The sequence below is a fragment of the Sprattus sprattus genome (genome assembly GCF_963457725.1).
Source record: "Sprattus sprattus genome assembly, chromosome: 7".
Lineage (NCBI taxonomy): Eukaryota > Metazoa > Chordata > Actinopteri > Clupeiformes > Clupeidae > Sprattus > Sprattus sprattus.
The window spans coordinates 34,265,930-34,338,018 of record NC_137926.1 but is presented as its reverse complement, the minus strand read 5'-3'; the positions used below and the strand labels follow the sequence as shown (position 1 = coordinate 34,338,018).

At 40.1% G+C, this 72,089-nt stretch overlaps 2 protein-coding genes across 2 annotated transcripts; one reads left to right on the top strand and one right to left on the bottom strand.

Annotated features, from left to right (window-relative positions):
- Positions 1–3,773: 3,773 nt before the first annotated feature.
- amfra (autocrine motility factor receptor a) lies at positions 3,774–19,296 on the top strand. Its single transcript, XM_080841988.1, has 13 exons — positions 3,774–4,433; positions 4,524–4,616; positions 4,732–4,896; positions 5,311–5,463; positions 5,594–5,634; positions 6,850–6,982; positions 7,936–8,069; positions 8,173–8,283; positions 8,921–9,111; positions 9,200–9,303; positions 9,485–9,619; positions 15,309–15,499; positions 18,954–19,296. The coding sequence occupies exons 1-13, from the start codon at positions 4,182–4,184 to the stop codon at positions 19,144–19,146; spliced, it is 1,896 nt and encodes a 631-aa protein (XP_080698114.1). The 5' UTR covers positions 3,774–4,181; the 3' UTR covers positions 19,147–19,296.
- An 11,505-nt stretch (positions 19,297–30,801) lies between these two features.
- On the bottom strand, positions 30,802–48,372 carry irx5b (iroquois homeobox 5b; the record flags this gene model as incomplete). The annotated part of the gene is made up of 4 exons (XM_080841810.1): positions 30,802–30,899; positions 46,644–46,970; positions 47,243–47,648; positions 48,142–48,372. 4 exons carry the CDS (start codon positions 48,370–48,372, stop codon positions 30,802–30,804), a joined length of 1,062 nt encoding a protein of 353 aa, XP_080697936.1.
- Between the last annotated feature and the right edge of the window lie 23,717 nt (positions 48,373–72,089).

Sequence of the window (72,089 nt, the reverse complement as noted above, 5' to 3'; positions counted from 1 at the left end):
TTTACCTCAGCATTCTCCGACACTTTGCTTACGCCGTCCCTTCGGTCTCTGTCTTTGTCTTTTCGTCTGCATGTCGCGTCCCTGTGTGTGTCACTTTTGCAAACACTACACCACGTCTTCTGTCGACACGCTCTCGCTCGGTGCCCCTTGGTCCCGCACTTGAAGCACACCATCTCGCTGTCGCCTTTGCCCGGTCCATGTGCGCTGCTACTGGGAGGTTGCCGTCCGGCTCTCCCCTGGGTCTTCATCACGCTGTCGTCGTTCGACCCGGTTGCTCTGATGTTCTCGGTTTCCTCGAAACTCCGCAATTTGGTCTTGAAGTCAGCAAACGTGATGTTGTCGCAGGCGTGCGCCACATGAATTGCGAATGGCTTGAAGCTCTCTGGCAATCCCTTCAGCACCATAGCCACCAGCAAACTGTCCCCCAGCGTTTCTCCCGCGCTTCTCAGGGCAGTTATGGCGGTCTCTGCTCTTATGATATAGTCCATTACACTTTCGCCGATGGACTTTTGAAGTGAGGTCAGCGTGGTGTACAAACTAATTATACGAGGCTTTCCCTTCCCTGCATAATAGTCTCTCAGAATATTTAACGCTTTTCTGCCATCATCTTGCGCATCTCTCATTACCAGAGACAGACTTTTGTCATCTAGCAGTAGGATCAACTCTGCATACGCGTCCGCGTTTTTATCAGGATCTGCTGCTATTTCAGCTGCTGCTACTGGCTCATTCAACACAGTGTCTTTCAGCCCTAATAAATGAAAGTGTCCCAACAATTTAGTTTCCCAAACTTCATACTTTGCCTCGTCGCCGTCGAATACCAGTCGATGTAGCCTGCTGCTACTTGCCCTTCGTTGCTCTGCCATGCTAGCTTGCCCCTCTCCTCAGGTTAGCAGCCTTCCTCAGCACGCGATCCGTTGCAACTTTCTTGGCTTTCGTCGACTATCTTCTCCTCCAAATGTCTCCTGGGCCCATAACCTGTTGAGTTTTATCAGCAGAGTGGTGCTGCTGACGATGCATAGGAAGGAGACTGACGACTTCTCTCATTTAAGGACATTTATTTTAGAACAATGAAATGTGGCCATCTGCCAGTTGGGTTGAGCGCGGACTGACTGGAATATAAAAAGTCACGCATAAAAATGTCCATGTACGGGAAGTCCATTAGGTCACAAACAATACATGAACATTCATCACATTAATTAGTGTGTGTGTGCTCTTGCGCCCTCTTGTGTCGCTAAGAGTAAACAATATTTACAATCATGTAACCTGAGAACATAAGAAATAGGCTTACATTTTAACACAGTTGTTTAAATATTACTTGTATACATTTGTAGTGACATGAAGTTTGTTTAAATGGTTTGAATATGAATATTAATATGAATATGAATATGCTAAATCGCTAACGTCTATAGTTTCCCATGTAAATTAGCATTAAGCTACATGTTGTAGATTCTTGTGGTTTGAAGACAACGTTGCGTATTATTATTACTAAAATACATTCTGTATGTCTGTTTTAGTTTTACAGTATTTTCTTCAGTAAAGAGTTGAAAAGAAATTGAAGCTTCAGCGTTTCACTTGGGGAAAGACTGTTAACTATCTGCCGAGCTGATGTAGCAAGCTAGACGGACCTAGCCATACACACAGAAGCGGGGGCAGAACAGCCCTAGACAGACAGACACACAGAGATTCCTGGATTTATAGATAGATATATATTTACTGTATGTGCTTTGCTGTTGTGTGTCTTGCCCATTGTATGTATTTGTTGTTTGGGATATGCCACGAAAAATTCCTATCGACTATGTTGACATGGCAATAAACTTCTTGAACTTGAGCTTGAACTTGAACTTGAACACACACACACCTCCTGATCTGTCATCTTTCTTCTGTCATCTGTAGGTACCTGCTGTTACTGCTGTCAAAGGCACTATGAGAATACATCAAGCCATCAGCGTGAAACCTGGTGAAATGATGTGAATGGGAGGAGGGCACCCTGGATTGTCCATGTTTCGACCTCCAAAAAGTGTCCTTGCTGGCATCTGATCAGCCAGTACCAGTACCAGTGAAGGCACCAAATAAAAGTTGGAGGCCAGAGGTCATCGAGGAAAAGCACATGGGCAATGGTGTGTAGTCGAATACGACAAAGATGCATCATTCTCGATGTAGAAGAGCACAATATGAAAATCAAATGCATGCACATAAAAGGAATCAATAAATTCTGTTGGCCAAGCCCTCGAGTTGACATTAACTGGTATGGGGATTGGCAGATTCTGTGCTTCATGCCGGAACCACAACTTGTTAACCGGCGTGCTTTCGCTGTGGAGCCAACTGTTTGGAAGTACATGGAGGACCAATTACAATAGACGTCGACATGTGTCATGATTTTCTTATGTTCTGTTAAGAAGCATGTGTGTTCTAATGTTTTATGATCACAGTTACAAAACCAACAAGTTCTAATGTTGGTGTATGAAATACAGGAGTACAGTTTGTAACTAGTGACTCATCCTTTTTAGTGTTTTTCTGTACTTAATGAATTCCGTTTGTTTCCATTTGTCCACCCCGTCATGGAATTGTCCACCCTATCGTGCCAATGTCCACCCAGTCAAATTTCAGTTTAATGAAAAAAACTACATATGTATTGAATATAGAGTAACTCTGTGTGTGATTTCTTGATGTCCAAATGATGACCAAACAAAACCATTAAAAAGTTTTGCTTGTTACATTTGTTTTTGTAATTTTATTTTAAAAACAAAGAAGACCTATGGCCATCGCTGTAGATAAACTGTAATTTTATTCTAATTTTATTATTTCCCATAAACTTTTTCCATTTTCTGAAATGTATTAACTAAAAAGGTACACAAGACCTTTATAAAAAGGTATGTTTTATTATAATTATGTAATAAAAAATATATGCTTGAAGCTTTCATTTGTCCCTGACAGGGTGGACATATTTTGCAATATGCCCATATTTTGACATTCTGTATTTAATTCGTAAAAAGTGTTTGAGCTTGACCAATGTGTATTTTTAACACCCGAGGGGCAGCTTAATAACATGATTATAAAGTGGAAGGGGAAATCTTACCTTTTGTCTTATCGAAATGACAATGTCCCAAAGGCACTTTATAATGATAATGACCCTTAAAGGAGAATGTTCATTATGTGCATTGAGAAACCGTAGAACATACTGTCAGAGTGTCAATCCTATAACAGACAGAGGGACATTCAGTTAATTCAAGTTAAAGAGTTAGGACAAATGTATATATCGGTAGTTTACTTTGTCTTGAAAGGATATGAAGATTGTCACTATGAAATATACTTTTCTTTCTGGCTTGCTTTGAACGTCTTCAACCGCATTGATGCTCCCCACCCAAAACAGTTGGTGGCGGTATTGCACCAAATTGTAATATGACCCAATCAAACGAAGAAGAACAAACAGCATAAAGAGAACCCGGAAATACTCTCAAGAGCAAAACCGAGAAAAAGCTACACGGAAAACTACACGTCAGAATTCACACTCCCCTCCAAAAACAAACACACCACCTGCAGAATAACGCTGGGTTTTACTCTTGTTTACGCAGGAAAGCTGGCGAGCCACTAGACACAATCAACATGTCAACTAGTCTTAGATAAGTGATGGTATCTGTTTTTCACATGTGTGAATGCTTCAACCATTGAGACGTTAACGTTATAAGTTAGCTAGCAAGCAACTCAATACAGTTAGCTAATACCCTCAGAAGCAAGTTGTCTACTGGTCGTATAGTAAACTGAAAACGAAACAGTCGTCATTTGCAGCAAATGATTAGTCTTGTGATTACATTATTTCTACAGCTGGTCCTCTCGACGTCGTGTAACGTTAGCAGCTATTTATGCTTAGCGAGCACAGCAATCTAGCTAATGTTAGGACACTGGATAGTGATAAACTGTCGGGTGATTAGCGTACGCCAACGACAGCAACTAAGGGGTTGCTGTAATGGATTCATTTTGATATTCGTTTTTTGTAGTAAAATTACCACCGTTTGTAATATTCTTAGACAGTTTTAAAAGAGGTTGCGGATGTTGTCTTCACCCTCATTTTCGGCTCTTGAGACAGTCACAAGATAATTCCTATTGAATCGTGTTTTGCTGGGGTCACGAATCGGAGAGCGAATTATAAAAAAAAAACAATATCTATCACGGGATCTGCTACAATGCCCTTGTTTTTCTTGGAAAGGTTTCCCTGGCCTAGTTTGCAGTCTTATACTGCGCTAAGTGCCGTTCTGCTCGCGGGTACAGTCCTCAGTACCTACAGCATTGTGACCGAACCTGGATTTGACACATCAGTTTCGGAAGAAGCACAGGTGGATCTAAAAGACCAGAATGGGGAAGAGCAAAAGGATGACTTTTGGAATGTTGCCTCCAACGTCCTGTTGTACCTGGTGTCTGACACCCTTTTTGTCTGGGTAAATGTCCCTAAATGCCGTATTTATTTTCCTAACAATGCTTTTATTTGACTGGCCAATGATGTGTAAGTTATGTTTTGTGCTTTCTAGGTGATGGTTAATACAGCGTGCTGTATGCTGATGCTCATTGCGAAAGCAATTCAGAGCGTTGTGTTTGGACCACTGCGAGCCAGTGAAAAACAGGTAATATTGTCTGCCATGCTGTTATCATTCCTAAGTTATGACAAAATTGCAGTCGATTCCTTGTTCGATTCCTTGTTCAGATATAACAAAAAGTGGTTTCGATTTCTTGTTGCAGCATTTGAAGGATAAGTTTTGGAACTTCATCTTTTACAAGTTCATCTTTATCTTCGGTGTGTTGAACGTGCAGTCTGTAGAGGAGGTTGTGTTATGGTGCCTCTGGTTTGCTGTTCTCATCTTCGTCCATCTCATGGTCCAGCTCTGCAAAGACCGCTTTGAATATGTGAGTTCAGGGGTATACATGAACTTAACATTAGTGAGGAGGCAAAACAAACACAACAATTTAAAATAATAAAAATTGTCATCTTTAAGTATCTCTGTCATGACATAAGCACATACAAGAACGGTCCTGGGTACTATGTCATTGTCATCAACGTTTTATAGCTAAAAATTCAGCTCAGCTAAAACTACATCAAGTGGGAACTGTACGGTGTAGTTGGACCAACAAATAGTAAATTGAATAAGAAACTCGCTCTGAACTTGCATGAGAGAAGTTAAATGTGTTTCAGTGGGTTCTGTTTCTGTTGTTTGGTTTTAAATGCAGGGAATCAGTTCATTATGGATGTAGCAGACAGGCAATGTTGAAAGCGACTGCTCCTATGTAGCACATGTTTGACTAATGCTCCTCCCTCCTCAGCTGTCCTTCTCACCTACCACCCCCATGAGCAGCCACATGCGTGTGCTGGTCCTTCTGGCCTCTATGTGTGTGTGCTGTTGTGCTTTGGCTTTGCTCTGTGGCCTTATAGGACATATTCAGGGGATACACACTGTTGCCTTCATGGCTGCTGAGGTAAGTAATCATTTAACATGATATTTCATCATCATAAACATTTATCGTCATCTTTGTTGCATCACTAGGTAGACACTTGGTTGATTAAAATGTTTGATTTACAATTGTTTCTTTTTCACATTTGTTGCAGTGTTTGCTGGTTACGGTACGGACAGGACATGTTATTATGAGGTACCTTTTACGTTTTGTTTATTTTATCACTGCCTAAACACAATCCCTTGAAGCTGAAGCTGAGCTGAATAGATAGTAAAAACAAACCACAGTAACCTCATGTATAAACTAGGTAGTTAGCTATTTAATTTCAGTCGGAGGAAATAAAACAAAATACAGATTTGTTTTGTAATTGTTAGAATCAACTTTATGTCTGGTGTACACACATTTCTAATGGGTTTAATCAACTTTGTGTCAGGTGTACACACATTTCTAATGGGTTTTAATCAACTTTATGTCGGGTGTACACAGATTTCTAATGGTTTTAGCCAACTTGATGTCTGGTGTACACATATTTCAGATGGTTTTAATCAGTTGGCCACACTTAAAGGCTACATTATAAGTATGTTTACGAGCCTGTAGGCCCACCTGTGAAAACTATTACTCCTCAAAATGACTTACCCAGTATTGACACATGAGCGTTATTAGAAATAATAACACATCAAGGTGTACGAAGTTAAGCAAATGGACATGTAAGCATGCACAAATGTTGCGTCTGAACAGAGGGGTAGCCTAGGCCTATTTATAGTCATTATCATATTAAAATGAGTGTGATTGAGGGAGGAGAGAGGGTGGAGTGTGCTACTCGTGAGCTTCATTTCTCAGGTGCGTGGAATCTTGAGTTCGTACGGTTCCATACATCTGATTCTTCCTTTGTATGGGTGTGCAGCTTTCCAGGACCATACGCTATGTTTTAGTACGAATTCCAGCGTCGTGCGTACACTTTGTTTGAGTATGAACTCCAGCACTGTGCGTACGCTATGTTTGAGGATGAATACTAGCGCAGTGCGTACCCTATGTTTTAGTATGAATTCCAGCGTCGTGCGTACACTTTGTTTGAGTATGAACTCCAGCACTGTGCGTACGCTATGTTTGAGGATGAATACTAGCGCAGTGCGTACCCTAGGTTTTAGTATGAATTCTGGCGCTGTGCGTAAGCTCAGTTTTAGGATGAATTCCAGCGTTGTGCGTACGCTGTGTTTTTAGTATGAATCCTTTGTACATGAGGCCCCAGGTTGTGTTGTACTGAGAAAGAGTTTTGAAAAATACATATGGTTAGACCCTAACAGATTGACACATACCCTACAGATACACTAGTTGTAGGCCTGCTTTGCTTTTGTTGATTGTTGTTCTTAGGTATTCCATCCACTTGTTGTTGTTGATTGTTGTTCTTAGGTATTCCATCCACCTGTGGGACCTTAACCATGAGGGCACCTGGGAGAGCAAGAGTACGTGTGTGTATTACACAGACTTCCTCATGGAGCTAGGCTTACTCGGCCTCGACCTGATGCATCACATCCATATGCTGGTGAGTTTCACACTGCACACTGAGATTGATCAAGATGAAAATAGAAGCCACTTTAAGTGATTTGTCTGATTTTAGTGATTTTAAGGGAACTGAGTGATTCGTCTAAGAAGAATGTATACATAGATTGTTCTTTCAGTGACCATGACAAGATTCAGTCAAAGCAATTTCTTTTTTCCAATACAGTAGTTTCTCCAATACACATTACAATACATACGTTTCTCCAATACACATCTTTCTGAAAATGATTGCAGCTTTCTTGTTTTGTTTATAAGCATGGTAGCCATCACTAAGTAGAAACATTAGCTTTAAACAGTAGCATCATGCTAAAACAATGGCAAATACTTCACCTGCTGAAGTTCATTAGTAATATCATGTGTGCTTGATAGTGTGACTATGGACACCATTGGGGGTTTAACATTGGCACTCTGGGCTCTGCCATGCCCAGCTTATTTGCATTTCATTTGTTGGTTTCTCTTTAGACTAAATCTAATGTTTCATTTGTGGGCTAATGTTATACATACCTAAATATATTTATGGCGAATACTTTTGTATGTTGATACTTCAACGACCCTAATCCCTTACCTAAAGACTGATGTATGGAAATCCAAATCTAGGCTATGCTTGGTTATGCTTGGTTGACTGGCTAAACTGAGCAAAGCCATGCTGAGCGACACCATTCGCTTTCTGTAACTTTCTGTTAGAGCACATTGATGTGGCAGTCATGAATGTAGGCGGTGGTATAGTTGGATCTCCTTGTAATATTTCCCAACACTGTTCATGCCAAACACTGTGTACTCTCAGACTCATATGTGAAATGTTGTGCCTTTTTCTGGCCAGTCAGTTTGTGTTAATTGAAATAGTTGTAAGGTTTCTGCAACAGACATGGGAAGCGTTGACAAGTCATTACATTTTGGCTGAAATATTTAGTTTGATGTCATATTTTCCTGCCTCAGCTGTTTGGCAACATCTGGCTGTCGATGGCCAGCCTGGTGATCTTCATGCAGCTCCGCTACCTCTTCTACGAGATTCAGAGGAGGGTCCGCCGCCACAAGAACTACCTGCGAGTCATTGATAATATGGAGACCAGGTTAACAGCATTATTTACTGCCTGATATTTGGAGAGACTGACATTTTGTGCAATATTATATCAAAGGTTGGCATATTTTTGATGTGTTGATTTTGAACCTCAGGTTTGCGGTGGCCACATCTGAAGAACTCGTGGCTAATAATGATGACTGTGCCATCTGCTGGGACTCTATGACCTCCGCACGAAAGCTTCCCTGTGGGCATCTCTTCCATAAGTAAGCAATTATTGGGCCGTTACATTCAATGACATCGCAGATACTACAGTTTTTCCTGTGCAGAAGCACTTTTGACGGTTTCAATGCCCTCCTGTGTGTTGTTGATGATGTGTGCGTAGTTCCTGTTTTAAGGTTCAAATTCCCTCCTGTGTGTTGTTGATGATGCGTGTGTAGTTCCTCTTTAAGGTTCCAATGCCCTCCTGTGTGTTGTTAATAATGCGTGTGTAGTTCCTGTTTTAAGGTTCCAATGCTCTCCTGTGTGTTGTTGATGATTTACATTTACATTAAGTAATTTAGCAGACGCTTTTGTCCAAAGCGACGTACAAGGGAGAGAACAGTCAAGCTAAGAGCATTAAAAACCTGGTGTAACAATAAATACTGCTTATTTTTTTTTTTTTTTTCAAAAAAGATAGAAAGCGACATAGAAAGAATAAAAAGAAGTGCGGGCCTGTTACTGCTTAAGTGCAGGTTAAGCCAAGGTGCCAGTTAGGAAGGGAGGTGCTCTCTGAAGAGTTTGGTCTTCAAGAGCTTCTTAAAGGTAGAGAGGGACGCCCCTGCTCTGGTAGTGCGATGCGTGTGTAGTTCCTGTTTTAGGGTTCCAATGCCCTCCTGTGTGTTGTTGATGATGTGTGTGTAGTTCCTGTTTGCGCTCCTGGCTGGAGCAGGACACTTCCTGTCCGACGTGCCGCCTGCCTCTCAACATCAGCGAGGGGGGCCGTGAGGGGGAGCAAAGGGGCCGGGAGCGGGTCCAGGACAATGTGGCCCCTAGACCAGGAGCTGAAGCTCAACCACACGTCAACCAGCATAACCACTTCTTCCACTTTGATGGTGAGATCTCTAGGAGGGGTTGTCAGCAGAGCTTGTTCTCAAGCTTCATCTCTTGCTACACTGACCGTTCTCTTGGCCTCGCTCACAGGCTCTCGCATTGCCAGCTGGTTGCCTAGCTTCTCAGTGGAGGTCATGCACACTACTAATGTCCTGGGCATTGCACAGGCCAACAACTCCCAGCTCAACACCATGGTGAGGGTTACTTTTCAATTGGATTCAAGTTGCTTGTATTACAGCTTATTTAGCTGGACAGCTGTCTTTAAATTCGCTATGCAGGATAATAATTCCCCAATCTTTTCTCTCAGTTCCTTCAGTGCCACGCAATCTTCTTCTTGTTGCATATTCCATTTGGTCTGCTCCTCTGCTTCCTCAGGCCCATCAGATCCAGGAGATGTTCCCTCAGGTGCCCTACCATCTGGTGCTGCAAGATCTGCAGTTGACTCGCTCAGTGGAAGTCACCACTGACAACATCTTGGAGGGACGCATCCAGGTGCCCTTCCCTACTCAGGTATCTTGTTCAGTACCTCAGCGTCTCAGAGAAGGGTTAGGGTTAGGGGGCCCTTCCCTACTTAGGTATCTTGTTCAGGACCTCAGAGTCTCAGAGAAGGCCAACTGAACTAACTTACCTGGGCAAACCCCTGTGTACTTCACTGCCTGTTACTGTTGTCCAAAAGTCACTTTTTACTGGTAGGCTGAGACTGTAGGTCTGTAATAGGGAGTCCAGTGCAGATTGGGTCCACAAGCAGAGCGGTTGCTTTTGAATTTCTAGAGAACATAAGAAAGCAAGGAGGACCCTTGGAGGACTGTGAGGACCCTTGAAAGACTGAACCTTTAGAGGCCCTCTTCTGCACCCAGTCCATTTCTTGCAGAACTGTGTCCCCATAATGGACCCATAAACGCCACAGAACATTCTAAGAGCATGGAGTTTCAGCTCAAGCTGGTCTGTGCCATTACCAGTGGCACCTTGGAGGAGCTACTTGTTTATGTAGTTCCCCTGTACTCTAACTAAGGAGCGTAACAATATATGGTTCAGTTATGACACAATATCCTTAAGGGCTAATAATAGTAGGCTCGGCATTGGAGGGGGGAGAAAACTGACAACAAGACTAATCTATCTATTATAAATACAATGGTTTTATTAAATATAAAGATATAATAACAATAATAATAATAACAATAATACAAAATACAATAAAACAGACAAAACAAATAGTGTGTGCAATGGTGAAAATCAGTGTATGTGAGGCTTAGCTTGCTCCAGTCAAAGTAGTTCAGTCGCTCTTTGGGTAGCTCGCCATCCAATGTTCAAAGGTACATCAAAAACCAATCTGCGTACAGCAGGTAAACAGAACAGTCAGCAATCAACAATTAACAATCAAAGAATCTAAAATCTAATGTTCAAATACTCAAAGGGATCGCACTGTGCGCGAGCCGCGGAACATTCCACTCCAACGGCCCCTCTCCAACGTCTGTTATTTACATTAACCTCCTTAGTATTTCTATAAGTTAATAGCCTATAGTTAATTCTCAATTCAATCATAACACCTTTATACATCCCCCAATTCCCCTATACAAAGACATATAACTCCGATTCAATATTAACACTTATATCATACAACATACAACATATATCATTCGTGATTCAACAATAACAACTATCATTTCCACGATTCAACTATCCCGAACCATTTAACTCCCGATTCGATAATAACACTAATATTCTCTTTAACATACACACATATCAATCTACATTTAACAATACTATATACACAAACATTAAAATAAATTCTCCGATTGGTTTTAAGAATTTACGATGGCTAAAACAAACGGTCAGTTTAATTACTCACCGGAGATCCGATCATATCATAAAACAGTTCACGTCAGGTTCAGGTCAAGTTCAGGTCAAGGAAATCAAGTATCAAAGTAAAATGATCTAAAAAAAAGAAATATGAATGGATAAGAAAAACGATTTAAAGGTAAAAAAAGAGGGTTTCGAGGAGCAGAAATCAATTGGGGTGTATCCAGGGTACCAAAGAAAGTAGTATATGAAAAGAAAACAAAAGATCTCCTTGGAGACAATCGCGTGAAAGAATTACACGCGACTAATTACTATTCTACCCACTTATTCAGGTGGGTTACATTACCTTAATAGGGAGCTCAAGGCTTGGGTTACTAATAGTCAGTGCTATTCCCAAATATTCAGAAACGGACATTATTCCAAAGGACTTTATTAGAGGACAATATTCCAAAGGACATTATTCCAGAAATGCTATTCCAGAGGACGTTATTCCAGAGGACATTATTCCAGATCATTATTACAGATCATTATTATAGATCACTAGTGCAGTGCCCGTAGGAATTATGCATTCTGTAGTGTTAGCAGACGTCGCTGTAGCTGTTGGGTAGTGTAATAGCAAGACATATTTGCACATATTTGCACTCCACATAGGTACAGGTTACACTGAAGTTATTGTGATGCATGTTTCCTTTTCATTAAGAAATGTTTTAATGTTGTATAGCCTTTTTGGAGATACACCAACAAATAAAGTTTGAGATTATGTATGGATGCAGTTGAATATAGATGTCAAAGTTGCTGTCTAAACTATAAACTAAATGTCATAAAGAAAGAAATAATTTTAAATGAAGTTATGGTTGAAATAGGATCACTTCTTTATTGTAAGGGTAAGTGTAGGGTAAGAATCGTCATGCAGTTGGACTCAAATGTAGGTTAATTTTAATGAATGTATGTACTGTACTGTACAGTGCCTGACAAAAGTCTTGTCACCTATCCAAGTTGTAGGCACAACAGATGATAACTTGACTTGTAGTTGATCAATTGAAATCAGAAATGGCTCATATGAAAGGCAAAGGCCTCTAGATTATGCTTATTATACCAACATAAAGTTGTGTATCATTAATTGAGTTTTATCATGTAATAAGGACAGACAGGTCAGATTGGGTTTGGACAAAAGTCTTGTCGCATACACAAAAATATTTTTTTTCATTTTGAATTTTACTTTGATAACACAAAAATGCTACAATAACATCAGAGCATAAAGTCATGGTGCCTTGGAAAAAACAAATAATATTGTGTATGACTCCCAAGCTATGAGCTTGGAGGACTGCATCCATATGTCTCGGCAATTACTCAAATAACTAATTGATGAAGTATGGAATGGCAAAGAAAGCAGTCTTGCAGGACTGGTTTCATCTTCCAAGCCTCCTCCTTCATCCTACTTCAGACATGCTCAATAATGTTCTTGTCTGGTGATGGGCTGGCCAATTCCGGAGCACCTTGACTTTCTTTGGTTTCAGGAACTTTGATGTGGAGGCTGAAGTATGAGAAGGAGCGTCATCCTGCTGAAGAATTTACATTCTCTTGTGGTTTGGGATGTAATAGGCAGCAATAATCTCTTGATACTTCAGGCTGTTGATGTTGCCATCCACTCTGCACACCCATACTGGTTGTAACCCCAAACCATTTTTTTGCCAAAACGATAGACAGTGGAAAAGTGTCAGAAGGTTGACTTTTTTTCTGATGAATCATCCATTAAACTGCATTACGATCGCTACGAATACTGCAGAAGACCTGTTGGAACCCGCATGGACCCAAGATTCACCCAGAAAACAGTCAAGTTTGGTGGAGGAAAAATCATGGTTTGTATGGGGGTGTGCAAAAGATCTGCAGAGAGGATGGCAACATCAGCAGCCTGAAATATCAAGGGATTCTTGATGGCGATTACATTCCAAACCACAGGAGACGGCAAATTCTTCAGCAGGATGGTGCTTCTTCTCATATTTCGGCCTCCACATCAAAGTGGATGCAGTATGGATGCAGTCCTCCAAGCTCATCTGAGTCATATATGATATTGTTTTTTTCCCCCAGGGCACCATGACTTTATGCTCTGATGCTATTGTAGCATTCTTGTGTTATCAAAGTAAAATTCAAAATGAAAAAAAATATTTTTGTGTATGCGACAAGACTTTTGTCCAAACCCAATCTGACCTGTCTGTCCTTATTACATGATAAAACTCAATTAATGATACACAACTTTATGTTGGTATAATAAGCATAATCTAGAGGCCTTTGCCTTTCATATGAGCCATTTCTGATTCCAATTGATCAACTACAAGTCAAGTTATCATCTGTTGTGCCTACAACTTGGATAGGTGACAAGACTTTTGTCAGGCACTGTATGTATGATCCACGTCTCATATCCACAAAGAAATGCTTTTACACACGGTCCGAAATACAAATATAGTTGACATTATGTGTGTGATTCAAAGGTATACAGAGACCATAAATGGACATGCAGTTGGACTCAAATGTAGGTTCATTTTATTGAATGTATGTACTGTACTGTACTGTGTGACTTCGATGATGCTAGCTTTGACAGCCCACTCTCAGACAGATCGTAATCTAATTATGTCCTTACAATGGGAACACAGTTTAAATACTCTGACTGGAGATGGCGTTACTATCCCCCACCCGAATTCAGTGCAGGACTGGGAGGATAACATGACGACGTGGGCCCAACATAACGTACAGCGAGATTTGCGCGTATTTCGTGGACTCCATAGCAACAGACGGGAAAGCAATAGACGATCTGAAAGCCTCCGAGGCTCATCAATAAGCTACCATTTGTAGCGGTGTATACTCAAACGATAACCCATAGTGAAGATAAAATAGAAATATCTCGTGAACTATGAATTCAGAGAGAGAGTTGTATAGAGTAAAATTCATGCGTTTTGCATATGCCATGCATAAGTGCTGTAATCACAGTTACATTTCAACCATGCTTATGAAATGAGTTTGCCAAGTTGTAAGTCGAATAAGTGCAGAAATGTACTGTAAAAATACAATATGAATATTTTGATGGATTATTATTCCCTGTCTGTTAGATGACTGTACAACTCTAGACATTACTTTGAAACTTAATATAAAGAAGCTTAAAAATAAACGAATAGATAAAAGCAATCACTGTCTTAAGATTACCTGAGCAAAAGTCTGTATCTGTTCACCAAGAAGAATTTGAATGCGGACCTCCTTATCGTATCCAACGCTATTCTGAACTTTGAGTGAAGGCAGGATAGTTTAATATAACAGATATTGTTCGATTGTGACGTCATTTCGGGGCACAATCGGTCAGTGGGACTTGCTACAGGAAACAATAACCCATAGTGCCTACGGGAATCGGTAAAATACAAATATCTCACGAACTATGATTTCAAAAATCTTCAAAATCAAGGATGCACAGGTTCATGACATGCGTAAGCTACATGCGAAATCTCATAACTAACGTAACTACCGTCAGGGAGATACGCCCTAGACGGACAGACTGACACACAGAGATTTCTGGATTTATAGATAGATTATTACAGATCATCATTATAGATCATTATTACAGATCATTATTACAGATTATTATTACAGAGGTTATTATTATAGATCATTATTAAAGAGGACATTATTAGAGGACAGCTCCCTCAGTGCCTTTGGCATAGAGTTGTTTTGTGCAACAGTGCAATGTGTATTGTTTTAGGATGATGAAGTGCAACAGGTGAGTTGAATAGTTACTGAAATGATTATCCTTTGACGGGATGAACTTTAAAATACTTAGGTGAGTTGAATACTTCTTAGTTGAGCACCGAATGAGTTAATCCTGAAATGAAGACAAAGGTTCTGTTTAGTAACAAATATGTGTAGCTCTTGGGTATTTCACCACAACCATAGGCCAGGCATTTAGTCTTCATGTATATGACATTCTTTGGTACTATTCTAAAACTGAGTTGTACTAAGCGAAATTATGAACTTTGACCAACATACATTTAAGGAAACCTTCATCTTCAGAGTTTCGTGTACTGTTTATCAATGATTAAGTGTATTTATCATATTGACATTAATTAATCTACAAAAAAAATGTGTTTGCTCAGTTTCACTGTAAAGGATGTAGTCCTAGATGTTGGTGAGATGACAGTCTGTTCGTAGGTAAACACAGAACATGCAGGTGGCATGGGCTCCCTCTGGTGGTTATAGACAGTGGTGCAGTGGTCACAATAAAGATCAGGAAGATTAAACCTCTTAAGTCAGAATGACTTACTGTGGTAATTGACTCACTATCGATGAGTCACAGAAGTTTAAGGTTTGAAAAGCAGAATATCCCCTCAGGTGAATAACATTGTGTTCCCTTTCTCAGGCCGCCGAGCGAGTTCCCCCACCAGTGAACCTGTCCTCCCAGGACCCATCAGGAGCCTCTGGTGTCAGTGAGTCTGTGCCTGCAGGGGTGGAGGGCTTTGAGGTGAGGGGGAGCCGCTTCTCCAAGTCTGCAGCCGAGAGGCAGAAGATGCTCCACCAGCGCAAAGAGGAGCTGCTCCTGCGCGCTCGCAGGTCTGACATCACCCTTACACTACCATCAGCAGGGGCCCATTCACTGACATCATCCTTACACTACTATCAGCATGACCATTCACTGACATCATCCTTACACCACCATCAGCAGGGGCCCATTCACTGACATCATCCTTACACTCCTATCAGCATCACCATTCACTGACATCATCCTTACACTACCATCAGCAGGGGCCCATTCACTGACATCATCCTTACGCTCCTATCAGCATCACCATTCACTGACATCATCACTGACATCATCCTTACGCTCCTATCAGCATCACCATTCACTGACATCATCCTTACACTACCATCAGCAGGGGCCCATTCACTGACATCATCACTGACATCATCCTTACACTCCTATCAGCAATCACTGACATCATCCTTACGCTCCTATCAGCATTAACTGACATCATCTTTACGCTCCTATCAGCATTCACTGACATCATCCTTTCGCTCCTATCAGCATTCACTGATATCATCCTTACGCTCCTATCAGCATCACCATTCACTGATATCATCCTTACGCTCCTATCAGCATCACCATTCACTGATATCATCCTTACGCTCCTATCAGCATTACCATTTACTGATATCATCCTTACGCTCCTATCAGCAGGGGCCCATTATGACATCATCCTTACGCTCCTATCAGTATTCACTGACATCACCCTTACGCTCCTATCAGCAGGGGCCCATTATGACATCATCCTTACGCTCCTATCAGCATTCACTGACATCATCCTTACGCCCCTATCAGCAGGGGCCCATTATGACATCATCCTTACGCTCCTATCAGCATTCACTGACATCATCCTTACGCTCCTATCAGCAGGGGCCCATTATGACATCATCCTTACGCTCCTATCAGCATTCACTGACATCATCCTTACGCCCCTATCAGCAGGGACCCATTATGACATCATCCTTACGCTCCTATCAGCAGGGGCCCATTATGACATCATCCTTACGCTCCTATCAGCATCACCATTCACTGACATCATCACTGACATCATCCTTACGCTCCTATCAGCATCACCATTCACTGACATCATCCTTACACTACCATCAGCAGGGGCCCATTCACTGACATCATCACTGACATCATCCTTACACTCCTATCAGCAGTCACTGACATCATCCTTACACTACCATCAGCAGGGGCCCATTCACTGACATCATCACTGACATCATCCTTACGCTCCTATCAGCATTCACTGACATCATCCTTACGCCCCTATCAGCAGGGGCCCATTATGACATCATCCTTACGCTCCTATCAGCATTCACTGACATCATCCTTACGCTCCTATCAGCAGGGGCCCATTATGACATCATCCTTACGCTCCTATCAGCATTCACTGACATCATCCTTACGCCCCTATCAGCAGGGGCCCATTATGACATCATCCTTACGCCCCTATCAGCAGGGACCCATTATGACATCATCCTTACGCTCCTATCAGCAGGGGCCCATTATGACATCACCCTTACGCTCCTATCAGCAGGGGCCCATTATGACATCATCCTTACGCTCCTATCAGCATTCACTGACATCATCCTTACGCTCCTATCAGCAGGGGCCCATTATGACATCATCCTTACGCTCCTATCAGCATTCACTGACATCATCCTTACGCCCCTATCAGCAGGGGCCCATTATGACATCATCCTTACGCCCCTATCAGCAGGGACCCATTATGACATCATCCTTACGCTCCTATCAGCAGGGGCCCATTATGACATCACCCTTACGCTCCTATCAGCAGGGGCCCATTATGACATCATCCTTACACTCCTATCAGCATCACCATTCACTGCCAGACACCGTCTGTATCAGGGCATAGAGTGGGCTTCATCTGGATGAGTTAGATTTGCCAAATGTTCCATACTACTGTGTGCATGTGGTAGATCCATGAGTGAAAGGTGTGGTGTGTTCTCTCCCAGGCATTTCATAATAAGAGCCCTGAGGAGGAGAGATCCATGAATGAAAGGTGTGGTGGGTTCTCTCAGGTGTTTCATAATAAGAGTCCTGAGGAGTAGAGATCCATGAGCAGTGGCGGTGCGTCAATAGAGGGCGCTGGGGCGCCGCCCACCCTACAATTTTGAGATGAAAAAAAAAAAAAAAATGACATTATATATCAAATTATTTAATAAGAAATGTAGTGTTTTAAAGCGTTAAATGTGTGCCGGAGACCGTAAGCCCCTGTCAAAAACCACTTAAATGTGACCAAATATAATATATTGCCATTCGTTATCACTGAGAGAAGCCACTCCTCCCTGTGGGTGCCGGCCAAGTGGAAGTCTATGGAAGCCCAAAAAAGGGGCAGGAACATTTGAGCAAGGACAGTTTCTCATTGGCGGATGACAGTTCGAGCCATGGGCGCACTTCACTTGCGCACTGACCGCGGGAGGACGTACCTCGACCGGAGCTGGTTAGCGGGCTGTTCAGTGAGTTATGCTTGTAGCGACGCTACTAGCTTAACTACATTTGTCAGTAGCTTGGCAGTAACGTTGCTATTTACAAAACCAAGTAACTTTTCAGTAGCTAAGCTCTTTTATTGATCAAGTAGCGCAGTAGTGTCCTCGAAAGCTAATGTATCCTGGACCTTTCTAATGTTCATACATAACAGGCTTCCCTGCAGCCATCAAACAGACAAATGAATCAGTACGTCACTTTAGTCGAGACTAGTGAAAAGCTAGGTATCGTAATTTCAAGTACAACAGACGCTGCTCATGCATTTAAAATGTATTAATTTTAAATGGGTAGTTTACATGCAGATTCTAGACAACCGGATAACTAGAATGCTGTTGATATTCAGATACAGCTAGAGATGATGAAAGTTAAAATAAAATAAAATACAAATAAAGGAAGTCCGTGCTGTCTGCTCAGGGAGTCGAATTGCGAAAATGCACGAAATAGACAAAAGATGAAGGGAGGCGGAGGTCTTCTACATTAATTTGTTTTCATCTGCGTTTGAGGACCTGACTCCACAGCCATACCTTCAAAAGTAGGCTACGTCACTTTAGACGAGACGAGTGAAACTCAATTTGTTTTCAAATGCCTTTGTAATCCAAAGAAAAAGTTCCTGTCAACGTAATGACATCCAACACAAACATACGAACACATGTTCAGGTGATTGAATTTCATTTACCGTTTTTATCTGACTGACAGTTGTGTTGATCACTAAAATTGCATTGACTTGGCATGCAGTTTGTTTAACTGAAAGTAGCTACTAATGCATCAAACTACTCTTACAAGTTTTTGTAACTTAGCTTGCTACTTCTTTATGAGTCGTAGATTGCCCATCACTGCAAATATTCTACTCAAAACCTGTTTTCTTCTCATTGTGAAGAGCTATTTAAACCGTGCCGCCCAACCCCCCCCTCAAAAAAATGTCACCAGCCGCCACTGTCCATGAGTGAAAGGTGTGGTGTGTTCTCCCAGGCGTTTCATAGGTAAAAGCCCTGAGGAGGGGACCTCCAGCTCGTTCGTCATGGCCGCCGCTGATGAGGATGATGAGGGTCGGCCCGCGGGGGGTGGGCGTGCTCTGACCTCTGACCCCATGAGCCTGCGTCGCAGGATGCTGGCCGGCGCTGCGGAACGTCGCATGCAGAGGCAGCCAGAGGCTCCCCAGTGAGGCTCCACCCCCCCCCCCATGCAGTGCAGCCTGATGGCCCCACGCAGCCCAGGATGCACCTGAGGAACCCTGTGGTCCCCCTCCATCACATCCATCACCAGAGGAGGAAACCTGTTTAACTCCCCCTCTACTGACTCATCATAGACACACTGGGAGGGAGAGGAGAGGAGCGCATAGAGCCCAGGGAATCTGGGACATCCAAGCTTTTGTAATCGCTCTGCTCAGCATTGACCTGTGAATCCCGGGCCTGGGATCACCCAGAGCTGTCAGGCCATCGTGGCCCGGCAAAAAGAACCTATGCATGTGTCAGTTCATTCCGCCTGTCCAGTTCCGTCACCACCCCCTATATTGTGGTGTATGTCATCCTTAAAATAAAGTATTTGAAAGAAATTCACAGGTCAATCTCAAAGTTAAGGAATAGAGCTGGGCCCAGCAGAGCTGTATGCAACTGACCTGCAGAGCGTCTGCCATCTATTCTAGAGCATTTCAAAATGTCCTCTGGAGTTCTCAGCTCAAACTCAGTTAAATCATTTTGCATTTCAGGTTAGTGACTCTGAGGTGTGGAATTGTGGGATTGGGAATCAAGAGGTTTCTTGTAAAAAAAAGTCTGAAAATAGATTCAATAGTCTTACTAATAATACTAGTAATATTCCTTCCAGGCTTTTGGGATGGCGCTGCATGGTGGTTGTCTGATAGTTGGTCAGTGTGAAGGTGGAAAAACAATCACCTTTTTTTCTGCCCTACACAGCAGCTGCAGTGGCAGGGAGCCCCTCCAGGGTCCTGCAGAAGAGATCCAGAGTGGGCCAAGTGTAGTGTATGTTGAGGGTTTGGAGCAGAAGAGATCCAGAGTGGGCCAAGTGTAGTGTATGTTGAGGGTTTGGAGCAGAAGAGATCCAGAGTGTTAAGTGTAGTGTGCGTTGAGGGTTTGGAGTGCCAAAGGATTGTATAGGGACACATTGTGCAGTTGAGTGCAGGAGAGCACTACCAAAACTTAGCTGCTAAAGCGATGATAGAAGCATTGAGAGTTCTAACCCCTTCTCTCCCTCTCCTCAGCTTGTTCTTCGAGGCAATAAGACTCATTCTCTCTTTTATCTTTCTTTCTAGCCTTCCTTCTTTCTTTCACTCTTTTTTCTCTCTTTTTTGTCTTTGTCTTGTGAGCAGCCTTTCAGTGCTGAAGGTACTTGTAATGTTAGTGCTGAAGTGGTTCATAAATGCTAGGAAATACATTAAAATGAGCTAAAGATGTTGCTCTTACATTAGCCTCATGGTAAGGAACCCTTTACATTAAAATGCCCCATGTGCATTCAATGGCAGCAACACCTCTAAGTCACTTTGTGTTGTATTTGTTAAAAATCACATTGCATTTTAAATTTTAAAAACTACAGTTAATTCAGACTGTTAACAGTCATTAGTATTTAGTCAAACAATGTAATAACTAAATGACATTTCAATTTCTGAATTTCCTGCTTGTGTTTCATACTATTTCAGGCAGACGTTTGGATGCAGGTCTTGGCTGTGCATGTTCAAACATATTGAGCACTGAATGTCTTCTTGTTGTCTCCTTTCTCTTTCTGTACTCAGCAGTGTTCCCTACATGTACTGCCCAAAGTGGCGCTGTGTGCGGTCCAAATGTTCCAATCGTTGCCACAGGTTTTCTGTATGTCTGGCTGCACCACTGCACCTTTTCAAACCGTTTTTCAAGTAATGACATGGCAGCGTCCCTGTCTAGATTTGCCCCGAGGTTCACTTCATCACTGTTTACAGACTTGGGATATATTTGAACTTCTTTTACTGAAGACAGTCCGGAAAAAGTCTGAATGCTTTTGTATAAGTCTTTTATTTGTGCTTAACACGTTTGTAATGAAGACTGTATTATAATCCAATCTGTGAATAATACTAAGTCATTGCTACTAGAGAAGCTTTGAATGCACTTGAAGTTGTTGTGTGGTTCTTGTCAGATATGTAAACATGGCTTTGTAGCCACAGGAATATCGAGTAGATTGAAATGTGAATTCTACGTGTATTCCCATGAATTTATGTTCACCTGAGAAGATTTACTATGCGTGCAGACCAAAATCACTTAAACTCTGTTTAAATGGTGCAGTGAAGATTTTTTTGCTCACAAGTGGCATCGATCATATCAGTGTCATGTAGGGGTCGATTCTCTCTAAAACGATTCTGTCTTGATTCAGAACATTTTATAATCGTTTTTGTAATTCATTTTTTTATTTTTTTGTTACACATCCATTTTATGTTGAAATTCAAGCTGCATCGATTATTGCATTGCTCATAGAAAGTCAAAATTGTGACAAGGAAAAGTTTTTTCTCTAATAAAGGAAATAGAGAAGGTAATTCATCTGTTGATTTTCTTTAATTATCAAACACAAAGTAGGAAGTGATTTTAGACTCTGAGTAGCAAACTCAAATTATTTAAAAGTCGAAATGCATCGATAATCGTTTATCGGTTTAGAATTGATAATCGATAATTGGTTTAAAATCGATAATCGGTTTAAAATCGATAATCTGGTTAAAATCGGATCGTTGACCTCTGAATCTGAATCGAATCGAATCGTGAGGTGCCAAGAGATTCCCACCCCTAGTGACATGGCAGTGGATGCCAGAACATAACCCAGAGGAGATCCATGGTCATCCAGTAATGCTTCTGATTTCTGTATGAGCAGTTAGTTCTCTAACTCACCTTCCTAACACCAATGAACGGAAAAGACTGTATGGATATGCATCAGATACGATATGCACATGGAACTCATCAGATACGATATGCACATGGAACTCTGGGTGCGTCTTAATAGTCTTAAATGTAAGAGAGCTGTCTTACAACCTTGGTGTCTCATCCAGACAGCTGTCAGACAGCTGTCTTGAACGAGGTCATTTTTAAGAGTGAGATTATTCAAAAAAACGTTGTTTACGAACGTTCTTTTATGTCGTTAGTATGCTGAAAGAACGTAGGTTACTTACGTAGCTTACGTAGCTAACTTACGTAGGCTAACGTACTGATGTTAGAAAGTTGGCTGACTGACGCCTTGCAAGTCACATCAACCATTATTGATGGTTACAATGATGGTGTTATCGGATAGTGCGGTGTCTATTTCTCGGTAACTTTTGAAAAATCTAAGCACGAAAACGCTGAAAACATGTACATTTACATACAAAACACGGCTGTCAGCGGAGTTGGTCCGCCATCTTTGTTTACATTTTTCAGTTGCCGGAGGGTCGTGGCGCAAAGGTTTGTGGATAGTAGACAGCATCAAGGCTACACCGATGGTTCCTTGAAAAAGTACCGTTATATGACGTATTCTAAGGTGTGTTATGACCCCTAAGAAAAAAATTAAGCAGAATGGGACAGTACTTCCTTCTCTTCTTCTAAGACACCAGGGTGCTAAGACAGCATTTTAAGACTATTAAGACCCTCTGTGTGAAGTGTGCTGGTTTACCTACTTCTGGAGAATTAAAGGTTGCCGTATCTGTAATAATTTCCTCGTTGATACATTTCCGTTTCAGAACATTTGTCTGTGTGTAGAGATTAAGAATTGACTTTTATATCGGAACGGAACTGATGCTCTGGAATCTGCTAGAGATATCCACAAAACTAATAAACTACAAGTCCAACCTCGAACCAAATGCTCAGCCACTCCTTGGCTAGCTCCAATCTGTCCAGGGATTGTAGTGACTCCTAACATCCTTACCTGTTTTGTCCAGGGATTGGAGTGACTCATAACATCCTTACCTGTTTGTGTCCAGGGATTGTAGTGACTCATAACATGAAGCACACTGTCTCTAAACACACGTCATGTTCATCCTCTCTCCTCCATCATTGCTCATTTGACCAGATGAGCCAAGGTTGCAAAAATGAATGATTTAAAACAGAGGCATTACAATCACCATTTTTCTTGGGCATGAAAAAGATTTCCCTTTGACTGCCCAGAGGGCTAGTTTTATACAGCACTAGTTGCGTAGTAGTATCTGGAATCTGCAGTCATTTTTATTTATGTTGCAAAACATCAATCACACACACCAAACAAAAAACACATACATTAACTGTTTTAACATGGACTTCCATCATATTTGCCTTTCCAATCAGGAAATCACATCGAAAAATTTTGCTTTGTGGGACAGGCTTGCCTCTCTTTAATGCATATCCATGGTTCTGCAAGCTTAAGAAGGGCTTTAGAAAATGTGCTCTCTTCGTGATAACCTTTCATGCATCAGGACTAACTTCATTCAAATTCAAAAAGATAGGAGACATACCACATTCACAGTCAGATGAGCTACTCCTGACAGCTTGATTATTCAAATGGTAATTGCCATCCACCTGAAGCATTCTTGGATTTGGACATTCAGTATATTCATGCATGACAGGGATATGTCATTCTTAACACAATGCATTGTCCACATGCTATGCCTCAGGAGAGATCAGATGATTTCTTAAGAGTGTGTGCCTAAATGGCTTGTCATCCTATCCGGTGTAGTTGCTCTCCTCAAATGTCCTGTAGTGTGCTACATGTGTGCCAAGTGTAATCAAATGTAATTTATTTATTATTTTCCATTACCTTGAAAAATTGCCTAACTATACTAGATGATAGTAGTTTCATTTTTTTTAGAAAACCAAAAACATTTTCTAAAGGATAACTTGATTAATTTGATGTTTTTGTGCGTATTAGAGACACTGATTCTCTTTAACGTATTTGCAACAAACATTAATGGCAGTGGTGTCCACGCCAGTGCAATGCGTCATGATGAGCTCTAGAGGGTGCCATACTGCCATATAACTGAAAGGTAGACCTAAAATAAGGTCTACCTCACTAACAAGTGGTAACAAAAAACAGTGTGTTATGACTATTGTGAATACGTCTTATTTGATGATGGTTGGGTTAAGACAATAAATTGGCTAAAAATGTATTATTTATTATCTACAATACAGTAAATTCTTTGTCAGGGACTCCCTGTCTGCAGATCATTACAGAAAATGACGTCCAACATCAAATAATTTATAAAGTTTAGCAGAAATAGGCTGGCTGGATGTAGCAGAAAGCTGTTCATGATGCTTACTGTCAGTGAGAACTTAAGAGAATCCAAGGCACTTCTGCCAATCCAAACGGCTCTGCTGAGGGTACTTCAGAGAATCCAAGGCACTTCTGCCAATCTAAACAGCTCTGCTGAGGGTACTTCAGAGAATCCAAGGCACTTCTGCCAATCCAAACGGCTCTGCTGAGGGTACTTCAGAGAATCCAAGGCACTTCTGCCAATCTTAACTGCTCTGCTGGATAGCTGTCTGCATAAACACTTCTGAAAGCCCTTTGGATTATTTCTATGGGTGGAGCAATTCTCCATATTAGCACTGGCAAAATGCTCAACCTTATTGACTTCAACCTAACCACTGCTACGAACCATTGTGGAAAACAGAATGGGGTGAAGATATACAGAAGGACAAGACCTATTGCTGTTCAAATAAATCAACATCATTGTTATTCATTTCTGGCAAAATACTACAATGTGATGTTTGACCAAATAAATCTTGCAGTTTTACTCGCTTTGGATTAAAAAATACAAACGATAAAGGTGATGGACTGAATATCTGTTTAGCATAGCAGTCTAGCCTGATGGTTCCGTTATGGAGTCTATATAGTTGAGGTGTGTCTGGAGGGCTGGGCTGCTGCCTGCCTGCCTTTAATTGATCGATTTCTGAAGATTAAAGCAGAATGCTGATCACAGAGAAACATTTTTTATCTTATCTTTTTCTTTAAGTCATTTTAGGTCAAACATTTGTTTTAGGTTTTAAGCTTACTGGTCTGTTGCTTTTCCACACTGCAGAGGTGTGTCCCACAATAGTAACTCCATCAAGCTCATGGACTGATCCAGGCCTGAGAGGAATGGACGTTCAGAATGAGCAGGTAAGTACGTATGCTGACTACTACCACTTAAGATGGGTTTCATGTCTCAACTAAATGACAGAGAAATTGTCAGTCTTGAAAATAAACTAAATGTAGTTCATGAAATCCTGATGGCAACATTTATTTGTCTTGTGTCCGGTTTGAACTATCTGTGCTGATGATAAAATTAACACATTCATTCTCACTAACAAGAAATAGTGTGTGCATTGACTGAGAGGAAAACAAACTTGGGCTGCTCCCACTTCTGGTCTGAATTACTCATTAACTAGACGTAACGCAAAGCGTTACAAAATATGACCGCCGAACTGTTCAGTAGGTTTTGGCACAGAATGAGTCATGGTTGTCAGTGTGTTTTTATGTGTTTTGTGTGTGTAAATTGGTTTGTGTTTCATATGTATTAAAGGAATTATATGTGATAGATTTTGATGATTTGGTTATGTAATGTTTTGTGTACTACTTTTTTGTGGATTGTTTTGGTATATTTTTCTTTTGCAATGTAGTTTGTTAAAACAGGTCACATAAAGAGGTGTGGAAACAAAGTGAAGTTTCCAACCACCAACAGGTGGCGCTATAGGTGATATCAGTCAGGCATATGTACGCGTTCGGGCCGGATCCAGCGTCCACCCTAAGACATTTTCTCTGGATCAAGCAATGTACGCAAGAGTTATAAGAGACTTTGTGTTTTGTGCCAAGCACTGGCAAGTTGGCAAAGTTTGAGGGTCTGCAAGTCGCCCATGGCTGAAGAGTTCTAGGGGGCGCTACAGAACCATTTTGCTCCATCCATGGACAAAAACTCTACCGAAGATGGACGGTTACAGGCTTGATGTCCCTGGCAAATTTGGTAATTTTTCGAGCACTTTGACATATATGCGATTAAAACACCTCATTTTTGCTTTTTAATTTTTAACTAGGTGGCGCTATACATATAATGACTGGTTATGGTATGGGTTGACATGGCCCCTTGAGAACAAGTTGGCTCTCCAAGGCCCTACAGTTCTTGGGATATTCGAAGAAAACTGTGTCGCGCCACCTACAGGCCAGTTGGTGTATAATCATATAAATCAATTTATTGCATGCCCCCCCGTGAACGGAATTCCACGAAACTTAACGTGCAGTCAGAAGGTGTCATAATGATCCCACACCTCCGATTTCGAGCAGTTCTGACCTTGTCAACTTACAATTAAAATGTTTTGCAACACTCCATTTTTGCTTTTTCATTTGTAACTAGGTGGCGCTATACATGAAATAAGTGGTAGTGGAATGGTTGACGTGGCCTCTTAAGACCAACATACAAATAAAATGTGGTCCTCCTAAGCCCTACGTTTTTCGACTTATTCACAGAAAACTGAATCGCCCCACCCTCTTTAAAAGGGGTCCAGTCCGACGGGGGTGCAACGGATCGAAACGAAAATCAATGGTTCCACGCTAATCTAGTGGGGCTACATGCCCACCAAATTTCATGCACCCCGTTTTACTCGCACAAACCTATAAGACCGCCGCAGCGCGGTCTTAATAACTGGTTCAACCAATGGGCTTTCAGAATCCTGTTTCCTCTCATGTTCAACTAATAGGCTCTCACAATCCTGTGTTCTCTCATGTTCCTCAAAGCTACCAAACACTCGCTCTCTTCTAACCATCAAAGATATGGTGCCGCTGAATTTTCAAAGTTATCTGGCAGATGTATGCATTTATTATTACCAATGTGTCCTAGTTTGATTGTCTGCTGTAGGATGTACTGAGGTGGCAATATCAACATGTCATTCCATCAAGACTCTCAGTGGGGAAATGTTGGATCCTGGCTGTTATTTTCAATTACGCTGTGCTTCTATACCTGTCTGCTTATGACACCGCTCAGTGCAGCTCACATTCATGTGGTGTGAAAGGCACCTGTCACAGCCATTAAAGGTGTTTCAACTACGCTAGTAAGCCCAAATGGCTCCCTCGAGTGCGCTCACGCTGATAGAAATCAATAGCGCTTTTAACTGTCACCCTGGAATCTTTGTGACTGCTGTAAATGTTCTTGGGATGCTTCCAGAGGATTTGATCTCTCTTTTCAACTTCTTCATGTGCATAGAAGATTCTTCACCAAGTCAAGTATTTTATGATTTGAGAAGCTTTTATTTGCCTTAGAAAAAAATACTGTAGGTATTTGAGTTGACATAACAACTTAGATTTTGGGGGGGGGGGGGGGGGGGTTGTTCATTGTGGACACTTAGAGCTTTTTGCCACCACTATATTTGTAATGCAGAATAGGCAGCACTGTGTTACGCCAGGCTCGTGGGGCAGTAGCATAAAAAGGTCGACACAGGCAAAGGTGTATCTCGTAACCAAAACGGCGATTTATTTAACACAGAAAGTCAGTCAAACTGAAATTCTAGGGTTTTTTAAATATTGATTTATTTATTTAGGCCTCGGAAGACACATTGAGGAATTAAATCCTCATTTTCAATGGTGCCGAGGGTACAATGAGAGTTAATACATAGGATAGAAAAAAAAAAATAGATAATATAAATATGCATATAAAATAGTCCAGGAGTACAAGGGAATGGTCATAAATAGCATTTTTGAACATCCAGTAAATCCATTATATGCGTGGATGCGTGTGGATGTGTTGGTCACAAGGTGTGTGTGTGTAAATGGCGGAAGCTGAGAAGGGGTCTTCCATTGGGTGTAGCAGTCTTTATATATCCACATCTGGTGCCAGGTGTGGATAATCACTTCTGATTAGAAGATTGTAGGTCCACAGCCTGCTGCCTCCATTTTGCCAGTATAGGGACTGCTAGCAGGCTGCGCAAGGGCACAGGGGGTCCTTCCCCAAGAAGGTTCCTCCGTGGAAAACTGAAAAAAAGAGAAGTCACAGAACTACATCGACCAAACTCTTGAAAGAGCGTCTGCAATTACATTGTCAACCCCCTTAATGTGTTCTATTTTTAGTGAATAAGGCTGGAGGATCAGACTCCAGCGCATAATCATGTGCAGATACATTTCTTCATTTGTCTAAAATAGGCCTGATGAATCAACTCAAATCATGAATGCCCGGGTGACACAATGACGCTATGTTGTTCATTGAGAAAGTAATTGATTGCTATGTTGTTCATTGAGAAGGTGATAGGTGATTGATTGCTATGATGTTCATTGAGAAGGTGATAAGTGATTGATTGGTTAATTGCCACCCTTTCCTTCACTCCTCACACATGATGAATAGAACTACTGAACAGTCTATTGGTATTTCTCATATACACACAACACTGCTGTGAAATTATCACTACCTATTAGCACTGAGGTTTATCAGGACATTAATCCAGGTTTTGTGTATTGAACATGTCAGCTAGAACTGGGGAGATGATATTCAAAGGTTTGAATGATTAGTTAATATTTAACATCAGTGTGTGCATGTATCAAAACATTAGTTTAATCCCATTCTTAAATCCACACTCTGAAGTGGTCAATGATGTTTTGTCAATGTTCTGTAATTATTTAGTTTCTGTTTCTGCTGAGACAGTCTGAAGTGAATTAAATAACCTCTTTTATCGGTTATGCTCATCTGAACTCCCTAATCAACATGGCCGACAAAGCATGCCATTTCAGTGCCATACAAACAGACAGACCTGTGTATTATTCTCCCCATCCTATTGGATAATCAAAACATTCTGCCCTCAAAATGGTACTGAGGAATATTTTCTTGATTTTTCTAATCCACTTTGAATGGTTGTGGAATTAAATGTTTTCTGAGTTAAAGAAAGTAGTAGGCTAATTGCTCTAGGATAAATTGGATTAGCTTCAATCTCCTCTCCTCTTCTGCAGTTGGATGAATTATCAGAGGTTTGATGAGGGCAAACCCTACTTTCTGGAACCTAAACTGCTTTCAGTCGATGCTCCAACACTTGTTCAGAGATATAATATATATATATATTATAACAATTTAGACTCTTGTATACAATCTTTGTATATGATCTTAGTGAAGTCCTCTACTGACCAAATGAAGGCTGTCTAATATGATAGTTATTTCTAGAGTTAGTTCAGAGTGTGTAGACAGTAGATGAAACAAATAAAGTACTTCAAACTCATGGCAGTCATGGGGAATATCAGGTCAAGAAGATGGGACTGGGTTTGGGCCACAACAGGTCTATTCAGATAATTCTGAGCATGTGTGTGTGTAAGTGAATGTGTGTGTGTGTGGATGTGTAGGTGCTAACAGGAGAAGGAGACTCATGATTCTGAGCGTGTGTGTGTGTGTGTGTCAGTGAATGTGTCTGTGGATGTGTGACAGTGAATGTGTGTGTGGATGTGTAGGTGCTCACAGGAGAAGGAGAGATGATTCTGAGCATGTGTGTGTGTGTGTCAGTGAATATGTAGGTGGATGTGTGTGTCTGTGGATGTGTGTGTTGATGTGTAGGTGCTCACAGGAGAAGGAGAGATGATTATGAGCATGTGTGTGTGTGTGTCAGTAAATGTGGATGTGTGTGTCAGTGAATGTGTGTGTGGATGTGTAGGTGCTCACCGGAGAAGGAGAGATGATTCTGAGCATGAGTGTGTGTGTCAGTAAATGTGTATGTGGATGAGTGTCTGTTGATGTGTGTGTCAGTTAATGTGTGTGTGGATGTGTAGATGCTCACAGGAGAAGGAGAGATGATTCTGAGCATCTGTGTGTTTGTGTATGTGTGTCAGTGAGTGTGTCTGTGGATGTGTAGGTTCTAACAGGAGAGGGAGAGTCATGGCGTGGCACTGGAATGAAGTGCTGCTCAATTTGCAGTCCAGCACATGGTTCCTGGAGAGGGAGAACAGCTGTATATTTCCATACGCAGAGGTTCCTATTCTCTGATGAGATGAGATGAGCTGGGCGTGCTGAGGGATGTTCAGTCTTAATACATGCCTGAAGCAGAGCCAGGGGAGACGAGTCCTCAGAGACAGGCAGCACAGACGCAGAGGAGGGAAATGTAAAGCAGCTCGACGAGACAAAACAACACATAGATGGAGGGGCTCTCTGGCCCAATACTGAGAGTTGTGTGGATTTTTAGATAAACGTTGGTGTGATTATTTGGATTCCAACTGACACCTGAAGGAAATGTATTTTTTTACTTCAGTCTAAACCATTTTTGTTTTGTGCATTCTATTAGTCCATATTTGTTTTGTGCTTTCTATTACTACATTTTTGTTATGTGTGTTCTATTACTTCATTTTGCCGGCACTTCCATTGCTGGATACATTTACTGACAGCATACATTCAATGACTACATCCCTGTCAGCGAACTCAAGTGGAATGTGTTTCTTCAAAAATGTACTAAAATGATAGATATTCTCACCCACCCACTGTTAAAATAATGCATGAAGACTGTCTGGTGTTAAACTATTCCCCAACCATTTATTATTAAACCAGTGAACTATTAACCAAGGAGGGGGCCATGTCAACACCCACAACAGCCCATATTCCCCAGGTGCTTCCTCCAGCAGTGCTTCAGCCCTTAATCTAAGCTCTCCCCCTTGGCTGTTCTCCTATCTGCATTTACTTTCCAGGAAAGTACTTAATGGTCACCCTAAATGAGTCTCCTCTCCTCCTCTGCTGTTCTGCCCTATGTTGTGTCTGTCCATCAAGAGCAAAGCCCACAATCTTGTGAGTAATTAAGTTTTCATTTCCATTTTCATAATCATTTCTAATCATTCAGGTGACGCCCTGCTTAACCTGATATGTAGGGGTCAGGCTCCCGTGCTCCTAAAAGTCATAACTTAATTATATGCATGATTAGCTTCATGCGCTGCCGTTCCCCATAGCCGCCGTGCTGGATAAGCAGACTGACAGCACGGTGTGGATGTTGATGAGGCCACCCCAGCTGAGCTTCTTCCTCCCTGGGAGAGCACATGTGACTTTCAGCTCAGCAAGGAGGTGCTGGTGAGCCCCATACAGGCACTTCCCATGCAATGATCATCACATGCAGAGTCAAATCCCCTATTACACTTGATCAGTGTGCTTCCCTGGAACACACGTGGATCTGTGTAAGGAACCCAGTATTAAGTGGATCTGTGTAAAGGAACACAGTACTAAGTGGATCTGTTTAAAGGAACACAGTATTAAGTGGATCTGTGTAAGGAACACAGTATTAAGTGGATCTGTGTAAAGGAACACAGTACTAAGTGGATCTGTTTAAAGGAACATAGTATTAAGTGGATCTGTGTGAAGGAACATAGTATTAAGTAGATCTGTGTAAAGGAACACAGTACTAAGTGGATCTGTTTAAAGGAACAGTATTAAGTGGATCTGTTTAAAGGAACATAGTACTAAGTGGATCTGTTTAAAGGAACATAGTACTAAGTGGATCTGTGTAAAGGAACACAGTACTAAGTGGATCAGTAGCCCCTTATACATGTGTCAATGTGATCCAATCGAAACTCGCGATGCGGTTACAATTGCCTCATGTAGCACACGCCTAGATGTGATCCGGTCGTTTTCCGCCGATGTCTGAGCCTTTCGAGAGAGGTGGTTTACACCGATCGTTCAGCTCAGAAAAGGGCGTGTCAAATAAGGCCGATGTGCCATGGGGGAGGCGGTGACAGGAGGCTAGAAAGTTCTTGCCTGTTCTTGAAAGGAGACTGATCCAATAGGCTAGTAGGCCTACAATTTTTTATCATTGTAATAAAACGCAATTTGGTACACCATTTTAATATGGTAATATAGCCTACTGTTTTTTTGCAAAATGAAAGAAAGCATATTAAGGAAACGCTGACTTGAGCCTATTCATTTCGAAATTTCACCACATTGTAGGCTATATACTGTAACAACGCCAACACTTGCCTGCTTCCCTTGCAAATCAAAGTTTTCCGACTATTTTTCTTACCTTCTTTCTTAGCTGTTGATGTTACTGAGCTAGAAGTTTAACTTGTTCTGAACATCTCGCGCTGCCAATGCCCAACGTCACTTCTGAGCAGGGCGTTGAACCAGAATTTTTTCCCAATTGGTTCGTTCCGAACAGAAACAGTATTTTAACGTTTCCGGTTTTCGTTCCAACCCTAAAATTGACGTTCCTGAACCGGTTAGAACAAAAAAATTAAGTTCCTGAACCGGTTAATAGTGTTCCATGTCAGCTGCGGGACATACAAATAAGTAGGCTGATCATTAGGACTTTAAAATAATCTTATATGTCTCTATCTTGTCAATAAACATTAAAAAAGCACTATAGGCTACATTATGTAAGCGGCAACTGTAATTCTGACATTTTGTAAGTATTATACATGAGTTAAGACAAGGAAAATGTATGCCATGTTGTTTATTGGGCAAACAAAACATAACAGCATTTGGCCAAACCTCGTCAGGGCCCAATCAGTGCATTTTTGTCAACAAAGACAATAATAATATTACAAAACTACAATGGTATCTACATACATCCATCAATGTTGTATTTGGATTTGTTAGTCGCGGGGTCAAATGAATAATGCTGCCGCATAGGATTCTCGCAATGTCTTCCCATCTGAACAAAAAAGTTAAAATTCCAAATATGAGAACTACCGTATTAGCCTACGTTTTAAATAAAGACTTAACAAACTAGGGTAGGTTATGCTGGGCAATAGCCAGGTAGTCTACTGCCAATGCTAACTGTATAACTTAGCTATAATTCCCTTAACTTGACCCTGCAGATTTTTACAACAATGCATTAGAAATTCGTAGCCTATCTTATAGAATTCCTATTTAAAAACAAACATGTGTGAGATACTTGGTACAATATTTACCTCTTCTTAAGATTGAGTTTGAGAGACTGGTGGCTATAGATTTGATCCGATAAGGCTACTAGCTGGCGGTGCGCGGCAAGGTTCTCTAAGTGAACGACCGGAAGAGAACATCACCAATCATATTGCATTTAGGAATCTTGTGAAAGAGCGAAAAAATTACGTTATTAACCGGTTACCATTATTTTAGGGAAACGATTCTGATCCGGAACATAATTTTTTTTAAAGTTTCTGGTTTCGTTTCTGTTCCTAGCAAAACATCAAAAGTTTCTGGTTTTCGTTTTCGTTCCGTGAACCGGTTCAAAGCCTTGATGCGTACATATGTCTACTGTGTGTGTATGTGTGCATACGATGTCTACTGTGTATGTGTGTGTATCTGTTGCAGTTTTGACCATGCATTATGGTGCAGTTTTGACCATGTCAGCCAGAGTTACCTGCAATTACGTCACCTCATGTTTGCTTTTTCATTTTTAAGGAGGTGGTGCTATACATAAAATGAGTGGTTATGGGATGGGTTGACATGGCCCCTTTAGACAAACATACAAAAAACATGTGGCCCTCCTAAGCCCTACAGTTCTCGGGATATTCGTAACTGTGTCAGCCCACCTACAGGCCAGTTAGTGTACAGTCACATTAAAAAAAAATATTGTATGGCCCCCCATGGACAAAATTGCACGAAACTTGGCATGCATTCAGAGGGTCTCATAATGATCCACCCTATCAATTTCGTGCACTTTCGACAATATATGCATAAGTTATAAGTGACTGGAGTTGTGAAGAGTGCATAGTTTGAAGGTCTGCCACGCCCACACCCTTCAAACTTTGTAAAAGACTCTCATAACTTTAATTCCTCATTGCTGAAAAGTAACCTGACCACGTTTGAAGGCATTACCATTAAATCTGTAGGAGGAGTTCAATCACATGCGAGGTGTGGAAACAAAGTGAAGTTTCCAACCACCAACAGGTGGCGCTATAGGTGATATCAGTCAGGCATATGTACGCGTTCGGGCCGGATCCAGCTGTCACGCGGCGGTCATAATAATACAAACTAAAATGTCACCACAATAAGGAACAGCCCCACATGGGGTGGGCCTAAGGACCAACATCTGCTCTCCCCTGATTATGGCACCTCCTCTGCATCCCTGCTATGCTAACTCCACTCACGTTGTACCCTTCCCACCTGTGTTTTGTCCCTCTGGCTTCCCCTGTGAATGCAATTCCCTTCACCTTCACTTCACTTGCAGTACTACACATGTCTCCGACATGAGCCACCATACCCTCTCATCCCTCCAGCCGGCTCCTCCCCCCGTTCTCATGTCCCCTTAGCCTATTACCCTACACACTCGCCTCCTGTGAATGTCACCACAATCTCCTGCCTCTGTGGCCCCCCACCTTCAAAAACTCCTTACCCCTATGCACCCCTGCCATGCACTCCATTGCCTCCATCTATTGTACTCCAGGACTGGGATCAACATATGTTCTCTCACCACTCTTCTTCCCCCTCTTGATGGCACAGCATTGCGGTTATCAGATCAGATCTGTGACTACAGCCCCTCAGGCACTGAGGAATACAATTTTCCATTTATACTGTAAATTACTGTAAAACATTTTTAGAAATCTATTTGACATTACTAGAAAGCAATAACTATATCTGCTTTCCTGTTGTAAATGGGTGAAGTGAAATGGTCATGTGCACATTCTGCATAACACATGCCTTGATACGATTACAGTTTTTTACGATCGGATACAGACATTTTGACTGCTTGGTTTTGTTTCACACACACCTCGCACAATAAGCACAACCACACACCCAATGAGCAAAACACCTCAGATCCATTGCAAAATGAAACACTCTTGTAAAATCTATACACTAATTTAACAAAACCATATTTTGTTACCATATGAAACACACACATTTCATATGACTGATTCTGTTTGTACACACTTCTGTTATAAACCTAAAACACTTTTAACAATTCTACTTCTCAGTGATTAGAGTAGTGTAAGTGAAGTACACAGAGAAAGTGAAAATACACAATACAGTAAAAACACTACACAAGACCAATGCTGATGAAAATATTACGTATTTGTAATTCTCAAATCAGTCAACATGGAGAATCACAACAAAACATGTCCCAGTTTTCATGCTACTTCAGTAGTGTGCATAACACTGTAAACTCAGCAAATATCAGACAAACGTGAAAACTTCTACTTCCACCTTGACCTCAGCATCATGGCATGGCCTCGGCCTCTTCCTCTTCCTACTTCTACTCCTCTGTGGATTCCCCCTCTCTCCCTCACTCTTCTTCCTCTTCTTCTGACCCTTCCATTTTGGTTGAAGACAGATTACAGTTACTCATCTGGGCCCTGTTCGGCGTACAACTGAAGCTAAGATAATTAATTTAGCTCGCGACATGAGATAATATAGCTCGCTAAATGAGAACAGGCCAAGCCGGTCTGGCGATGTGCGCTAAGATAAAATATCGTCAAGTTAAGTTGTCCCACGCTAAACTCGTCAGCTAAATTGCGCGTGCACGTCCTGCTTTAAAAGGCAAGAAAGGTCGATCACCAAAACCATGATTTTTTTGAAAGGTACAATGGTCTAAACTCAAAGAAAAAGACTAATTTTTTTCTCCGCTAAGGCAGGATATGATCATGAACGCATTATGAAGAATTCAAGACCATAATCATGTCAAAATTCAACACTCCCGCGGCTGCGACAGCAATATAAGAAACTGTCTATATGCTGGATAACTCGTGATATCTTTTCTATTGTCAAATATGTGACTTTGGTGCAGCGGGTAGAGCGTATGGTTTGAATGCAGCAGATCTCCGGTTCGTCTCCCCTCACCTTTGTAGGAATTGTAGTTTTAAATCGCTTTGAATAAAACCGTCTGCTAAATGATTTTTTCATCCATTGCTTTGGGCAATTTCACGAAACAGAAATTACATTCTCAAAACAACACGTGCAAACCTCCAAACCACTGGGCACTTGTTCAAAACCGATTGGCATTTCTCATACCTTTAATCAAATTGCAATTGTTTTAGAAACTCCTTGCAAATGACAAGTACAATTGCCTACAGCTTTCACACATTTCAAATGTTTTGGCACATCTGTGCAAATGGTTAGGTACAATTGCCTTCAGTTAGCCCAATTACCAATTGAATACATCTTGCTGGTCTAAACTGACTGTTGCTTCTCAGTCAAGTGGTTGTTCGCTGCAAAACATGATGGCATAATTTCCTTCTGTACATCATCACCTGCAGAATAGTTCACTCCACTGTCACAATCGTTCAGGCACATAATACCATGAAAAACATCATGGTATATACTGTAATATGGATCTCTTGGATCATCGGCTTCATTTTTTCAGGTGCAACTAGAACTTTTCTAATCAAGGGGGAGTTTCTCACATCCGATCACCAATCACTCAGTAATTTTAGTTAGCTGACAGGTGCTATCCAGGAGTATAAATGTTTCCACCAAACATCTAGGGCTTGACAAAGTTCAGTACAGTTGACAAGTATGAACATGGAAGCACCAAACAAGCAAGGGCAACTGCCTGTTCGCGGAAGAGGAGGAAGAGGAGCAAGGGTGCGTGGTGGTGGAGAAGGGGGAAGAGGAGCAAGGGTGCGTGGTGGTGGAGTAGGGAGAAGAGGCCGAAGAGGACGAAGACAACCAGTACCAGATGAAATTCGGACTACTCTTGTCGACCATGTGGTCAACCATGGCCTCACAATGGCAGAGGCAGGTCGTAGAGTTCAGCCTAATGTGCCACGCTCTACAGTGTCCTCGATAATTCAAATGGTGGATGTCCCAGGACAGCGCGGGGGCAACATCACAATGTGTGCTGCGATATCCGAAAACGGGGTAGTCACCCACTTTCCAAGTACCGGCCCATACAACACCCAGAAGCTCCTGGTGTTCTTAGACCGCCTTTATGTTGATCTTATCCCTCTACATGAGGGGGGTTTGGTAGGGCCTCACTTGCCGACATATGTGATTGTGTGGGACAATCTCAACTTTCACCGTGGCCCGCTCATCAGGGTGTTGTTCGCTGCCCATCAAAGGATGGTGATGGTGCTCCTAGCCCCTTACTCCCCATTTCTAAATCCTATTGAGGAGTTTTTTTCAGCTTGAGGGTGGAGGGTCTAAGAGCATCGGGCTCTAAATCAGAGGTCCCTCCTCCAAGCAATGGATGCTGCTTGTGAGGATGTAACGGCTGATCATTGCAGGGGATGGTTGCGGCATGCACGCTGATTCTTCCCACGTTGCATTGCAAGGGAGAACATAAGATGCGATGTAGATGAGAATCTGTGGCCAGACAGACGTGAGCGTGAGGCTGAGCAGGGGAGTGAGGACGAAGACTGAAGACTTCCTTTCCTTCTGTATGTTTTGTTACAGTAGTGTAGGCTATACTTAATTTTAGTTATGATGTTCTTTTTGTTTGACAGTGTTGATTGCTGTACACATTTTCTGTTTCTGTTTTGCAATTACATACTGTAACAATTTCCATGGCATGAGTCCAATACAGTTCGTCATGTGAAACCTTGTTGGCTCCTCTTGAATTTGTTTCTGTTTGATACACATAGTATTCTGGAAAGAAAACATCTACTACAGTAACCATTCAGTGTCAAAGGACTAAGCCAAGATTGAAATGTGCACATGAGGGATATTTCTATGGTCTACTGACAAACTGCCAAAACATCTAAACGTTTTGACCTGCAGTGCTTAAACAATACCAAAGGGACTTTTCATTTTGGGGGCACTGACTATCAGTATGAGAAAAGGAATTAGTTTTAATTGATGAGTTGTCTGTTTTGGGAGAGATATGACCTTTTGCAGGTGTGCCATAGTGTTTTGATAAACCATCTAGGTTATTTTGGCAAATATATTTAAAGCTTGGAGAATGTCCTTTTCTTTTCGGGAAGGAACTTTTCATTTTGGGGGCACTGACTATTTTTATGAGAAAATGATTTGGTTTTGAAGCTTGACTTAACTGTTTTGGGTGAGATATGACCTTTTGAAGGTGATCTATGTAGTTGTGCAGAAACATATAGGCTATTTTGCCAAATGCACCAAGAGCTATGAGAATGTAATTTCGGTTTCGTGAAATTGCCCAAAGCAATGGATAAAAACTGTAATAAGAAATTCAATAAATTGAAGCAATGAAAAGAAATTGTGTGTATTTCTCTTCATGCACCCACCTTACCATCCACCTCCACCATCCACCATTCACTACTGCAAAAAAACTAGACACGTTTGCAAAACTAAACGTTTGCAATGATGTAAGTTAAAGTAGGTAAAACAACTTTAGCCAATATCTCCGTAATGGAGATGGGTTATGTGCTCAAATTTCCTGGGATCAAAGAAAACATTAGTATTCATGTGCAAACTAAAAATCACGTCTCAGGCTGCACATGAAAGTTATTTCGGGTTTATCAACTGTACCAATGTCTCAACTGTACTAATAGGCTACCACTGTCATATAATTATGAGTGCTTTGTTCTCCGCATCGCCGACATTACAAAAATGAAGGCTACCACTCGCAAGAAAGTGAAGACATTCAATGTTCGACGGTGGTGTATGCAATAAATGACTCGAGAAGGTCTTCTAAATTAATTATTCCTTGTCGGGTGGATCGGTAGCGCTCATACAAGAACTCATCATGATGGAAAAATGGATCTTCTTGGCGATCGCAAAGAACTCTTCCTACGCTAATCAAACTATAATATGACTCCTTGTCAATGGGATCCCTCCTTTTGGCGTGGGTGTGGCAAGTTTAGCCAGCTAAACTTTGGTTAGCCTGCCCTGGGGCAGGTTAGTGCTAAGCAATTAATTACCATGGTTATTAATCAGAAGTTGCTTCGCCGAACTCTATAAAGGGGCGTTGTCTTTTTTTTGCCTGGAATTTAGCTCGCTAAACCGCTTATGCTACCCTGCTGCATATCTATAGTGCTTAAACCTGTTTGTTGTGTCTACAATTAAGCAATCATGTGTTTGGGCACTTGATGGCTGTGTTTATTTGACTGGCTCATAGGTGTGGTAATTTGGCAGTCAGTGTTTTGGAATTGCAAGGAAGTGACCTCTTGATATACGTCTGTGACTAAAGCATAAAAGTGTGTTTAGTGCTTTGCAAATCACTTGTGTGTATGGTTTCGCAAAAAGTGTGATGTTTAAATGTGCTTATAGTTGTGCAAATCTGAGCTGTTGTTTTGCTCCTTGAGTGAAGGTTTTGATAATTGTGTAATACTTTTGATTTTAGTGTGTATCCGATCGTAAAAAACTGTAACGCAATCCTATCTAAAACTGAATAACCAAAAGAGCTTTTTTGGAAGAAATTTGTACTAGCATTATTATTATTATTATTATTATTATTATTATTATTATTATTATATACGTATATATTGATTATTTAACTCACAGCAATTGCTTACTTCTGAAAATGTATGAGTGCTCTGTCAGAGACAAATGATCATTTTATAGCATGGTACTGATTTAGAACCACTATGATGAATTGTGTTAATAAGCTGGAGAAGGATTCTTTACTTCAAACCCCAACTTGTTAATTTGTTTATAAAAGTGCACTTGTAAAAAGTGTCTTTACTATACAACCCGCTGCAAGCCATACATTTTAGAAGCCCAGTTGTAATTGTAGTGTCCAAATTAGTAGTTTAGGACTTGTCCATCCTAATTCTTTGTACTCCAGTGTATGAGTCACCAGTTGATCTAGTCATTGTCTAGACATTTAGAATAACATTCATTATCTATAACCTTATCCTCTTTTTTTTGTCTAATCAAACTGTTCCAGAAAACAATGAATTGATTGAATGCAACAATAACAGAATCAGACTTTTGCAGTCCTACTGCAAGATGCTACAGTCAGGTCAGCTGTGTCTTCTGTATCTAAAACGTGAAAATGTAAAGTGTTCTGTATTTGTGAAGCTATCAACATTAGGTGCCGCACCCTCACTGTCTGGAAAATGTTATCATACATCATAAGATGTTATCATACATCACAAACATGGACAGCACCAACTGTACACACCTCTGCAAAGACATACTGCTCTGATCATCAGAACATTGGGACATATTTGAACAATGGCACACTCCGACTGGTGTCTTGGAATAGTATAGCAAGGCAACAAGGTTACTTTAATGGGTGGCAATGGATAGAAAGAAATGCAAGTAGACAGTGAAAGATTGCAGGCCTTCATTTTCAAAGCATGCCTTATTTCACTTTTCCCACAACTGAGAATATGATCACTTTAAAGGGTCAGTGATTGTGGCAGCTTCATATATCAGTGGGCTGCCTTTGCTCGGCATGAGATTATTTGTATGGAAGAGAGGACTATTGGGTGCTGCTGTGCTGCTTATAATGATCCTTTCAATTAAATACGATCCCGGCATGAGTGCAGCTGCCTGTTTAACTACTCCCTCCCTCCCTCTCCATCTGACCTCAAGCTCAAAATAATGGTACCATGCAGGACCATTTAAATCTCTTTTCTGAGAGACAGAGCCCCCATCTATTATTAAGCAAATTGAGCCATCACCGTCTCTAGTGATTTGGGTCAAAAATTAAATCAATTTCTCCAGCCTGGAGGACCCTTTTGTGCTGTTTGACTGGGCATAGGAGAACCTCCTCGGGAGTCACCAATATCTGTCTGCCTAATATGTGTTTATAATATGTGTATGAAAATGCAGCCAATCTGTCTTAGTACTGTATTTACGCGCCGACATATTCAAGCATGTCGAGGAATATAAAAAGGGAAAACATTTGAGTCTGTCCACCAGACCTGATGCTTTCTCTCTCTGTAATCATGCTTGGGGAAAGGATTTTTTTTAATCTCTACATCACAAAATGAAGAACCACCTGGGTGACCTTTTGGAAATGACAAACTGCTATTTGAAATAGCAATAATAATATTCTATAATAATACTTCAGGAGTGTTCATGTGTGGAATAAAAGGAGAGGTGCATGCCCGACAAATCATTTTTAATGAACACACAATGCATGAGAGCGGTCAGGACCATGGTCAGGAAAAATTATTTATTCCAAATTATTTCCATCCCAGGATATCAGATATTTGTATACCTGTAATGTGTCCACGGATATTTTACAGCCTTATGACATTAAAGAATGACAGTTTAAGCAGGTTTAAGCCTTCATTGAGAAATGTTTTGATTGTATTCACCTTTAAGTACAGAAAATAGCATACCTCGTATTACCTAGCTGTGATTTATAAGCCTGTAAAAAGTAATTCTCATATTCTAGACTTTGCGAGGGTGTCAGTTAATCCAGTACTGTCCCATAACCCACTTTTTAAAAAGGAGTGCTCAGTTTTTTTCAAACATGCTATTTAAAAGCAGAATTTCATTGTAGGTACTGCATTAAATACATGTTGTCTTACAAAGGTTGTCTGCTATTGTAATTGTTTTCACTGTTAGGTTAATGGGGCACTGATGTTTATAGAACATTGTTTGTTACCTTGAGATAAGTCTGCGTCCGATAGACGTGTACATGCAGCTCCCAGCGTGATGTTGTTATTTAGCCATAGCCATTGTTCCATCCTCTCTGTATGTTTTGCAACCCGCTAGCTAAAAATCATAGGCTACCCATTATTACAGAAAATAAAAGCACATCAACTCAAATTTGGAATTCTTGCATTTGAGAGATATTTGCCATTTATAATCTATTAAATATTAAAGATGGAATTTATCATCCTTGTCCACTGTTCCATTGTTACCATGCCACCATGAAAACTATGAGAACTGATCAGCTGTCCTTCTATAGCAGAGAGGTGGAGGTAGAAGTTCATCTTTGGAAGACAAATTAAATCAATTCTCATTATTGAGGTCACAAGGGAAAGAAAAAGTGACCATCTGAACTTCATGTGATGTACTGTGGTGCTTTCATTAGCAGGCGAAGTCAATGAAGGGGATGAAACAATGGCTGATGTTCCATCTCCGAACTTTCAAGAGCTAAGGTCAGGCATAATGTGGACTTCCGCAGGCTTAGATTGAGGTAATCCACAACTAAAGCTTAATGTTCTTTGAAACTCCTAAAAATACTGCAAACTTGGTCATTACGTTATTGTCCACCAATTCCTTATTTTTTCTTTGATTTTAACGTGTGAGATCACTGACAAGTGACTAAAACTAATTTACAAAATAAGGTTATTGCCATGTGAAATTACATTTTATTATTCTCCAGTGACTACCACCCATTCCATTCTTATGGTCCAAATGTTCCATTTGTCCCAAGTTAATGAACCTCATGAACAGCTTGATGTTAGAGTTTTAGTCATCTGGAGGCCCATGAACAGCTTGGTGTTAGAGTATTAATCCTCTGGAATCCCATTGTCTTTATTTTGGACTGCCTTAACTTTCAGCTCATGGAGACTCAGTCTTCAAAACACAGAGGTTCATCTGTAACAAGTCCACATTCAATGACAATGACAGCAATATGTAGCTCATTGCTGAGGGTATGGTGAAGAGGGTAGTGTCGTGTCAAATACTATGAACTATGAAACTATCAGATGACATAATTTACACTTCGAATCATATTTTCTATCAGTGATTGTATTTGTATGTGTTTTATGATCTGCAAAGCTGTATTTTGGTTAAGCAATGTATTGTTAATATAACGTATTTATCTTATTTTTAATAAAACTCTCCACATGTATGGAGGACCAAACCTGCCATATTTACAAATGAATGAATAAATAAATAAATGTCCACATCCATGCATTTAGACAGAAATAAATGGATAAATGTATTAATTAATGCACAATTGTCAATCAATAGTTACTTATAATTTACATTTACGTATGTATTTATTTATTCATTCATATATTTATTCATACATTCATTCATTCATTCATTCATTCATTCATTCATTCATTCATTCATTCATTCATTCATTCATTCATTTATTCATTCATTTATTTATTCATTCATTTATTTATTCATTCATTCGTTGTTCCCAATATGATAATGAGAGGAGGCCAGTAGGCGTGGAAACTGACGTTGAAACTGACGTTCAGACCTTTTGCAATCAATCCAGAGCCTTGATGATACTGATTAAGTATGGCTTTGTATCAGATCGCCATGTTATTGCTCTCAGGTTGTGCTTATGCATACCATGGGATACTCAGGAGTAGGCTTCCCATTCACAAAATTCTACAAAGATTTAAATATAAAAAGTTATTAATGGCCTTTTGGGACGTTTTGTTCAACAACTGATGTAGTGTGTTGAGCTCCTGGCAAATAGGTGGCGTTTGCTATAGCTAGTAGCTAGGAGGATAGCTCAGACTGCAATTGTTCAAACAGTAACATTAGCATTTTGACAGTAACATTAACATTTTGATTTTAACATTTACACATTTGTTGGAGAGACTAGTTATGTACTTCTGATGGTAATAATACTAGTTGCCATGAACCACAACTGTTAGGGGATGTTCTCTCAACAAGATAGTTAGTCATCATAACTAGCGATAGATAGCTAGCTAACTGCAAGCAGCTTCATTTATTTTGGAGCAGACATATGTGTATTTTGCGATATATTGAGTTGGGAGTGGTGTCTCCCACACTGTTTAATCCACAACTGGCAACTTTCCTCCTATGTTTTGGGCTTTGGAAATACGAACAAAAACGATGTGTCCCTCTAATAATCTCTCAGGGTACCTTGTGTAAGATCTAAAAGTCCCGTAGGCACTCTGGGGACGGCCCAGTGTTCCGAAAGGCCAATATTCCGAAATGTCAATATTGCGGGGGAAAAAAGTCCCACTGGCATACTTTAGAACTAGTTTAAGTGGCACAAAACACACACACAGGTTTTAATTTGCGCAGCAGAGACGCCCATCGGGCTATCACGCAGATCACTTTTCCTAGACAATATTTGTAGCCTGACGATGTCATACTCATAATTCTAGTCAGACCAAACATTTTGTGGGCGGGGTTCAGGCTGGTATCCAGGCTACAATATTTGTTAACTTAGCCTACTATGGTTTTGAATATGGGGTACCTTTCCTGTGAAGGAAATCACCGTTATTGTAAACAATGCACCTAGTGGGGCCGGCAAAGTGCTCAGTATCGTGCCAAATGCTCAAAATGATCGTATTTGGAGGATCATTATTGTGCACCTGGCAACACTGAGAGGGCTGTCGATGACCTATGACAGTTCTCTCTAGTCAGAGCTCGCGCAAGAGGGTGGAACATAAGGGAGATACCCTTTCCAAAACTTGTAAGGGCTTAAAAACGAGTTTGTAAAAGACCCAGAAACACAAATATCCGATGACTTTTGGAATCCCAAAAATGTTTAGGTCTCGGAATGTCCGGGTGAAAGAGGACGTTTGGTCACCCTAAAGCACAACCTGAGAGCAATAACATGGCGATCTGATACAAAGCCATAGCATTAAATCAGTATCATCAAGGCTCTGGATTGATTGCAAAAGGTCTGAACGTCAGTTTCCACGTCAGTTTCCACGCCTACTGGCCTCCTCTCATTATCATATTGGGAACAACGAATGAATGAATAAATAAATAAATGAATGAATGAATGAATAAATTAATGAATAAATAAATGAATGAATGAATGAATGAATAAATATATGAATGAATAAATAAATACATACATAAATGTAAATTATAAGTAACTATTGATTGACAATTGTGCATTAATTAATACATTTATCCATTTATTTCTGTCTAAATGCATGGATGTGGACATTTATTTATTTATTCATTAATTTGTAAATATGGCAGGTTTGGTCCTCCATACACATGTTGTGAAAGTTTGATGTTGTTGTAATTGCTTTGTCAGGTTATACATTCAAATGCAAAAGCTTGGAACATTTTGAAGTTTGTTAATTAGATAAGTATTTACTATCCCTTTCCTATAACAGCCAACACTATATTGGTGTTATGATTGGAATCTGATCCCACACAGGTCCATTCCGGAGAAGCTAACTACTACATCTACTACAACTGTAAACAAACATTTGGTTGAAATTCATGTCTGAGGCAGCATTAAAGGTATAAAAAGGTATCTGTGTGTTGTATTATGGTTATGAGTTCTGCTAATATACAGCTTTATTTAAGACAGCGGTGACCAGTGATGTGAATGTGGATAATGGTGATTTCTAATAGATACAATGTGTACATAGCAAATGTGGCTGAATATATACAGGTTTACCTTTCATTGTTCATGAACTTGATTGTTTTCCTGACCAAAAAGTGTTTGGTCCAACTACATCTGAATCCATTGCTATATGAAGAACGTTTAGTTACTCTGCTTGGTATGTTGTGAAAGTCTGCCCCCTGCCTGTGAAACTGGGTAAAGTTCACATCTTAACATAAGATATTGCTTACAATTAAGTATCAGTTTTTTTTTCTGGTTGTTTCAAACAAGGCAGTTGCCATTTCACCAGTTTCAAGATGCATAAAAGAAAGTCCATAAGACAAGCATCAATCTTGTCTCAAACTTTTGAGCTAGTAATGATACATCAAGTCCTGCCAACAATGCACACTTAACCTATAAACATGTCCCATTGTCTTGATCTCAAAATAGAGATGTTTCACTATATTGGCATTGGAAATCAAAGGAAAAAATATATTCATACAGAATTTTTTGTCAAATATGAGTCATACCATTCATTGCTCCCCTGCAGTTGACTGCAAAAGATTATTCACACACTGTAGCACTGACGTCTTCAGGTCTGCACTCAGGTCTGCACAAACCATGGGTGGAGGACAGTTGGTGAAATAGTCACTTTTCTCAACACAGGAGCAAATCAGCTGAGTGGTTTTGTTTTAAAATATTTACCCTTCAGTAAGTTCATGTTAACACTGACCTTAACAAGCATTGCTATGACAGGTCACTGTATCTAGTTAGTAATGTATCTGTATCATGAAGTCTTTTCACCTGCAGCCGGCTTGTCTTGACAGCCTGACATAATTTGTTCTATGTAGGAATTTTTTCTACTAAGTATTTGTTTTGATCGTATGATGTCCATTTTACAGAAATATTGACACAGCATTATAACATTTCATGTGTTACTTCAAAGACACTGAATACATTCTGCAAATGTAAAATGAACAACTCAAATACGAATATGTAACCAGCAGGACCAACGATGGATGATGCAAATTAAATTTGCAGGGCGTGAATAGTACTATGGGTTAAAAACAATTGGACAATTCATTTAATTAATTTAAACAATAAACAAACAAAATTCATATATATAAAATTAATGATTCGTGCGCAAAAACGATTATTTCTAGCGAACAGTTTCGTTATGCTGGTTCAAAAGGATTTACCACTGAAAATTAGTAGTTCATCTACTGGTCTTTTTCAGCTTAGCCGAAGAGAAGGAACAGGCAGAGGAACCGCAAACAGAGACAACGGACTTTGTGTGTCCATTCGTAGTAGTTTGGGAGCAATCAGTCTACACATCGTTCTCCTGCCACCACAAAATCCAGTCCTTCAGTCACCCAAAACCAGTGGTCCATCTTGCTAACAAAATTGAGGCTATGGCGTAGTTTGTTGAAAGTATCAGTTTCCAATGATTTCATTTAGTTGCATGTTTCTGGTTTATTGTTATTTGTAGACAAATGTTTGTGACCTTAGGGTTTTCTGTCCCGCACAAAAGCCTCGGCTCTTTGAGACATTAACTGATTTAATCCGTTCAGGTGTGTTGCCGGGCCGGTCCCTGATCCGTTAAGAGGTCCTAGTGAGCCACAGTTCGTAAAACTCGTATACACCGATGATGTGCAGTACATATGAGGTGGAAACATCCCATTATTCAGGAAATGACACTGTGATGACAGAGAAGGCGACCGCACGCTTGTGGATATCACTGTGCAGTCACCCTCTCCAGAGACCTTGGACGAGCTCTTCCCAGAACCCGAGGAAGTTGCAATCTCGACGAGCGACCACAGTTTAGGTTTAGCATTAGGGGGAGGTGGCAGTACGGCAGTTGTTGGAGTACCTCTTCCATTGAAGGGCGACAGCGCGCATGGTAAACCTTCTGTTGGCGAAGGTTTTTCGTGCGCAAATGCGTCCAGCCCTACAGAAGTGATCGCAGCCTCGTGCAACCTACTTTCCTTGTCCTTTCGTTCCGAATAACTGGAAATCGGATCTGCTGACCTCGTGTCCTCGTTATAGATATCGCATAATTTTCTTGGTTTGTGGTTATCTGCAAAGAAGTGTCACGAATTATTACTCCAACAATTTCAAACCCATATCCATTTTCAGTGATTAAACAACACAATTGAAAAAGTGTCGATGGTTGGTCATACAAACAGCAGCAGCATACTTGTGAATTTAATTCAAAGCAACTTTATTAGAACGATCCTAGTATAACGGTAGAATTGGCAAAGTAAGTGAAATAACAGGCGGATATACAAAATGTAATGAACGTTTACTCGCACTTCTTTTTTGACCTAAAAATCTACCCGAGTTGCCTACCTGAGTTGAAGGTTGAACCGGATGATTCAGTAGCCTTCATAAATTCCGTGTCATCGTCGTGTTTTTCCAAATCAATATGGTCATCCTCATCCTCGTCCTCACTCCGGGCGCCTGGTGTCCATGTCATCTTATTCTCTTTTTTCAGCCTCCGCCTGGCGTTGGCAAACCAGGTCGACACCTGGGTGAGAGTCATCTTGGTGATGATGGCCAGCATGATTTTCTCACCCTTAGTTGGATATGGGTTTTTTCGATGTTCGTTAAGCCAGGCTTTGAGTGTGGCAGTGGCATCCCTGGTGGCATTTTTGCGATAAGTGGGGTCTCCAAAGGGATATGCACCAAGCGGCCCGACATATGGGTGATACCCTAAAGACCCAGTCATGCTTGACGTGTGGTCAGCTGGAGATCCCTGAAGAATACATTAACATACTGAAAATACCAGTCTGTCATCCTTTTGTTGTGAAAGACTTTGCACTATTCACCAATAATGTCACTAACACACCAAGGAATAATTTCTTAAATTATAAATTCCTCTGTTTGTTAACGTGAATTACTCAAGTAGGCAAGATAATAAAAAAATTAACAGCCTGTGCATATATGCTTGTTTGAATAACATATAATCTCTCTCTCTCTCTATCTTCCTCACACACACACACACACACACACACGCGCGCGCACGCATAGAATCAATAAGAGATGTTACATGTATAACTACAAAATATTACGAAATTTGCATTTGCAAAAGGCACCCAAGTTGGGATCACGTATAGCCTACACGTTTATTGTGATTAAAATAATCACCCAATATTATATAATTATGTAGATATTCACCTAATCAAGGTGGCAAAATACCTTTACATTACAACTTTTTCGCAAATCTAGCTGTTGCATTGTGCACTCACCATAAACGAAGAGAATAATGCGCTTCCTGCCTCTGTCCTGAAGTGAACGGGGTTCAAGCTGACTGACCGAGTCGAGATGGCAGTAGATCCGACATACGGAGCAAAGGCTGAGCCCGAGGATCTTCCAATTTCCTCAGGTCTAGGTCCGATGATCACACCTGAATTGTAGGCACCCGGGTAGTGTGCTAAGGGAGCTGACGGTTGGTACAGGTAGCCCCGAGGATGCGCCATCGTGTGTGCCCCATAAACTAGATATTTATTGGAGCTTTACAGAGGTCCTATCACTGTGAGTACCATCCCCGTCACATTTGCAGAAAGTTCGTTTCTCCATTCAGATGCCGCACGAAAATGTTATCGTCCATGGGTGTAATTGTTGACAGTTTCTTTTTTACTACCTCGGTGCACTTCATCCAATGTTCTTAATAACCTCACACTGTCTTCTCGCTCTCACGTGTTAAAAATTCCAACTCAGAAAACAACTTGGCATTGCAAACTCCACAGAGAATTTTGACACATCCTACGTGCCAGACGTGCTCCTCCTCCAGTGATCTGGAATGCGTTTCCCAGAGCCTTCTTAACGTTACTTCATTTGTAAGTTATACCTTAAGTTTTAGCCTACCTTAACGTTTCTATGTGTTTCCCATATCTTCCCATTCCTTCTCTAAGAGATAGGCTACTTTGGAAATGTTGATCTGGACCACTCTAGTCAACCTTAACTCAGTTTTCAGATAAAACAAACGCTTAAGCCTAAATTGTCCGGACGTAGAGTAGGCCTATGCACTGACTGCTATGTAAGACCAAGATATGCGTAGCATTACATGATGTGCTTCATTAAATAAAAGGGAAAACATCGGTACAAATTAATTGGCTTAAGGTACCGTAGAAATGTTTCTCGGTATGAGCTATTATGTAGCCTATAACCTTCACCATTTTCATTCTCATTATGTCCATTGCAACAACTTCATAGGCCTATGTGTCGCGTATAAGTAGGCTAGACCTATAAAATGTGTCGGGAAAAGCAAACCATCAAACAAATAAAAAACTAATGAAAACAGTGGCAGGGACAGTTTATAACTCACTCTCACTTGCAGATATGTTCCCTGTTTAATCCTTCCTACCAAACTCATTCAGAAAAAACCTAATTTATAAGTAGATCTTGGACCTGCCATCGTTTCTATGTATAGCCTTAGCCTACTCAGAAAGTCCCAACAGCCATTTGAATACATGCATCGCATTTGGTTTGTGTTAATTGGAATGAGCGTGAGTTGATCTGTATAGACTACAGCAGAGAACTCCTGAGTTAATCTGTAGTAGGTAAGATCGGTCAGGAGGCTGCGCAGTAGAGTCGGATACAACGGTTATAATGATCTGTACTAGCCATGAGATGAGCAGGTGAAGTGTGTAACAGCCAGGCTATTCGACTGAAACAAAGAGTTTGATACTGTATCACTGGACTGAAAACTGAAAAAAAAAAACAGTTGTCAACGAAGACAAAGGTAAGATAAAAAAAAATAAGCCATACGCTGCGCAGACGGCTGTAGCCTGTTTTGTTGGTGTGGTTCGACTTTAAGTATTTATATTTTTAGCATGTTTTTCTTCATCACTTTTCAACCCAAACTAGAGTTTAGACCTTCTGTATACTTGATGATGCACATATGAGTGATGACAGAAGTGTGGAACTGATGCTTCATTCCGAGTGATTCCGCTGAGCTATTTGTCTTCTAACTGCAGCTTAATCTTATTTGGATCACTGACTATTATTAGACAGCATTACCAGAGCTGGATAACACGAGGTGTTGGAAATACTATTGAGAAACCACGTGGTTGACAGTGCGCCTAAACACGAGGAAGAGAGCATAGAAACACACGTTTCAAGCGGTCAAGATGACAGGAATGAAGCAACGTCATCATTTCGCATGTTTGACATGTAAGTGAGTGAAAAAAGATGATGAACAACATGGGCAAGTATAAAGCATAATTAACTTGACCATGCAGGCCATTTGCTTCAATTCTGTAGATGATTTCTGGCATTTTGATTCATCCAAAATAAGGGAGAGAGTGTTTGTTTGCAGCACAGAGGAACATGATGATCTTTTCTGTAACTTGATATTGACTACAACAAAAGGGTTGATTGGAACTTAATTATGACATGATGAAGTTTTAAAACTGCAATTCATTTTCTGTGCTAACATTACTTGCCAGCCTTTGAGATCTATGAAATTACCATTGATTTAATTCATGGCATTCATGTGACTGCCATTATTTTTGAAGTGTTCAAATAAATACATTGGCAGGGAAATCCAAGTATGCAGAAAACATTACTCTCAAATATTTGTGAATTGTGACAATTTGTCATTATTTCTGGGTTAATTTATCAGACAGCACCGTATACATCCCTCTTGCTTGCATTTAGATGGCTTGTTCTGGCATTTTGCAGTAAATGTCTCTCTGTTGACAAGACCAATAACCTGTAATAAGCCAAGTCACTGGGGAGTATATTTCTGTAACAGAGACAATAACCCACAGAGTCAGTTGACCATAGATTGAACACAGGGAATAAAGTGAAAAGATGCTTAGCTAAAATACCAAATCCAATGTTCCTCTCTTTGCCGCCTTGTGAAATCATCCGAAAGATTCAAATCCATTTTTTCCTCAGTATACCACAGCTTGTCTGAAGAACATCTGAATTCTTTCAAGTCATTTACGTGGCTTCTGAACCTGGATACCATACAATAATTGACACTTGAGAAGTGCAAAGAAATAAATACTTACTTATAAGGTTACATCAATATCCATCCATCCATATGTATAGATCTGTCTACATAAAAGAAGAGTAGCGATATAGAAAGAATTGATACAGTCGTAATAGCTGAATGAATTGGACTGAGGCATGGTGTGACGGGTCTGAACATTTCATGTTGTGTATTCATTGAAACAATCCATTCAAAGGGAGCTCACATCTGGTGGGTACACTAGCAGGTCACAGCATTGAGAATATAAAAATATGTATGTTGCTGTCCTTTTTATGTATCTTTTTATTCCATTTGATGTATGGAAGCCATATTACTCTGATCTGGACTTTGCACAGAATGCTGTTGTAGAGACTATACTATGAGACAGTCCCTTTCCTTTGTCTTCTGGGGAGCTCTATGCTGTGTTTGCTCTGCATACTGTGTTTGTATGCTCCTTTAAGTATCAGTATTGAAGATGGTATACAGACATGTATCAACATGGGAGTCCTGTGAACTCTTTGAGACTTTTTTGTATTATATCTCCCAAATGTATTATTAGATTTGTGTTTATACTTACTAGATGTTTCCTAGTAGGTTAGTCAGAAATGGAGAGATAGGCAGTAAAGATATTCTGTTCATATGCTGGATGTATGTGTTCATGGGTTCATCAGACATTTAGGGATAAACACTTTAGGTATGAGGTGAGGGGTAGGACTGACAGGAAGATACACAGAGCAGAAAGGGTTAATGATCTACGTGGGAGAATGGATTTTATTTACTCAATGAACAGCAGGAGGAGGTGTTCTGATAAGACCAAATGGCATATGATCTGCCATTAATGGCCACTTACTAACAATACTTCGCTGATTCATGCAGATATCAGCAGGTGACTGAAATGACTGTTACACAAAAGTTTTTCTGAGGATGTTCTGGTAACTTTGAACATCTGCTGGAATTCTGCTCAATTGTTGGCCTTGCTAGTTATGTTACAAAAAACAGTCCTTCTTGTAATTTTACTGTCACAGACTATGTGGACCACAATTGTTTTGAAAATAATATTTGATTAACTGTTTGCAGGAGACCATACAACATACAATGACAGAATTTCTAGCAGACCACCTGCAGATCCAAGAGTCCCAACAGGCCTACTGTGAAGAGTCAATCATTCAGACTCAGAGAGGTGTCAAAGACCCCAGCACCCCATCTCCATCTCACATCCCAGGCAGCTCAGAAGGTCCCCCCTTGGGTCCAGAGTCCCCGGATCAGAAACTGGATGACGCAGATCCTGATCAGGACAGAGGGGACAGAATTCCAGCTGTGGTTGTCACAAAGGCCAGCGAGGTTGGTAATGTTACTTGTGTTCATCATAGTTTCACCACAGCTTTACATCACATTGTATAACTTACCCTGTTATTCCTTGGCACATTATTTAGGATTTCAGCTATGATGTTCATGTTGGTAGCTGGTATAAATAATTTAATGAAAGAAAAAGAGAGGCATAAGTGATAAATAAACAGAGGTTAGTTGGAAGGCTAATGAGTATATTGGACTCTACTACATGTTATTCAGTTTTTATTATACGGGTCCCCAGAATGCTGCAGACTGTTCCATTGGTTTGAATGGGTCACCCCACCGTTAAGTTCCGATCTTGCTTTATAATGACCACTGCAAAAAATGATGACCGCTGCCTGTGGCAACGGGTTTTGTGCTTCTTATTCACATATTTCATCATTCCACAAGTAATCCGTTCACTTATCACAACAGAAATGTATTGTTACTTGAACTCGGCTAGCAATACGTTGCTACGAACTTCAAAGTTCTATTTGCGTCAAAAACTATAATCTTTTCTCAGCAGAAGCCACAAAACGTTTTGGAGGAATGTCTTTTATCGATTTGGCAAGTATCCGTGTAAGCGTCATAATGTGTTGTCTGCCGGACGGTATCCGAAAATAAATCCCTTCAGGAATTATTTGTCTTGTTGAGTTTATTTTCCGATACTGACCGGTGGACTATACATTGGTAATTGCAGATTGCTCGGCATCCTTCAGCTACTTGCAGCAGGGCAAAATTCCACTGTATGAACTTGCATGGTATGTAATCTACAGTAGAGTACATAGTTTATACTAACTAGATAGATACAAAATTATTATTCATTATTATAAGGTTCATTGTAGATTTACAAAATCTGCTTTTGCAGGCTTTTTCTGTCTTAAGCAAGCAAGCTAGCTACGTATCTGGGCCCAATCTCAATACTTCCCCTTACCCCTTATCTTCCCCCTTACCCTTTAAATTGCGCGTTCATGTGAGAGCTAGTGGTGTCTCAATACCCAATTTGATCAAGATTAAGGGATAAGATTGAGGGCTATGTACCCCTTATTTTTAAGATTATCTGAGAGCTCACTTGCTCCTCCAAGGGCTATCCTAGAGCACATAGCGAAAACAGTTCGGGAATTTTCAAAAAAACATGGCTGCTTGAAGCGAGGAATATTTTACATGAATAAAGCTATCTACACAACTTTTTATATGTTTATAATGACTCGGTTTGATCTGAAATGTGCTACACGCACGATGCATAGTATTGAAGGTCTTAACTGAAGCTTTCAAACGGTAGTTTTAGGGTACAATTAGCGCGTATACCACCACTCCATTGGCTTATATGGTAGCTTGCCAACTAGATGCTACATACACTACATGTAAGTATTTTTGGCTTATAATTAATTTAAAAATGACGACAGTCTTGTTTCGTGCTCTACACAGTTGTATACATATATATTTGCAACCATGTTCTTCATTGAAACTTTTTTTAAATTGCTAGTTTCATAGCTCATACGTGACTGTATGAGCTATGAAACTAGCGATTTCGTACCCGAAACCGAGTGGCGTCTCATTTCATAGGGGAACGTTTTCAGCCCTTGGCCCTTACACTTGCAAGTGCTAGGGTTAAGACAAAGACAAAGACAAAGCAAAAGGGGCAAGGGGAAGAATCGAGATTCGGCCTAAGAATCAATTCTGAGAGAGATGGTCATCACTTAATTTGGCAGCAGAAATTGGCATGACTACTTATGATAGTCTTGTTCAGATTTCCTCCTTGAGGTCAGAAAAATTCTGGCATGCCCCTGGTAGAAATTGTATTTGTGGTCATAACAGCTGGCCTGCTTTTATTCCCAATACTTCATTGACATTGTACTCATAGTAGAGCATTGTTCTCCTTATTAGAGCATTGTACTTCTTATAGTAGAACATTGTCTGTGTCCTACTATATTTTTCAGAGATGTTATATTCACCGATACCATCTTGCACCAACTATGACGAAGCCACAAGATTCAGCATCCATTTGTAATCTTGTAGTTTATGGAGAAACAGACTGCACATAGGGCTACTTTCTAATTTTCCACACATTTTCCGTAAAACTTAGTATTCATATATTTTGATTTATGCATTTTCATTACAAAAAAAAAATCCTTATTTAAATGAGGAATACTTTGAACATTTCTTTTTGTACATCAGACCTTTTCTCCTGATATTTGCTGCCTCTGTTCTTCATCTAAATGATGTCTTTGATCCTTTTCAGTTAAATGTGTAGTTGGCAGCCCCCCACCACCCTCCACACACACACACACACACACACCTACACACACCTACACACACACATCACATGTGTAAACATGTGCAACTTGCTCTGTTTTATCTGTTTCTCATCTAAATGATTCTTCTGAGTTCGAAGACAGCAGATTCTACATGCCATGGTTGCAGGATGCACAGTTCAAGGTTGACCAACAGTAAATAAATGTAGTCCACGAGCTCCACTGGCATCGGTCCAACACTGTGGTAGATGTCACTTTCTCCGAGCCAAAGAAGATAGGGTTGCACACAGGGGAGTGCGCAGAGGACAAAGACAGTGTGTCCTTTTATCATGACAAGAGAGCACTGCAGACTGCTGCTTGAAGTTCTGTTGGCTGTTGGTATTATACTGAAGCATTAATGGCATTGCCTTCCTCCATAGCGTGATGTGAAATCTTGATGTGAAATCAGTTTTGTCTTCCATATTATTTTAACATTTGGGATTTGTTGATAAATTAATTATAGAATAATAAGTAAAATCTTAAAAAAGTAGACTCATATCTGAACTCCATGGCTTTAGTGAGGTTATTGAATCCCTAATATTGGATGTAGCATGTTTGCAGTATGTGTTTGACTATGTAGAATGCTACAGCATGTGTGATGTTTGTTTGTCATAGGGTGGAACACTAGAAGACACTGACAAACCGTTTGTTAATTCGGCTTTTTCTCTGTCTACCTCGCAGCTTGTTCCAGTGGACAGGGTTGACATTGCCAGTGTTTGTTGAAACACTAGGTATGAAACTTACGATGGCTCATTGCATTCACTCAATAATAAAAATTTCACCATGCTATCTCATAATTATGAGATAAGTATCTCATAATTATGAGATAGTATCTCGTAATTATGAGATAATTATCTCATAATTATGAGATACTATCTCGTAATTATGAGATACTTATCTCATAATTATGAGATACTATCTCGTAATTATGAGATACTATCTCGTAATTATGAGATAATTATCTCATAATTATGAGATAACCTGGTGATTTTTTTTTTTTTTACTGGTGTTCTGACCATCAGTAGTGTTGCCAGATTGGGCGGTTTCCCACCCAATTGAGCTGCTTAGGATGGCCGTCTGCGGGTAAAAATGGGTAAAAAGGGTATTTGGGTGGGTTTTTCTGCAGATTTCTGGCCATAGAAAGCAATAGAATTTAGTTAAAATTGGGCGGGATTGGGTGCTTCCAGGTGGATTTTGAGCATTTTTGGGCTGAACATCATCAGTCTCACCTGGCAACCGTGCAGTTGCTTATGTTAATCCCATCCATTTTGAGAAAGCGTAATATTTCCCAGTGCCTCATTCCAAGAAGGAAATAAAAACAAATTCCACGAGAGACATCCATTATTGCCTTATTCACAGTCAGAAGTCACTACATACAAACTAAAGCTGCTGAGTCAATACATGGGTTTCTTGTATACAAACATTGAAGGCTGCGCGCGCAAATCCGCGGCAGAAAGCCATACCCTAATACAAATGAATACAGAAAGCCCAGTTTAAATGTATTATTTATTACTTATTTAGCCTACCGATCCCTATTCTGTTGCCATGAATGCTTGCACACACCCTCAACATATTCCCAAACGTAACCTTGTACATTGTTGAGACATTGTCTATATTTTATTTGACGTTAAGATGCTGGCTGTTTGCTAAGGTGGTCACTATGTTTACGTTACTTTACTACTTTTGAGACTCACACTATACAGTCACAAAATACTGTTCATACTATACAGGCTGGTTGATTTTCAACATGGATAATGTGGGAAGCCTTTGTGCCCCTGATCGTGCTGACTACAACAAAAAATATACACTTCAGAATGGCGAGATCTTAAATCCATAAACAATCGACGAAGATCGGTGGATTTGATCATACAAAATGGCCAGCTATTGAATGTCCTGACATGTATAACCATCTTATCTAGACACCAAGTGTGTTCACAGAAGAAAAGATGCGTGCTTACAAATCTCTTGATGCTTACAACTATGTGTTATGTGGTCAGGTAAAAAAAAAAAAAGGAACTATTGATGCTGCACCAGAGTTAAGCGTCCTTAGATCAAATGTGCTCCCTCTTGAAGGCACTAGCCAAACCCACGATGCCTGGGTACATGTAAATAAGACATGACAGATGAACAATTATTTATTTCTCAATATTTATTGATTAACATTGAACGCCACATCGAGAGAGAGCAAGCGCACAAAAGTATCTTGCAAGCATATAATGGAAAATTGTTGTAAGGATTCTCTGACATGCATGCTAGCAACGGTATTAGTTAGCTGCGACTCAACAAGCAAACTGCAACTTTTCTGATTGATATAGTAGACCTGACCCTTGCTTGATCTACAATCTGCATCGAAGTTGAAATGGGATGTATTATCAAACTGACATATCATAACAACATTAACTAGAGCTAGCATTGCTAGCTACCGCTAGCGTGCTATCAGCTAGCTAGGTTCTAGTTACCACCTGTTTTACTGAACCAAAGCTACACCATTGAACAGTTTAACGGTAATTGATGAATTAACGTGAACATGGACATTGACTGGTCATGCAGTGTTCATTTTACACTTGATCAAAGATAACTAGCTCTAACAAACAACTTATTAAATGTGCACTGCATACGTTCTTCTCCTTGTGGACCACCTGGACCTCAAACCGCCCTTCTTATAGCATAACCACCTTAACGCATAACCACCTTCTGTTCATGGCAAATGGATGCCTTTTCCTGGGTATACTGAACATCCTTATCCCATTGCCAACTCTGTTAGTACAGTTCACAACACAGCAACACCTTTTCATTTAGCCTTCATGACATTTCCTCACCCGCTTATACACAACACCTTGCTTCTTTCTGCCGTGAGTCTGCGCGCGCATACAGGACAGCTCATGCAGATAAAAAAAAAAAAAAAATTCACCAGGTTATCTCATAATTATGAGATAACTATTATGAGATAGTTATCTCATAATTATGAGATAACCTGGTGAAATTTTTATTATTGAGTGAATGCAATGAGCCATCGTAGAAACTAGTAGTCTGTGCAGAGAAAAAGAACACTATCCCAAAAGAAGGTCAGCATATGAAATTGAGACCTTGGTAGTGTGACCACTAAAGCCCTTGTGATATGTTGACCTCTAAGTCAGATCATTGGATGGCCACTATTTCTCTCCTTGATAGAATTGCTACTGAGATTTTGTTTGATTAGAATTAATATAGGGGGTTAACCTATATGTGCCCATCCAGTGCTTTGAGAAAGTGGTATTAATGAGGCGAAAGGGTTGAACAGCTCTCTGTGATGATATTTTCACGGTAATATCATGGACACTTGTACTCCAGCTATGCAGGAGTAAAAATCATCCTATCATCCTATATGCCCCAAAAGCCTCCTACTTCTGTGCTCCAAAGACAATCTGCACCTTATTCTCGTATATCCCGCAATGAGATGTTTATGAGGGTGTAAGTCCGGCAGGCATGAATTCTCAGAAGGAGCATCTGTAAATGTTGAGATCTTCTGTTCAGATTACGGTGACAATACATTATGTTTATGTTAAGTGCTCAGTGATGAAAAAACAATATAGATTTGTATTGTTGCATAAAGGTAATGCAATTATTAATATTTTAATTCACAAACAAATCTCAACTTTACGGTCTTATGTTATTATGTTGATGAAACGAGCTTGATTTAAAGTTTACCCAGTCTTGTGTACGGCAGGCGTTGTACTCTGACAATTATACCCATATTCTCAGCAAACACCTAGACATGGTGCATATCACTGGGGATGCAGACGGGAGGCTTTGATGGAGAAGGTCTGGTGTTCACCGAACCCTTTCGCATATATATGGAATATTTGAATATCGAAAGCAATATTTTGCATTCAAATGAGTTCTGCCTGTCTGCCTGATGGACAATTCTAACATGACCCCAGCCTTCTTTTGCATGTAACCCAAACTTAACTGTCAAAATAATCTCATTTTCCTTCACTTTTGGGAGCTCAGTACCTAGCGATTCATTGGGAAAATGCCTCTGCTATGGAGATACTCAAGGAACCAGGGCAGTATTAGTTAAATCGTTTAATTAAATTTGGCAAGTGTGTGATTACACATTAGCAAGGAGTTAAGTATACATGTATACTAGGTAACATATATTATTGGTCTTTAAATAATATTTCGTCAATATTAGAAAACAGTGCAATATTTACAATATACAGTATCTACTATTTTGTAGTACTATGTACTATATTAATATAAACATTAATGTAAACAGACAAGAATGTTTTATCACATGTATTTTCAGAGACAAACCAGATAAAGGTCTAAGATTTGGATTAAATAGGCCGAAACCGCACCTGTAAAGGTTCTCATATTCAGCTCAGTTCTTCAGGTGCTACCATTACTGTTTAAAGATGTCGTTGCTCTCTGGCTGGTCTTCATCACATTTGAGGTGGATTTGGACAGAATGTTGTCTGGTGATGGCCAGGTGAGGTTCACAATTTCAGGTATAAATGTAGAGGTGCGTTTTCTACGTACTGACCCTCAGTAGTGCAAAAAATGGTCAAATGGTGATGTCTGAGGTTGTGCACTAACTAGCAGGTACTTCTAAATTGAATTCTGCCACAGCTAAGCTCTGACAGTCTCCATTAGCCTCTCCAGTTTGTGTGGGTGTGTGTATGTGTGCGTGCTTACTGAAGTGCACAGTCACTCAATATGTTCACCGAATTGCCTGTGAGAGGGAAATGTATTTAAAAGAAATTGACTTCAGAGATTGGGGGAAATAAATGATACTCATATCATGCGTGAAGTTATTCTGAGTATTCAGAAGGACACAAAATAAATGCTTTTCCTTGAGTGGAGATACCAGAAAACTCCTATTAATGCAAATAAGATTAGCCACAGCATTTGTCTCCATAAACAATTCCTAGCACCGTGTTCAGCTGGTCTGCACTCTGAAAATCTGCTGCCATCTACCTGCACAGATGAAATGGACAACATTTCAGCATTTGTAATCAAAGCTTTCAACTCATTCTTCATTTTTACTTAATTGATGTATATAGCCACTTCCCCTTATGTCTCTGCAAAAAAGAATTACATTTTTGAGCGTTTTTAAAGATGTGGTGAATATAAACTTGTGTGTGGATTTATTTTTCTGAAGTCTATCACTTAAGTCTAGCACTATTTGTTATCCTAAAACCCTAAAATTCGTTTAAAACCATACTTACTAAATTGTTACATTCTCTGTGTTTAAAAAAACAAGATGATTAATATTTAGAAACAGTCTGTATTTTATGTTATGACAGCACAATTGAGCTGTATAGACCTTGAGTAGGTATTCATTCTTCATGAGGGATACAAAGGATGCTGTTTTCACAACAGTGTCATTTGTCAGGCGAAGACGCAAGCTCAAACCCCCAGAAACATACATGAAAGGCAATGTTTGTTGGCCTTCAGTATCAGTAATGGTTGGAAAAGAGGAGAAAGTTGAACCATGTTTACAGCACATTTAGGTCCACATTTTGAAGAGGCTTTCAGATCGGATGGTATCTGAGAGAGTTTTAATCGGTTATTACCTGACTTTTTTCACCTCAAGGACACCAACTTAAAAAAAATCATAGCAAAACTGTTAACCCTTGTTTATACATGGAACAAATACTGACCCTTTTAGAAGAGTTTATTCATTTTTGTGACGATGGATGTGGTTCCATTTTGCCAGTGTTCGAGACCCTCTTCTCTCTGTTGTCCTCTTGCTCTTGCTCTGTACTCTACGTGTTGGACCAGGACCTGTCAAGTCTCGTTTATCCCTAAGACTCACAGATTTTAAGCAGAGTTTTATACTCTGGGGTGGCAACATTCATTCCATTTTCCACTTTTTGACATTTGTTTTTTGCAGGCAACTAGTTTTGGCATAACCTTCAAATTAGTTTTGACATTAACTGGCCATGTAAAGGACAGATAAAAACACATGTCATTCCCACCAGCCACTCCAGCTACTGTATGTACGGTGTAGTTTTGTGGACAGGGATGGACCACGCTGCAAAAACATAAGAGAAGCTTTATCAGCATGTCAGCGCCAAGTATTTCACTGAAAGACATCAACTAAATCTAAAGCAAAAAAAAACTGTTCCATAAGTTTAAAAAAGTAGGGAAACAAAAAATGCACAAATAACAGGTAACTTTTTTCAGTGCTTGCCAGCAAGATACCAGTTTAAGTGTTGTTGATGTTTGCAAAGGTTTCACCTTTTTGGTTGTTTGGTCACCAGTGTCATAACTCCTTACTGATACTTTAAATGAGAAATACTGAGAAATTGATGTGTGTAGGACAACACTATATAAACTTTTTCCAGACAGAGCTCTGTTGTGAGCTATCCCTTAGGACAGTTTTCTCACAGATGGATCTTTGATAGCTCAGAAGACCTAGATGTGACACTCATTATTGTTTCATTTCTGTATCAATTAAATGACTGATATTTCTCATACAAGTCTTTAGAAACATTTTGAAACCAAAATGATGTAAGGCACTTTATTGTTAGAATCCACCATAATTGACAAAAAGTCTCCTAGCTATCCCTTTCCAGAACAGCTTTGAACAGTTATCGTCTAGTAAATTAACTTTTTTGTTTTGAAAATATGTTCCCCGTCTCCAAACACCAAAGTTGTCAGAGGAGGTAATATTGAGACGGCTAAACTGCATGGTTCTAGATAGGAGACATTTGATTCATATAGAAATCTGAGAAGCAGGAGATTTAAGCCTTAATTTCAGTTGTTGTATAAGAGGAAATAAGGAGATCTATTTTTAGATTTTCTTTTCTAAAGGGAAGTTATGTGCTTTTTATTGGGTGGGTATGCCCTCCCTGGAATCCATTGCCCGCTCCCGCTACCTTAGCAGGGCCAATAACATCTTAAAAGACTCCTCTCACCCAGGCCACCACCTGTTTACTCTCCTACCTTCAGGCAGACGGTACTTTAGAGCAAGGACCACACGTCTTAGGAACAGTTTTTTCCCTACGGCCATCAGAACACTAAATACAGTCATGCACTAAACTTCACTTTAATGATTGACTGCAAGTCACACATACCATCTCTGTATTTCTTTATTTCTTATTCTGTGTACTGGTGTTGTATATATTGTATATAAGTATATATATATTCTGTTATGCTGTGTGCTGTTGCTGTATATATTGTATGATAATAGGTACTTTAATATATTCCACAGTGCTTTGTTGCACACTTAATATTTATATATATTTTATGCTATTCCTACCGTTTTTAGATATGCAATATTGTTGTGTTATATGTTGTTGTTGTGTTATATGTTGTCCCTCGTCGCACCAACAGGAGAAGCACTCCAAATTTCGTTGTATGTAAATACAATGACAATAAAGGCTTTTCTATTCTATTCTATTCTATTTCTATATGCTATATCATCTGGATGTTGGCCAAATGTATTTACATTTATTTTCAGTTATTTGAGTTGTTTTTGCCCTGGGTCTGAGCTGCTTATTCACTGTATATACATATCAAATGCACTTGAAAAGTGTCATCATACTAAGCTGCAACAATTCTGCAAGGGTTCATAGTGAACCAAATGACTCAATCTGCACCGTATTGCAGTCTAATCTTGAATAAATACAGAGGGTTATCCATGGCATGCGTTTGACATAAATGCATTTGTCACACCTTAAACTTTTGGTAGTTAAAAGAACCTTTTTCCTAATGTGGGTTTTCTCTCATTCTCTGCTCTTTCTCTGAACCTAAGGGAGAATGTCACAGTCTTAGAAGTGAGTTGTGATTGCAACAGCCTCTCAGAATCTATTTGTAAAGCTTGCTCAGGTGCAGTTTGGCTGCAATAACATTCTTAGAAATTCCTTCCATTTCTTCCATTTCTCTTTCAACAATGTCCCTACCCATAGGTTGGACAGTGTCCACAGAAAAACTAACATGGAATCATTCTAAATGTATAAATGAGTGTCTGCTCAGATTTGGTGTTCTGTTTTAAGAAGTACAGTTCACCAGCTTTAAAGCCACCCTTGATTCATCCCCTGTCAGGATTGTGTGTGTGTCTACTCTCTGGCTGTCAGGGTGCTGTGGAATCACAGAGTTGTTTCTATCCTTTGATATGTCACAGATACAGAGAGGTACGATGACAAAAGGTGCTCCTGTCTCCTTAAACTCCTTCCCTCCCCCACGCTAAGAATAAAGTCCTTCTCATGCAGTAGGAGTGTTGGCACTGCTGCTTAATGATGTGCCTACTTCAATGATGTGCCTACTTCAATGCTGTGCATACTTCAATGCTGTACATACTTCAATACTGCCTAGTGTTTCAGTGGTCACGCAGTCCTTTGCAGGTCTTACCTGACATGTACTGTACATTTTTTTATTTCTAGAATCTTTTCAAGGCCTAAGACTTTTTTAATGATAGGTCTGTGTATTTCACAAGGTATCGTAATCTTAGGTTTTTGAACACAGCAAACACAGCAACCAATGAATTTTAGTTGCACAGAAATTATATTCAGTCCTTGAAGAGTCATTGAGAAGTCATCTCCAAAACTGATTAGGAGAGGGATATTTTAAGTATATCCAAGTGAGCTACATTCAGTGAGCTATTTTCTCTGTTTTGCAAAATGGCTTCTGCAAGTGTAGCCATATTAGCATTTCTTTTTATCTATTTCCAGTTACTGTAGTCAGGAATCCCCACCTGACATTCAGCGTGAAGACAACATAATCAGTGGTCAGGGATGGCCATCTCCTCGGAAGGTTCCTGATTGGTTAATTTATCTAGATTACTGTGGATCTAAGTGGGAAAATTAATTGAACGGACCAGTTTTGTTATATAATTGTGTGCCCCCAAGGGTATGCCATCACCTGAACAAATTTGGAACTGATAACACTTCCCAATCAAAAGTTAGAAGATAAATAATCGGTGACCTCTCCATACTGTTCCGTGACTTTTGCTGCCTTCTGATTCTCCCAGACTCTCTATTTCAATCTTTCTCGTCATCCAACCGTTGAAGCTCTTCCAATACTGCTGTTACCCCATAAAAACAATCTTTTTGGGAGCTGTTTCTCTGTTTTATTTTTAGAAGCCATGATGATGTAGAATAAATGTGTTTCGTTGTACAACTGCAATTCGTTATAGAACTGTCTAAAACTTGCGTGGCTAAATGGCAAACAAATGCACGTGAATTACTGATTTCATCCCACCTTCGCTGTTGTGCACTCGGATATCTTTGCATCTCATTGGTCTACAGTCATGATTGACACACGTGTGGACCAGTCAATGAAAGTATTAGTTTATGTTTTCCACGTACAGACTTAGCATAGTTTACCATAGCAACCATAGGCATATGATAACAACTGAAAACTAGTCTTGGGTGCACGCGTTGTGTCAGACTGACAGGTCAGTCAACCTATGATATTAGTTACAGGTTCGCGTATCTTGCTGGCTGATTGGGTTATTATCCTGATAAGCAAGGGGTCATTGAAGAGCTTAGATCAGGGTACGGGTACTCAAGTAGAAATGGTGAGGGGCCACAAAAAAAAATGTCAGTGACTCAAGGGGCCATTTATTGGGACCGTGTACGTCCGATAACGTATCATAACATAACGTATGTATAACATTTACAACATTTTATAACATAACATTTCCTTTTTTATTAAAAACAAAAATATTTCCTAAATTAAAAATATAATTTTAATTTGGGCATATATTAAAATAAATAACTAAATAAAACCAAACATAACCCTGTTCAAGATAAAAAAAACAAATAGCCTTCAGACAGCCCATTTTTGTGCTTTGTTAACCAAACTATTTCACATTTCTCACATGTCCCCTTTAATGGGAGAATTGGCCTCTGCTCTCTTTGGCCAATGCTTTAAACCTGGGCTGGTATGGTGTGATTGCCAGGGAGACACACTGATGCACGTGCTCGTTGGTTAGGCGACTCCGGTACTGATTTTTGATGAAGTTCATTTTTGAGAATGCAGATTCACATCTGTATGTGGATCCAAACATTGTAAGGATGTGCACTGCCATCCTAGCCTGACGATGTCATACTCATGATTCTAGTCAGAATATGAGTCTGATACCGAACCTTTGGGCTGTGATTATGGGGCGTGTTTCAACGAACCAGGAAAGAAAATGCCTATTCGCTGAATTGGATACATAGAACCAATCAGAGCAACGTAGTATTGCCATCTAATAGATTAAACTTTTACCTGATCCCGTAGGAAGGACGGCAAAAACATCTTTTCAATCGACAAATGCCTTGATCGCGTTTCTCTGTTCCTCTTTCAAAATGAATGCGCTGTCAATGTCTGTTGAGATATGCCTGCTCACGTTAATTAATTAGCATTAAGGCTACAAGCTACAGTTTGTTTCAATGGGTTTTTTGTGTACGCGTTAGCAATGATCTAACAATAATGGTCTAGAGAGCTTTAGTTAAGACAAACAATACTCTGCAACATTCGTGTTGCACATGCACAACTAACCGAGTCAATGTAGACATAAAAAAGTCGGGAGTATGGTTGAGTATTATATGTGTTATGTTGTCTTACTTGTGTATATGTGTATCTGTTTCTTGTATGAAATATAAAATACAATAAAAAAATTGATCACAAAAAAAACAGTTTATAACTACGCACTAACAAAGGGGGATCCGCCCGTCAGAAGCAATTATAAGTGTCATCCATAAGGATAATAAAGACCCAACCCAATGTGCATCCTATCGTCCTATCAGTCTCTTATGCATAGATCTTAAAATACTTACTTCAATTATAGCAAAGAGAATTCAAAAATACATACATAAACTTGTGAAACCAGATCAGACCGGTTTCATTAATAATCGCCAAGGCGTTGATAATGTCAGAAGAGCCCTGAACTTACAAGCAAGTGCAGCCAAAAGGGATACTCCTTCAATGCTTTTCAGCTTAGATGCTGAGAAGGCATTTGATAGGGTTGACTGGACCTTTCTCCAGCAGACCCTCAGATATATGGGCTTCAATAATACATTTGCCAAGTGGATTGGTATATTCTATAAAAACCCAGATCCAAAGTCAGAGTAAACGGTCATTGCTCCAACTTCTTCCCCCTGGGGCGTGATACCCGCCAGGGAGATTCTATGTCCCCTTCTCTATTCGCATTGAGCATTGAGCCACTAGCAGAATTAATAAGAACCAATCCCCTCATACAAGGCATATCCGATGAAGGAATGATTCAACATAAATTAGCTTTATTCGCAGATGACATACTTTTATTCTTAGAACGCCCCTTGGTATCTATTCCGGCACTTCTAAATAGCTTATATGATTACAGTGCTGTGTCAGGATATAAGATCAATGTAAATAAATCTGAAGCCATGATGATAAGTGGTGAATGGCCTTCACAATTAGATGAGTTGGTTTCGTTCAGGAGATCTAAGCAGGGATTTAGATATTTAGGCGTTATTCTCACTCCAAAACCAACAAAACTATATTCTGAAAACTATAGCAGACTGGTTAGGGAGATCAATCAAGATCTTACCAGATGGGATGTATTGCCCTTGTCACTTTTTGGTCGGATAGAGTCGGTTAGAATGAATATCCTACCAAGACTCCTTTTCCTGTTTCAGTCTCTACCTATTCTAGTTCCACAATCCACATTTAAACTGCTTGAAAAACTTATATCTAAATTCATATGGCAAAACAGGAGGCCCAGAATTCGTCTGAAAATATTGATGGCAAGCAAAGAGAAAGGAGGACTGGGTCTACCTAATCTAAAAATGTATTACTGGGCAGCCCAGCTTAGAGCAATAGTGGCGTGGATTGTCAAGGATGAGGAGAATAGGTGGGTATCTATTGAACAGAACTCTTTACCAGGGATATAAATATCTACTCTTCCATTTCCAAGTCAGCAGTCTCAGAAAAAAATCTAAATAGATAACATATGGGTAAAACACACACTAAAGGTCTGGAACAATGTCCAAAAGCAACTAAAGGGAACTGTAGCCTTGTCAAGGGCAATACCCATTCTAGGAAACATAGAGTTTCTCCCATCTGGTTGATAATACCTACAGAAGATGGGCTGAGAAGGGACTTAAAATTATGAATCAATTATTTGATGGAAATACTTTAAAATCTTTTTCACAACTCCAAGACAAATTTGACTTGCCCTCAAGTGACCTATATAGATATCTACAGATACAACACTACATTACGAAGCACACAGACTGGGATAGTATTAAAAGAGACCCTATTAATATTGAGATCCACTTCATACATAGTTTTCAGCAATCTGTGTCAACAAAGCACCAAGTGTCTCAAATGTACAAAAGGTTGATGATAGACATGTCAGATAACACCTTACATATTAAAGGACAATGGGAAATGGAACTTAACACAACTATAGATGATGACACATGTAAGGAATAACGGCCGACGAGCTGTACAGTTCTACAAAGGTAATGGACGCTGCGGGGCAAAGAACTCCACGACGCGCGCAGCTCCGCGAAGTCCATTACCTTTGTAGAATTGTACAGCTCGGAGGCCGTTATCCCGCTTATCTCCCGTTTACAGCATCCAAAAGTGTTTTTATTATTATTATTTAGAATTTCCTTTAACTTTAGGAAACTTAATATGCATAATACCCTGATGAATTCTTGATTTGAAGCCTAGTGCTCCCGTTAGAGAAAGTAGTGAGAAAGTAGTGCGTGGAACTGGTCTTATTATATGACCTTTAGTCTCCCCGGGCATTGCTGCAAATTGACACTCATGAGCTCACCTCTGTAAACGGACACACGGACACAGGTGTTGTTCATAAGGTTTTACTATTTAAAGTTGAACTCCACGTTTCCGTTGATGGTGAAGTTGGACAGAGCAACAAGGAGGTCAAGTTTGGTGATTTTGGTCGAAGGCTCACAATCGAGCCGGCGAGTTAGCCGTGTGAGCTACTATCTGTTTGAATGGATTTTTGGTCTAAGCGTTAGCAGCCGCCTACAAATAATATTCGAGACTTTCAGTTAAGACTTACAATACTCTGCAACATTCGTGTAGCACATAAACAGCTAACGAGTCAATTTAGACATATAAAAAGTTGTGTAGATAGCTTAATTCACATAAAACATTTCCCACTAACTTCTCCCAACACGCCGCCATCTTTGTTCGAATTATCCTAGCTGTCAAAAAATAAACGTTACGTTGGTTGTCAATGGAAACCATTCAAGAGCATTGATATGGAACGGCGATTTATCTTTTCTACTGGGACTACGTCCAAGGTGTCCGGTTATTCAAACTTAATGTACACCCCATTAGCCAATCAGAAAACAGTATTTCGTTCCAGAGGGAGATAAGGGAAGATATTTGTAGTGCATGTCACAAGGGGGTTGGTAGTCAGATGTGGAAAGAATTTGACTGGAAGGTAAAGATAAGATTCTTTAGGACTCCTCTGAAAGTATCAGTGTTTAAAAATAATGCCACTGACAAATGTTGGAGGAATTGTGGTATGGTTGGAGGCCAAACCCACATATTCTGGGATTGTCCAGTGATACAGACATTCTGGAATGGCATCAAGGAAGAGTTGGAAAAAATGTTTGGGACTGATATTCCCATGGACTGGACCATAATTTTTTTTACTGGAAAAAACACAGGAAGAACTGTTTACTAAGGACCAGTGCTATATGTTACATATTTTTTTTGATGATTGCTAGAAAAATGATTACTGTTAATTGAATGAACCCTAACCCTCCAACAATAGCTCAATGGAAACAAAAAGTCAGACAGGTCAATACAATGGAATATATGACTGCAATCCTTCAGCTAAGAGTACCTATATTCATACGAAGGTGGACACCTGTCATTCTTTACCTAAATTAAGAATACTAATTTGCCTGGCGTGTGATGTATCTCTGTAAAATGACCCAAGTACTGTATGTATCCAACATATGTGATGACTTAAAGCCCAACCTTAAGGTGACTGTTTTTGTTTGGTTTTGTTTTCTTTGGTTTTCTGCTGCGGCTGTGACAGCAATATAAGAAACTGTCTATAGGTTGTATAAGTTGTGATATCTTTTCCAATGTCTAATATGTGACTGGTGAAGCGGTTAGAGCTCTCGCCTCCCTAGTAATTGTAGTTTTACATCTCCTTGTAAATAGCTTTGAATAAAACCGTCTGCGAAATGACTAAATGTAAATGTATTAATAAGAAATTCAATAAATTGAAGCAATGAAAATATATTGTGTGTATTTCTCTCTTCTTATCATGCATCCACCTTTTCTACAAAAATGATATGCTGTGAAGTAGACTGAGGTAGACTTTATTCACTACTGCACAAAAACTAGACACGTTTGCAAAACTATACGTTTGCAATGATGTAAGTTGCATTTGTTGATGACGTATGGTTAATAACATCGTGATTGTAGAAGGGACATAAAATCAAGATCTTAAACAACTTTCGCCAATATCTCCATAATGGAGATGGATTGTGTGCTCAAATTTCCTGGGATCAAAGAAAACGTTAGTATTCATGTGCAAACTAAAAATCATGTCTCAGGCTGCGCATGAAAGTTATTTCGGGTTTATCAACTGTACCAATGTCTCAACTGTACTAATAGGCTACCACTGTCATATAATTATGAGTGCTTTGTTCTCCGCATCGCCGACATTACAAAAATGAAGGCTACCACTCGCAAGAAAGTGAAGACATTCAATGTTTGACGGTGGTGTATGCAATAAATGACTCGAAAAGGTCTTCTAAATTAATTATTCCTTGTCGGGTGGATCGGTAGCGCTCATACAAGAACTCATCATGATGGAAAAATGGATCTTCTTGGCGATCGCAAAGAACTCTTCCTACGCTAATCAAACTATACTATGACTCCTTGTCAATGGGATCCCTCCTTTTGGCGTGGGTGTGGCAAGTTTAGCCAGCTAAACTTTGGTTAGCCTGCCCTGGAGCAGGTTAGTGCTAAGCGATTTGTTACTATGGTAATTTATCAGAAGTTGCTTTGCCGAACTCGATAAAGGGGTGTCCTCTTTTTTTCGCCTGGAATCTAGCTCGCTAAACTGCTTAGCGAGCGTCGCCGAACAGTACCCAGGTCTGGAGAGCAAATCGTAGCTTGAATGAAAACCAAAGGATCAGTTGTAGTGGAGTATTCTCCTAGCTCTTGGCCCAGTCTTCAATGACTTCTGTAGACTAGCATATGCAAAAGATGATTTTAAAGAACAACAATGACAGCAATTTGCTTGTCTGTGTGATTTTGTTGTCTACCCAAGTGATTTCTGGAGCTTTAAGCTGTAAGGTTTATTTTGATCTCAGTTTGAACTCATACCTAATTGCACAAGTGTGGCCTATTATCAATTTGCATAATCACTTTAACTTCGATGATTAGATTCAGGGGCATTGGCTGAGCATGAATTAGTTCCATAATTATTTTGGGCACCAGTGCTACTATTTCTTATATGTAATTAACTGGATTGAACTGATTGCTTAGTCTCCAGTGTGTACTTATTCTCTTTATGCATTTGAATCCATACTTTGCTTAAAAGAGATGTGTTTGTCCAAGCATTTAATGTCATCAGAGCCCCTCAGTAATGAGTGCCCAAGGGGATTGGGATTTGAGAATGTTTCCTCTATAATTAAAGCCTCAACGGAATGTTTAACTGCTGCTACTGTCTTTGGTTGAGAACAAGTATGGCAGGCTTTTCATTTACTTTCAAGTATGAGTATCCACCTTCAAAATGAGCCTTGAATCGAAACAATCTCTTTTATGAAAATCCTACAGCAAATAGAGTAGATTTAAAAGTAGGTTTTTTTTACTGAAATGGCTGGCTTTGACTGAGGTCATCTCTGTGCTTTGCTTGTTTGCTGAGGATATTTGGAGGGAAATTGTACCATGCTGAATGTACAAATGTAACATATATTTTGCATAATTTTTAATTAACTGTGTTTGCCATCCTTAGTCTAAAATCCTCCATGCTGTATGTTTCTCTTTTGCATGCTTTAAGGCAGCAGAGCTGAACACAGGCACAGGGACCCCAGAGGGAGAGCGGACAGAGACAGAACCTCTGTCTGATCACACCAGCATTGGCCACTGTCATCATGATGGAGCAGATCTCAGCTGTTCAGACCTCCAGTCTCTGCGCAGTGACACGGCCTCCCTGGCGAGTGAAGCTGCCATCTCAGGAAGGGTGAGTTTCCCTCACTTTACTCTAGTTAATAAAGCAGGTACTGTATGTCACACATTGGGCCTAATGTTCTGTTAGTAAAGCAAGTACTGTATGTCACACAGTGTGCCTGATGTTGTGTTAGTAAAGCAAGTACTGTATGTCACACATTGTGCCTGATGTTGTGTTAGTAAAGCAAGTACTGTATGTCACACATTGTGCCTGATGTTGTGTTAGTAAAGCAAGTACTGTATGTCACACATTGTGCCTGATGTTGTGTTAGTAAAGCAAGTACTGTATGTCCCACATTGTGCCTGATGTTGTGTTAGTAAAGCAGGTACTGTATGTCACACAGTGTGCCTGATGTTGTGTGCCTAAAGCCACGCAGGAGAGGCAGCTCTTTCTGACGCCACCAAAGTCACTGAGTCAGGTGCATGTTCTTTGAAGAAAAATGTATCAGAGAATTTCAGCCTCATGTTCCATCCTTTCTAAAAATCTGTCTTTCATGAAGATGGATCTTTTGTTATGCGTACAGTGTATTTATTTTGCACATCACACAAATTCATATTTAGAAAGCTGTGTTTCATCCAAATATTTCTCATTACCTAAATTCTTTGACATCCACATCAGTGTACGACACAGAAGGCATAACAACCACATCAACAATTGCTGTGAACTGTAGGTAATTGCCACCAAATGCTGATAAATTAGCATTGAGTTCTGTAGGACTTCACAAGAACATGTCCATGAGTCTGCAAATCCCCAAAAGTCCGGAGATCTAAATTTGGCAAGTAAGGCATACGGCAGTGTTGTGGGACCACATTATTACACCCTTCCCAAATAATCTTGTTTCACCGAGAAGTACTGTAAGCTGGGTCATTCCAAATCAAGAACAGTTTCAATTGGGAGCATGGGTGCAACATATTTTACAAGAATCAGGTTGCTTAACATTCTCTCCACATGATAAAGACTTGCTGACTGCTCTGTTTACTCTGAAGACCTTTCCCTTTGGAACCCTTTGGTAAAACCATAGTAAAAAATTGAAATGTCTGAAAGAATTGTCATTAATACAAAAAAAAAATTGATAAAAGTCTGAACTGTAAGTATTACTAATATTTGTGTTGAAAACATAATTGTTTCTTAAAGGTTGAGTCCACAAGCTTAAGTCTAATTTACCCAAGCACCTCTCCGTGGCCTGAAGTGCACTTCCAAAAACGCACGGAGAGCAGGGCTGTGATTGGTCCGCTAACTTCATAGGTTCCGGAAACTCACTTTTCCGGTTTCATTCCCTCATCTCACAACAAAATGAAATATTTTAAAGTTGAAATTAAAATATTTGAAGGTGTTGGCAGTGCGCTCAGCAATCATTTTCACCATGGACCAAAAAGAAGACGATTGACAGAATAAGTAAGGAAATATGAGCACCTCTACAACTCATCTTTGAAGGAATAAAAAGATTCCCACCAACTG

What these genes read in the sequence shown, in the direction of transcription:
- amfra (XM_080841988.1), top strand. Translation starts at nt 4,182, where the DNA reads ATGCCCTTGTTTTTCTTGGAAAGGTTTCCCTGGCCTAGTTTGCAGTCT. An exon ending in TGCATCACATCCATATGCTG is followed by an intron (nt 6,983 to 7,935) that starts GTGAGTTTCACA and finishes TTCCTGCCTCAG; the next exon opens with CTGTTTGGCAACATCTGGCT. An exon ending in CTGCTCCTGCGCGCTCGCAG is followed by an intron (nt 15,500 to 18,953) that starts GTCTGACATCAC and finishes GTGTTCTCCCAG; the next exon opens with GCGTTTCATAGGTAAAAGCC.